The following is a 60,948-nucleotide window of genomic DNA, read 5'->3' on the forward strand; positions in this document are numbered from 1 at the left end:
TAAAATAAAAATAAAATAAAAATAAAATTTTGAGAATTTTATAAGGCAATTTGGTGTGCATTGTGGGTCATTTTGGCGAGCTTATTTTTAGAATACTTTTCGGCCCATGCACTTTATTGATTGTGCTTGTCCTATTGTTCATGTGCACTTATTGACATATTTGAATGTTGATATTATTTTTTATTCTGGGTTTAATATTTTAAATTAAATTAATTGAATCAATATGATGCTAAAGTAACCTTTGTTGTGCAGATTAGTTCATTTTGAAATATTGTGATGTTTATATGTTTGTGGTTCATGCGAATAGTGATCGGCTCAAAGAAAGATTATTATTTGGTTGATCCCAAATGTATACTTTCAGTAATAAATATGGGACAATTATTCAGTTTTCCATGTGAATAACGAGTCGGTCCAAAGAAAGGCTCATTATTTGACAGGATTGATTGTCTATGTTTTGATTATTGTATTGAGAGTACCACTTACAAGTTGACACTTTTGTCTAAAGATTATGTGTCAATGTTGTATTGGGTATCTTATAATGGGGTTCACCATTATTTAAATATATTATTTTATGTTGTTGCATGTGAATATGAATGTTGATCGTTAGTTTGTTTGTTCTTTATTTAATTAATACATCTGCTTCTATGATATCTATAAACATTAATTTCATCTCTGTTTTGAGCGGTTCCAATTTCAAGAATTGAAAAGAAAATGTTATGATTATGCTTGGTTGTATGGATCTAGATCTTGCACTACGAGAAGATCAACCACCTACTCTTACGGATAGGAGTTCTATTGAGGATAAAAAGAACTCCAAGTGGTGGGATCGATCTAATCATGTGAGTCTCATAATCATGAAACGTGCAATTCTTAAATCCTTCAGGGGCACCATATCCGAAGAGGTCAATGCCAAACGTTTCCTTGAAGAAATTGAAAAACGTTTTGCGAAGAACAAAAATGCTGAGACAAGTACTCTTCTTTTGAGTCTTGTCTCAATGAGGCATAAGGGCAAAGGAAACATTCGGGAGTACATAATGGAGATGTTTAATCTTGCTTCAAACCTTAAGGCATTAAGGTTATAGTTATTTAAGGACTTACTCGAGCACTTGGTTTTGATATTCCTTCCTACACAGTTCAGTCAGTTTAAGGTCAGTTATAACTGCCAGAAGGAAAAATGGACTCTTAATGCGCTCATTTCACACTGTGTGCAAGAAGAGTATAGGATGAAGCAAAAGAAGATTGAGAGTGCTCATTTGGCAGTAACCTCTAAGGACAAGTTTAAGAAAAAGAAAAAGACTAAGGAAGCTACAGTTGACCCTCAATCGCAAAAGAAACAAAAAAAACATCAGGACCCAAAGTCTAGTTGTTTCTTTTGCAAAGGGGAGGGTCACATGAAGAAGGACTGTACCAAGTATCGTGCCTGGCGTGAGAAGAAAGGTACATTCTTTACTTTGATTTGTTCTAAAGTTAATTTGACTTCTGTACCCGAACACACTTGGTGGATCAATTTTGGTGCTACCACTCACATAAGTGTGCCTATGCAAGGTTGCCTAAGTTGTTGGTCGTCAATTGATGCTGAAAGATTCATTTATGTGGGCGATGACAAAATATTTGAAGTTGAGGCAATAAGGACATTTAGGTTGTTATTAAAGACTGAAAATTATTTAGATTTGAAAGAAACATTTATCGTGTCGTCTTTTAGGCAAAATTTAGTTTCTATTTTTATTTTAGACAAATATGGTTATTCTTGTTTATTTAAAAATAATAAATTTAAATTATTTCTTGATTCAAATCTTATTGAGATCGGTTCTTTATCTACAATTAATAACCTTTATTTGCTTAATACTATTGTCTCATTTCATGAAACCTTGTAACTAAGTTCTCGTGGTACAAAACAAAAATTAACAAATGAGAATTCTACTTTATTATGGCATAAGCGCTTAGCTTATATTTCTAAACAAAGAATTGAAAGGCTTGTTTCAAATGAGATTCTTGATTCTCTTGATTTCACTGACTTTCATGTTTGTGTTAAGTGTATAAAAGAAAAACAAACAAATATAAAGAAATTAGGTGTCGAAAGGAGAACAGACGTCCTAGAACTAATCCATACAAATATTTGTGGACCCTTCCCTACGGCTTCTTAGAATGGTCAATAATATTTTATTACGTTCATAGACGACTATTCTCATTATATGTACCTGTATTTAATTCATGAAAAGTCTTTATCCCTGGATGTGTTCAAATCATATAAGGTCGAAGTTGAAAACTAACTTGGCAAAAGAATTAAGGTCGTCAGATCTGACCGTGGTGATGAGTACTATGGCAGATATGATTGATCAGGTGAACAATGTCCAGGACCTTTTGCTATATTCCTAGAGGAATGTGGGATCGTCCCTCAGTATATCATGTTACTGAAAGACGAAACAGAATTCTTAAGGATGTGGTAAGGAGTATGATTTCTCATTCTACCTTACCAGAGTCCCTCTCGGGAGAAGCATTAAAGACTGCAGCCTATGTTTTGAATAGGGTACCCTTTAAAGCAGTAACCAAGACCCCATATGAATTGTGGACAGGCTGAAAGCCTAGTATAAAACATTTTTATGTTTGAAGATGTCTAGATGAGGCTAAGTCCTATAGGCCATATAAAAAAAACTGGATTCCAGAATGATTAACTGCTATTTTGTTGGGTATTCTGAAAGGTCCAAGGGCTATAAATTTTATGACCTTGCGAATAAGTCATTTTTCAAAACGAAAAATACTTGTTTCTTTGAAGGTGCTGAGTTTGAGGGGAGTGATAAAGTAAAAGACATTGTTTTTTAAAAAAAGTCTCTTTCTCTTCCTACAATTGTGGATCACAATGATCAGATTTTCATTCTTGACATTGTTTCCACAAATTTGGATCAAGGTAATGTTTTAGATCTCTCTATCTAAAATAAAGTTTTTACTCCTGGAGTTCAAACTCAACAACCTCAAGAACTAGTGTCATTAAGGAAATCCACTAGAGAGAGAAGAAGGGCAATTTTAAATTATTATATTGTCTTTGTACAAGAATATGAGGGTAATACTGGCCTAATGAAAGATGATTCAATCAACCTCCATCAAGCCACACAAAGTTCTAACTCTCAAAAGTGGATTTAAGCAATGCATGAGAATATTAAATCCATGAGAGACAATGACGTGTGGGATCTTGTCCCAATACTTAAAGGTATTAAACCCATTGGTTGCAAATGAATATTTAAAACCAAAAGGGATTCAAAGGGTAATATGAAAAGATATAAGGTTCATCTTGTTGCAAAAGAGTTTACTCAAAGGAAAGGCATTGACAATACTCAGACTTCCTCTTTGGTTTTCATAAAAGACTCTTTTAGGATTATGATGGCACTTGTGGCTCATTATAACTTAGAGTTGCATCAGATGGATGTTAAAACTGCATTCCTTAATGGGGACATCGATGAGACAATATACATAGTCCAACCAGAATATTTTGTCTCAGGCGATGCCAAGAAAATAGTTTGCAAACTAAAGAAATCCATCTATGGACTTAAGCAAGCTTTTCGTCAGTGGTATCATAAATTTCATCAAGTTGTCCTCTCGTTTGGTTTTGAGATGAATATGGTTGATGAATGCATGTACCATAAGTTTAGTGAGAGTAAATTCATTTTCTTGGTTTTGTATGTGGATGACATATTGTTTGTCAGTAATGATACGGGTTGCACGAAACCAAGAGATTTTTTACAAAGAAATTTGAAATGAAAGATTTTGGGGATGCCTCTTTTGTATTAGGGATCCAGATACATCGAGACTGTTCTCGGGGTATTCTTAGATTATCACAAAAGAGCTATATCGAAGAATTCTGAAAAGGTATGACATGAAGGATTGCAAACCAGGGGATACTCCTGTTGCTAAAAGAGACAAGTTTAGTTTCACTCAGTGTACCAAACACCAGTCTGAAATTAAGGCTATAGAACAGATTCTCTATGCATCTACTGTTGAGAGTCTTATGTATGCTCAGGTATGTACACGTCCAATTTTAGTGTATATTGTTGGGATGTTGGCGGATATCTTAGTAACCCAGGTATGGATCATTGAAAAGCAGCCAAACATGTTATGCAATATTTGCAAAGAACAAAAGGTTACATGTGTATATAGAGGAAGTCAGATCAGTTGGAGATTATTGGGTATTATGATTCTGACTTTGCAGGATGCCAAGACAGTCGCATATCCATGTCAGGCTATGCTTTTCTGTTGCCTGAAAGAGCTATTTCTTAGAAGAGTGTCAAGTAGACACTCATTGCTTCTTTCACCATGGCAACAGAATTTGTGGTTTGTTATGAGGCATCCAACCATGGGATATGGTTACATAATTTTGTCACATAGCTGCAAATTTTGGATAATGTTGAAAGATCGCTAAAATTATTTTATGACAATAATTCAACAATGCTATATTCCAACAACAATAGGAGACTCTTGAAGTCAAAGCATATTAACATTAAGTTCCTTATTGTTAAAGAAAGAGTGCAGAATGGTCAGATATCGATAGAACATATTGGCACAAACTCCATGATTGCAGATCCGCTTATTAAATGTTTGACACGCAAGGTCTTTCACGAGCATACTGCTCGTATGGGTGTTTTATCATTTTATGATATGTTGGTTTAGTGAGAGTTTGTATTTAGACGTTTTATGATATAATAAAGTTATTTTTACCACTTTGATACAAAGTTAAAATTTCAGTTTTATTTTGTACTCATTATGTTGTGATCTCACTAAAGTTTTTAGTAGAACCAGTTGGAAATAGGCATATTTGATCACATTGCATGTAATTTTCATGCTTCACATCTATACGTGATCCATGTCATTTGGTTGTGTCAATATACATGATCATTGATGGGTCCAATTACGTTATTTGTAATGAAGACCGCTTTGGTTCTATGTTGACATGATCAATGGAGTAGATTGGTATAGATATCAATTGATAAGATAGTACTTTTGAGCTCATAAGGTTAAAATGTGTGATTATAAGGTTACGTATGTGGCCCAAGTGGGAGATTGTTAAAAAATTGTGTGGGCCTACATACGTTGAACCACACATTGTAAAAGTTGGCCTAGGTCTGAGCCTGGTTCATGTGATTTAATCCAGATGTGCCATGTAGTATCTCATATGATATAGTACACTATGTGGAGAGACCTGACCTGTTTACAATTTTGTAATGGGCTGAATTGAAGACAGACTTTTAAACACATTGGGTTATGATCACCAAACCTTATATAAAGACCCTCTCTTTTCAAACTCCCCATTATCAGAAAGAGAATTCAGACTCACTCTCATTAGGTCTAGAGAAAGGAAAAGGGTCAGATATATAGGTTCTAGAAGATCATACCATCAATGATCTACCAGAGTGCCAATGGAATAAGGTACGTTTTCGCATCAAGTTTGGATTCTGTTTTCATTTCAACGGTTTAACGAGAGCATAGATTCGATCCTCTTTTAGTTTTTAGTGGATTTTTAATCCAACAAAGAAAGACAAATCATTATCTTAGAGAGAAAAATTGGCTTTTCACTAAATATAAAGGTATAATAAAAGATTTTGAGCAAAAATAAAGACTGCCGCATCGGGTCAGCCCGCTAATGGACCGGGCCAACCGGGTCATTGACCAGGCCAACGGGCCGGGTTTTGGCCCGATTCTTAACACTTGGGTTTGAAGAGAAGCCCATGGCCTGTCCCATTGGCCCAACGGGCCAATGTGAAGCGGGTTGGGTCTGGCCCAGCCTGGCCCAAACCCATTTATTTTTCTTTATTTCCATGATAGGACATGAAAACCTAGTTCTTAATTAGTGCAACTAATTAGGTAAATAGTAATAATTAACAAATAGCAAGTTTTCATGCAACTAATTAGGTAAGCAATAATAGTTATCCAAGTTACTATGTAATAGTTAATTATTAAAAAATTATATCATTAAAAAAATTAATAAATAACTTAGGCCCATCGGGCCCGGCCTGACCCACATATGTAATGGCCCAGTACCTAACGGGCTTGGGCCTAAAATCATGGCCTAAACCAGGCCCATGGAAGGCTGGGTCAGCTTGGCCAATCAGGCCGCCCGGCCCGTTGCCCACCCCAAACTGCCATGCACTATTTTGGTTAACCATAAAAAATTTGAGGTATGTATCTGAATTATGAAATTTTCTTGGCATGAATCTGAAGTGAAAAAAAGGTTTTAATTTGTTTCTTATCCTACAAAAAGAAAATTTGAGTCTCATAATAGCCAAGTCTGAAAGCAAGTGTTCCAATTGAATTTTATTGTCGGTGAGCCGTGTCCAATACCAGAACACACACCACCCCAGTTATTCCTCCCTATTCACAAATTGGATGAAGTAGATAGTACCCACCTCATAAAATCCAAGTTATAGGTATGATCCTTCTACATGGGGCACTAAATACAGGACCATGCATTCTTTGCTCCTACCACACTTCACATTCCATCCTTAAACATTGGGTTTACTACAAACAGACAATAAAGACCTCTTCTCAAAGACCCTTTCATTAATCAGTGTCAAAAGAAAATCCCTTACCCACAAAATACAAACAATGACTGTAAGATTAAACTCACCTCCCTTACTAAATAACATTTTTACACCAGCCATTCAGATAAAACAGGAAATCTGAAATAAAAGCTACTCCTAGAACTTCTTTCCAAGAACATCATTAACACACACCAAACAAGCATTTCATATCCATCACAAGAGCAAATGGCAGCAAACAAGATTCAAGTTGCAACTTGATATCTGATTATTTCATAATTATTGAATTGTTAACTAGATATAGCCTGAACACTGGAAGCATTCTCGAAACAAATTTTTACAATGACCATAGATGCATTGCTGAACCTACATTCAGCTTCCTTACGCAGTTGAAGAGAAAAAGAAAAGCTTCAACCAATGCATAAAATGAAGGCTGATTCCTATCCAAACTCGTTCTAACCAAACATTTAAACTTTAATGAATTTAATGGCAAAAATTGTAAACAAGTATGGACATACAAGTATGAATCATCACGGACCCCGTCGTGGCCCAAAACAAAGACAACCATGTGCCTCGTCATCGGATATCATGCCTCCACCTTTGCTTGTGTCAATTGCCTCAAGCATCCTAACCACTTCATCCATATCAGGCCTTTTCTCAGCATTTGCATCCCAACATTTTCTCATTACGTTGGCCAATACGCTTGGACAGCATCGAGGTATCTCTGGTCTCAAGTTCTGCCAAGTTTAACAAAGCATTTGAGTTTGCACTGGGACTACCATGGATGCATATGCACATGAAAAATGAGTAGTCCCATAAATAATATCTCTAACAATTAAAAATCCTACACATTACAAAATATAAACACTGGAGCCATTTGACCAAGGTCTGGATCAGGCCATATCCGAAACTGGCCTGACCCGTACCCACAAAGTGCCAGTACCAGTGTCAACATGGTTTGACATGGGTACAGCATCCTTCTGGAAGTACCCATGTTATATATACTTGTAATCTCTCACATACAAAATGGAAATACCCTGGAGGAATGTTCAGCAGATTCCGCAAATTCCATAACATTTCATTAGTCTTGCAAAAAAAAAAATGGTAACAAAAAGCAAGAAAAGTAGACAACCTGTCGCACAACAGCAGAAGAGACTTCTGCAAAACTAAGGTCAGGGTAAGGCATTTCGCAACAGTAGATCTCCCATAAGCATATCCCAAAACTGTACACATCACATTTTCTGTTGTAGGGCTGGCCATTTAGGACCTGTGTAACAATAATTTGTTAAGAGTTAACATTTTAATACCAAACACAAATGCCGCCCTAATCATTTTCAACTTGACAAATTCACAAAAAACTTCCATGAATGTCAAGAGTACAATAAATTATGCAAATTAGTATCATTCCATTGACCAAGCTAAGTGACAGAAATTAAACTTGCAACAGGAAAAGTATGAAGAATGTACTGCCAAACTTTACAATGACAACACAAGACCAGTGATGAACAGAAATCATGAAACAGGAAGCAGAGAGAGAGAGAGAGAGATCTCCTTGTACGATGAACACAAAATCTCCTTGTTCGATGGCCATTTTGTATATAACGTAGGCATTAATGTCACCAAACATAAAAGATGCGCAAGTTAAAAATCAAAATCAGCAATTTTGACTATTCGTGTATAACATACCCATGTCATATATACTTGAAAGGTTCTGTTAAATTTCACATTTAATTTCCCTTAAAAATCAAGTATGATATAGAATTTACATAGATTATTTCTTTGAAGATTAGATATACAACAAAATATTTATTTGTTGGTTGCAACTTGTAGGCAAGTAGTTTTTGAGGAATTGATCTTTATCATACTAGCAAAGAAGATTCCTGAGCAGATATTCAAAATTTTTTACTACTGTTTAACAATATAATGGCAGAGCTTCCAAATTTTGGCAACTATTTAATGTAAATAAAAGGATATGACCAAGACAACTTGCACCTAAGCAACTGATAGGGAAGAAATTTCAAAGATATCAAGGTTGAATACCTCGGGAGCCATGTAACCAAGTGTACCAGTTTCACCAGTCATATCCTTTGGGTTTTGAGCTTCAACACGAGCAACACCAAAATCAGCAATTTTAAGAGTTCTTGATGTATCAATCAACATATTTTCAGTTTTAACATCACGGTGTACAATCTTCCTAGAATGGAGATAACTAAGCCTGAAATATAAGAGCATAACAAACAATTTTCTTACAAATCAACAAAATGAGGAGGCTCCTAAAATTTTAAACATGTACTGAGAGAGTGGGAGAGTAACTAACCCTCTTGAAAGATCCAAAGAAAGCTGGATCACAGCCTTAAAAGCAAGTTTCTTGCGTCGATTTTTTATTAAAAATTGTTTCAAAGTTCCACCAGGCAGATATTCCACAATGACACAACACGCTCTTGCTGGGATTGTCTCATGAATATTATTTGAAGTACTTCTTGAAGGAATCTTAAGCTCTGAAGTGCCCATTGATGCCCCAACAAACTGCATCATGCAAGATGAAAGCAACATAATCAATAATTTGAATTACAACATTTGATTTCACTTATAGAGACTATTCTCCAAAGAATGACTTGTTGGATAAGTGTACATGTTGGTGACACATCTGACCAACAGAAAAGAAGAACGACTGGATGCATTATATAGGAAATCACAACCTTTGTCACATTTGGGTGGTCAAGCTTATGCCAAACAGCAACCTCCTGCTTAAATGACGCTCGAAGAGCAGCAGTTTCAGCCTCATTGGCAAGGCCATCTTCTCCCCAGTCCAACAGCTTCACTATAGCACAAAATAAGATTTGGAAGTGAGGAACTCTACGGTTACGTTCATGTCGTCAGGGGTGCACACGATCCTAGTTGCACTCAAGCTAAACCAAGCTGAGCTTGGCTCTGCTCGGTTTGAATTGAGCATTACTATATAAAAATATTATTTTCTTTTTCAGTTAAACAAAAATAATATTTTCTAAAAAATATTATTTTTTCTTAACTGAAAAAGAAGTGTAAATATTATCTTTTTGTTATGTTGTGTATTATAATATATACATATATTTATATATAAAACTGTGTTTTATCATACTATATATTATTAAAAAAAGTTAATCAAGCTTAAACGAGCCTTCATGAGCGCAAGCACTGTACTTGAACTTAGCTCATTTAAATAGATAAGCCTTCACAAGAAGCACAGTTCGTTGTGCAGCCCTACATGGAGTGGAGATACAGTCATTGGAAGTTCTTCACAATATTTTGCATGTTCTCAGGGAGAATGTGTCCAACTAAATCACAAAAAAAATTATTATGAACACCTCTTCATGTATTTCATATGTTATATCATTTTCCCGATTTTTAACCTTCTTTTTCATTGTTATAATTCCTGCGAGTCCAACATGAATTGAGCCCATAAAGTTATCAATTATGACTTGAGCTCTTTGTTAAAATACAGTATGCGTATGGATCTGGATCCAGATCCATACGCACGTTAAATAAAACACACACAATGTTGTTTCATTAATGGCATTTCTGTAATATCGTCTATTGTATACAACAACAACAACTACGCCTTCATCCCAAAACAATTGGGGTCGGCGATATGAACCAACAAAGAAAATCATTCTGGGTCTTCCACATGAATCCTTCTCCTCCATTCATTTCTATCCAATGTCATGTCCTCGGTGAGGTTCAAAGCATTCATATCCTTTCCTATCACCTCCATCCATGTCTTCTTAGGCCTACCCCGACCTCTTTTAACTAATATCGTCTATTGTATATTTGCTTTTATTTTATAAGGATTAGGGCTTGGTGGTCGTGTGTGCTTGAGCCGCCCCAGTCATTGTACATCTTTCTCTCTCCCTCTCTCTCTTCTTTCTGTTTTCTGTGCAGATTGGACTACGGTAGAGTCTTCTCAAGACATCTTATATGGTATCAAAGCTCAGGTTGCAGAACCCTACCAGAGAATCGTTTTAACGAGATCTTCGTTTCCTGTGGTATCCTTTAAATCTAAATCCCTGTCGGTAAAGTTTCTGGCCCTCTTTTCCTTCGATTCAAAGTATCACGCACAACCCTCGATATTCTTTTCTTAAACTTCTGCCTTAAGTTCCCTTAATTATTTTCTTTTTTGTTGTACGTCATTATCGCTCCTCTATTCTGTTTTCTTTAACTTATCGTTATTTGTCTTTTGTCCCTAAGTCAATAAGTTATATCAGATAATCAATATCGTTGCTCTATTCTGTGTTTCTTTTTCTCTTTTACTTGATGTTATTGGTATCAAGTTGTGATTTCCTTTTTAATCTACAACTTACACGAGTCTGAATTGTTTCCTTTGTATTCCAGATTTTCCTTTTATATATTGTTGAACGTCAGTCACTGTTATATTATTCCCGAACTTCTATTTCTGTGCTTTTCAATTAGCAGTAAAACCAGTTTTGTGCTTATCTGCGCAACATCTATTGGCAGCCTATAGCTGTTTAGATTCCAAAAAAAAATGTTTCTTCCTTTCCGACCTGTTTGCTTATTCGTTGTTTCTTGACATGGATTCCTTTTCGTCTTTCGGTCCCTCTACAAATTTCTTAAATCAGCTCGTTACAGAAAAACTTACTCATTCTAATTTTTTGACATGGAAGAGACAAATACTTTCGTTTATACGAAGTCAAGATCTCGATGAACATCTGGATGGTTCTGTTCCTGTACCACCATGGCTTATTTTGCAGGAAACCAATGATGAGAAGGGTGACATCATTACCAAATCTATTAAAAATCCAGAGTATATAGCTTGGAGAAAGCGGGATCAATCTTTGGTTGCTTATATTACGTCAACATTCTCTCAAGAAGTGTTGGTGACTCTTTCAAATGATTGCATTGCAGCAGAACTATGGAGTAAGCTCTCTCACTGATTTTGACATGTTTACCACAGCTTTGTCATGTCTTCCCCACTTGCCCAACTTTGACGATCTTCAGGCAAAACTTCTTCAGCATGAGACGATTATGAAACAAAGGACAGAAGGAAATGAATCAACCCGTTCTCACTCAGTTTTGGCCATGGACACTTCTGTAGGCTTTGGACGAGGATATGGCGGCAATCAAGGAGGCAGGAGCCGAGGACGTTTTGGGCAGGGAGAACGTGGTATTTTACCTACACCTAATAATCCAGGTGTTTTTAATGCAGGGAATCAAAGGAGAGCGCCCACTTGCTTCTTATGTAACAAACGAGGACATGTGAAAGCCGATTACTGGTTTAATTTGCAGAACAAAGGAAAAATAAACAAAATTGAAAATAAGTCAACTACGATTGTGGACTCGAAAGCACCATCTGCAGATGTGCAACAACTTTTACTATCTGCATTGTCACAAATGACGATCAAGCAAAATGAACAAGGAGAATGGTATGTTGATTCTGGTGCTGCCACACATGTCACGGGTAATGCGGGTAAGTTATCTCACTTATTGCCTTATCTTGAAAAGGATAGTATAGTTATGGGAGATGGAACTTATCACTCCATCAGTCATATCGGCAATGCACATATTCCTCTGTCAAAGTCCTCACTTCACTTGTCCAATGTCCTTCTTGCTCCTAATATTAAAAAGAACATTGTCTCTGTGGCTAAACTTGTTGAGGATATGAATTCTTCAGTCGAATTTACTCCCTCCTCTGTTTATGTTAAGGATCTTCAAACGAAGGAGACGTTCGCTAAGGGGGAGCGACGAGGAAACATGTATGTCTTCAAGGAGATTCCCTCAGTTCCAGTTCTCCAGTTGGAAACGTACAAGCATTCTTCAGTATCTTCATCTTCAGAGTCTTTGTTTTTCCGTCCATTAGAAATTTTTTATTCATCTCATTGTAATAAGCCAGATATCTGACACAGTCACTTGGGACATTGTAGTCGGGGTTTCATTGAAAAACTTGTATCTGATGGTCTTCTTTCAAAGTCTAGTTTATGTTCCTTTTTAGAGAATAAAAAATGTTCATCTTGTGCACTCTCCAAAAGCCATGTTCTTCCTTTTCATGTTATTAATAAAAGAGCTTCAAAGCCATTTGAAATTATTTTTTCCGATGTTTGGGGACCTACTCCTATTCCTTCTCTCTCCTGCAGTCGTTACTATATTATATTTATTGATTCTTATTCTCGCTATACTTGGATATATTTCTTGAAACATAAGCATAAAGTTTTCCGAATATTTCGAGAATTTCATTCGATGGTCAACACAAAGTTTTCTTGTAATATTGTGCATTTACAATGTGATGGTGGAGGAGAGTATTCATCGAATGAGTTTATTGCTTTTCTTTGAGATAAAGGCATAAGTCGACAAGTTTATTGCCCTCATACCCCTCAACAAAATGGGGTTGCAAAGAGGAAACACCGACATATTGTCGAAAGTGCGATAAGCATGTTACATGACAGCAATGTGCCTATTAGTCTCTAGACAAAAGTTTTTCACATATCTGTTCACATCATAAATCGTCTTCCTATAGCACTTCTGGATCAAAAATCCCCTTATTATACTTTATTTGGGCAACATCCCTCTTATGATGAGTTGCGTGTATTTTGTTGTGCATGTTATGTACATATTGATTCATCTTTGCGAAATAAGTTCCAGGACAAGGCCACTAAGTGTAGATTTGTTGGGTATGCGGATGAATACAAAGGCTATTGATGCTATGACTCAACCACAAAACATATTAGGCCCTCTCGGAATGTTGTTTTTGATGAACAAAATTTTCAGATCAATGACTCTGAATCGTTGTCATCTCGAGTAGTAGAGGTGTATGATCCATGGATGAGCGCAACCCTTTTTGCCAATACAGGATAGACATGTCAGGCACCTTGTCCTTCCTTCGACTTGAACAGGGAGTTGAATAACACATAGATCCATGTCGAGCCATCGTTCGTTGAGTCACCTCCAGTTGAACGCTTTTCTAGATAGGTCTACACTAGAAGGGACAAAAATACAGGGCCGAGAGATGTGGAAACCGTTTCTAGTCATCCGGCTCAAAGGCCGTCACGCATCAGGCACCCTATTCAACGATGGGTGAATTATGAGACCTTTTCTTTTGATTTTCAGTTGTTTATGTCTCAACTCACAAAACAGAATGAACCCACTTGTTTTAATCAAGCTCTTCAATCCCGTCATTGGATTGAGGCTATGAATGAAGAAATGGAAGCTCTTCATGAGTGCCAGACTTGGAAAATAGTACCTCGGCCAGAAGGAAAGAATGTAGTTGGCTCAAAATGGGTTTATAAGACAAAATATAAGCCTGAATGAAGTATTGACATATATAAGGCACGGCTTGTTTCTCAGGGATTCACGCAACAATATGGTGAAGATTACGATAAAACTTTTAGTCCGATTGTCAAAATGGACACAATTCGTGTCATCATATCCTTAGCAGTCGACCGAGGATGGAACCTTAGTCAGAAGAATGTTAAAAATGCATTCTTGCATGGGGCTCTAAAGGAGGAAGTATATATGGAGCAACCTCCTGGGTATGCCAAGAAGGATCCTACTGCCTGGGTGTGCAAGCTAAGGAAATCTCTATATGGGTTGAAACAGGCGTCTCGTTCTTGGTTTGAAAGTTTCTCCATGCAAATTCAAGGTAATGCTTTAGAAGATGCTCTCTAGACCACTCGCGCTTTATTTATTAGGAGACAACCATAGTTACACTTCTTCTTATATATGTTGATGATATTGTGATCACGGGGAGCTCAGATAATCATGTGCAAGAAGTGAAGCGGTTTTTGATGAAAACTTTCAAAATGAAAGATTTAGGAGAGTTGAGATACTTCCTTGGTGTAGAGGTTGACAGACAAGAAAACACATTGACACTCATGCAACAGAAGTACACTCTGGATCATTTGGAAAGAGCCGGGACGACAAATTGCAAACCTATCAACACTCCGAGTGTACTACATCAAAGGTTGAGCTCTGAAGATAGCCACCTTTGTATCAATCCTACAACGTATAGAAGTCTCGTAGGGATGCTGCAGTATTTGACTTTTACCAGACCTGATATAGTTTATGCAGTCAATCAGGTATCTTAGTTTATGCATGCTCCAACGGAAGGTCATATGGAAGCTGTGAAGCGTATTCTACGCTATTTGAAAGGAACTATAGGAGACGGACTTGTTTACCGCAAAAACGATAACCTACATACAGGACATGAACTCATCACTTATACATACGCAGATTGGGCAGGGGATCCAGATGAGAGACGATCCGTCTCTGGATACTGTGTATACATTGGACACAATTTAGTGTCTTGGAGCAGTAAAAAACAAAAGGCAGTGGCACGATCGAGTACAAAGGCAGAATACAGGTCGATGGTCGCAGGCACGGCAGAAGTTACATGGATTAGACACTTATTGAGTGATCTTGGGGAGACAATTATTCGATCATTTATCCTATGCGACAATCAAAGCGCAATCAATATTGCATGCAACCCTATTCAGCATAGTAGAACGAAGCATATTGAGATTGATCAACATTTTATACGGCAAAAAGTCGAGATGAAAGAGATAGAACTATGTCATGTTCGAACAAAAGATCAAGTGGCACACTTGTTTACCAAGGGGTTAACAGGACGTCAATTTTGGCTATTGAAAAGCAAGTTGTACATGCTCCAAAACCACGTACAACTTGAGGTAGGGTGTTAAAATACAATATGCGTATGGATCTGGATCCAGATCCATACGCACGTTAAATAAAACACGCACAATGTTGTTTCATTAATGGCATTTCTGTAATATCGTCTATTGTATATTTGCTTTTATTTTATAAGGATTAGGGCTCGGTGGTCGTGTGTGCTTGAGCCGCCCCAGCTATTGTACATCTCTCTCTCTCCCTCTCTCTCTGCTTTCTATTTTCTGTGCAGATTGGACTGCGGTAGAGTCTTCTCAAGACATCTTATACTCTTTACCTTTCAACTATGAAGACGCGACAACAATGAGGGTTCTCTTTGTGAAAAACAGACTTCAGTTTTTAAGTATAATCCTTATTTAGGCAATTAATGAAGTGGCATCAACTGAAGACCTGTACTTCTGAACCAAAGGAGATCCAGAATTCGCGCTATTTCTTAAATTTGTGGGCGATTTAAGAATATTAGAGATTCGAGGAATGCTTTTGGAAACCTTGGAACTTCATTCAAGTGGACAGAAGAACCATTACACAGGACAAAGAGCGGGTCACCCTAAAGCTCAACAGCTTTCCATTTACTGTGCTTTGCAATTATTTGATGTTTCCAACCCACAGTCAAACTTTTTAATATCAAATTACTAAATTTCATATCCTTATATTAGTATTTTTAAATTTGGCAGTATGTTATGAGCTGCCAGATTTTGTCCAACAAGCATACTAGATAATGTGCTGAACTTATTATAAAAACTTTAAAAATAAAGGAACAAAGTCCTTCATGCATGAGTGAGACAGAAGAAAATCTCAGTACCCAAACTTAAGCAGAAAGTAGAACAATTTTCAATGCCAAATGAACTTGAATATATTTAAAAAGAGGGCATACAAAAACAGATAATCTATTTTTCCAATACAACAAACAAATAGTTGTCAATAAGCTCTTCGTTACCAAACCTAAAGAAACTTCACAGCTTTCAATAATATATGGACATGACAGCACATGGATGTAAGGAATAAGGCCACATATATTGCAATAGAACATCAATGAAAATTTTGAAACACCTAATTACATGCAAGATACAAAGGATACAGCAGTTAAACAAGCATGCAAATTTCAAGATAGGATTGTACTTACAAGAAGAAGAATATATGCTTCTCAAATTTCTTTCTAATGGAAAACAGAAGCTAAAACAAGTATATCTAACAACCTACGCAGATTTTCATGTGGTTGAAAAAAATGCAAAATAGAGAACACAACACATATCTCACCTTCACCAAATGCCAAGAATCTCTACTTTTCATCACAGTTTTGTTGCTAGAAGGGAGTATACCTGCAGCTATTCAAGTTCCTATGCATCATCACAATGATATTACATGGAAGAAACAGCCTTGGAAAATTGCAACTCCTATGTAACACCAGTTTACATTATGCGAAGATGGCTGCTAACATAGTCACCTGTATCATTCAAGGTAATTTTTCGGTGATGGTTTTTCTCAGAGTTATTATCAAAAAGTGGTTTTTCTCAGAAAAATATTGGGAAATCTTGGTGGCTATGAATAATAATAGAAAAAAAAGAAATAGGTTTTATAGTATTTTTCTTGCAAAAAATATAAAGAAACAATTAGAAAAGGTTTTAAAATATAAAAGAAACAAAAAAAGATACTTAACTATATAAAAAAAAGATGTTTTTAAATTTTCAGGAATACCTAGGGAAAATATTGCGATATTTTAGGTTCTGATGATCTTTTGAAAATCTCACAAAAATACCGGCTGACCTTGAAAAACAGATAATAAAGCGATATTTTCAAAATATCGGCGATATCAGTGACTATGTTGCTAATAATCATGTCTATGAAGTGTTTTTTCATGCATTTGTTTCTAAATCTTACTTGATTGTTCACCACAAAACTATCATTTTCACGTTTATGATCCAAACCAATATGAGTCGGTAGCCAATTGGGTAACTCAGCCACTTCTGAAATTAGTTCATATTTATTGTCCTCATAATCAAATAACTATGTCGCGGTCATTTTATGAATTTGAGCAATAACATCATGTGTTCGTATATAAGAAAGTAAAACAAACACCTAGTTTAGCCCAGGGTTACCGGAAGCGCCATAGGGCATGGGGAAGAGTGTTTTGAAAGTGTGAAACGTGGCGCTTTCGAAACATGCAGGGCAGCGCCAAAAAAATTTGGGAAGCTTTTTCATTTTTTTGTGTTTGTGTTTTTATTTTTATTTTTCTCTTTTTCGCTTCCCCTTCGCTTCCTAGGTCGCTTCCGAGATGATTTTTGGTTCGCTTCTAAAAGTCATCCCGCACTTCCCGCTTCCTAAAATTTTGGAAGTGCCTCACTTCCAGAATCGCCTCCCGCTCCTGCTTCCCCGACTGGCAACTCTGGTTTAGCCTCATTCCTCTTGTACTATGTCTATAACTTCAATAGCAAGAAAGCACATCCAGTGTGTGCATGTGTGGTTTTAGATCACAAGTTACAACCTTGAGTGCCCTTTATTGTTATCAACGTAGAATAAAGACATTTTACTTATTTCACTTGTAACCTTTAGCTATTAACTTATTAATGGGAAGTGAGAAGGGAAGGTTGAAGATAACTGGTTGGGATTATAAACTGTTTCCTCCATTATCTTCTATACTTTCTCTGCTCCAAGGAAAACAGTTATTACAGTCTGTTTAGCTGAACTCTACCCCCTCTAATTCCTTGTAACAGATTATTTTTGGCATATGATTTCCTACTCTTTGCCTCTTATTTTTCTAGAGAACTATGCTACCATGTCAAACCCTGTCATTGCCAGATTCAACTAGTTCTATCCATATGATATGACAAACTATTGGTATCTAAAATCTCAAACATGGTGGGAATTGTCATCCATCTTTATAATAGACAGTGACAGGAGATCAATTCTATGAAGGGAGCATACACAATTCTAGTAACTACAAAAAGAACTCCAGATAGAGTCCATAATAATGCTTCACCATGGATGTGCATTCCCATAAAAAATGAAATAAACTATATCCGCTGCAAATTTACTTGATAACTTTATAATTTGTTACAGTAACCTAAATACATGTCCAAGTCCTTTCAGCCTGTATATAACCAGCAGAATCACAAAGTTAACTGGATATGTGAATCATAAGAAACTTGGTGCACTTCTCTTGGTTACAATGCCTCCACCCAGAAGAATATGAAGATTGTTCAACCATTTTAAGTACACTTTCTACAGACAATGTCCAAGCTATGTTATATCCATGTGAATATGAAGTAAGCATCTGAACCAGATGTGGAACACAACCATGGGAGTTTACTAGAAAAGGATAGAGACATGTATATATATTCAATTATCTCAACTATTAAATATACTATAATACTTGATATAATATATGCATGTAACCATGGAAGATACCAAATTCCTGAAGTGGAAGTATAAACAGTAAATCGAGACTCAAGATCTGAACAAATACACATCTCAAGTCAAGGACATGAGAGAGTATCCACCAAATATTTGGCCTGAGGTGATGTGTCATGTCTGATGTCAATCATGCTGCCTGTTGTGACCAAACTTGTAGGATGAAGCGAGTGTCCTTGTGATAGCATATGAGGAACCAAATACACCATATGCTCAAAAGGCAAACCAATATCAACAATAGAAAGCTATAAACAGGTTTTCCTGAAACATTTCCATTTATAGGTGGGGCTTCAGATTGCACTATAGCAGTGTTATAAGCAACTATTACAAAATGATTTAACAACCATTATTGTGTCAAACTATTTGACTATATAGAGTTATATGTTCCTGTAGACTTCCATAGTAAAAGAACAAGTTACCCTGGCCACTATGTTTAGAAAGTTATTTTTTAAGGGTTCTACAATGCAAACCACACTACTATCCTTAAATAGAATATGTGTATACCTATACAAAAGGCATTAAAAAATTTTAAACAGACATAATATTTGTATCATTATCCTACAAAACAAAAACCTCAAGATCCAATAAAATGTACCAATACGAAATTAACAAGGATATCTATCATAATCAAAATTTTGTAGAGAGTCGCCTGTAGAGCATCTCAAGAAGCAGGTTAGCTTTTGAACACTCTTACAGAAACTAATAAAAAAATGTGTGTCTACATATTCTTAAAGATTCCGTCATAATAAGCATGTAATTTGCAGATAAAAAATGCCAACTTGTGTGTCATATGATGTCCAAATAAAAGAAATTTTAATGTTCAAAACAAAGTCATCATGTCAAATGTCTCGAAGTCATTGAAAAGATACGCAAAAAAAACAAAAAACAAAAATCATAAAGGAGATTAGCTTAGATTTTGGAGCTATTGATCCAAGTGTAAAAGTTTCTTGGAGATTTTCCTAGAAATTTTAACTACAGAAACTTATATCCGAGTAAAAATATTGAAAGGGAGGTTGAAGAACAACCACTTTCTTAAGCTTCTACCATATGAGCAACCAAAGCCCATCAGTAAAGATCATAACCTCCATTAGCACATGAAATCAAAAACCTAACTTGAAAAGTTATTTGGTTGAATCAAAACAGGCCTGAACCTGAGTTGCATTGCTTTACCATATTGTCTGAGGTGACCTTTACCTCTTAACTCAACCACCTCAAAGATGACTCATCAAATTGCTAACAACTGCAATCCAAGTCATATGAACCCTGCAGTAGTCCAATCCAACTCCTATTTCAACTATTAGCAGTAACTCCAATCATTTTTTCAAGAAAATTAGGGGTATATATCAGGTTGTGCAAGATCTGTACCACAATAAGTAAATCCCTGCAACTCTTAATTATTAATCATTTGCACAAAATTAACAGCAACAAGATGACATTCACAAGCATATGAAATTCAACAAACATATAAGCAAAAAGATTGCCAAAGAATCATGAAATTAGACCAATTCACATGATCACAAAACCTATAAAATCTGACAAAACCATCTAAAAGATACTAGCAAAACCAGGTGAAACCACAATGAGCAGAACAATCAAACAAGTGATTGGATCACCTGCAACGTCTTGCCCGTCGTAAACACCCCGATAAACAGTCCCGTACGTGCCGTGTGCAATTACGTTCTTCACATCCAATTTTGACAAATTAATCTCCCACTCGGCCTTGGGCCCCTGCGATTCCTTATCCCTTGTCCAAACCCTGCTCAGATGCTTCTCCAATTGATAATCCAAGCTCTTCAGATCAATCTGATCAGCCCTAAAAAACGTCTCCTTACTTCCCCAACTCCTCGAGCCCACGTCTTTCGCTGCAAAACTTGTCCCTTCACCAACAACCGTCCCGTCCTTCTCACCATTCTCAGCTTCGCTCTTCTTCCCAACCTTAGAATCAGCATCCATATTGGCAAACCCTCAATTCAGAGAAATAATCAAAACTCACCTCCCAAAACCCCACAAAAATCCAAACAAAGCAAAAGAAAATAAAAAAATAAAATGACCAAATTGGTTAAAATCGCTCAAACAAGACCAAACCCACCAAAAACCAAAAAAAACCAACCAAATCCACCACACACCCACAAAAAACAACCACCTAAATGACCCCAATTCTCCAGCGAAACCTCCGGGAACCGCACCCTTCCATCACACCCTCGACCACCAACAATCAAAGCAGCAAAGATACGCCTAAAACCCCTCACCCCAAGAATCACAACAACCAATGGAGAAGAGAAAACTGAACCCCAAGAGAGAGTATTTTGAGAAACCAAACACTACTCACAGACCAAAACGACGCCCCGAGCGCAGAGAAACAATCAATAACCCCAAGAATTCTCGTCCAAGGCAGCAAAATGGGTGAGGGAGGACTCCCCTTTTGTCAAACCCCAGTCACAAGCGTGCAGAGAGAGAGAGAGAGAGAGAGGACGTCACCAAGAAGTCGATGACGAGAGAAAAACAAAAAGAAAGAAACAAGAATGGGAAATTTTTGGAGAGGATGGGAAATCAAAAGGCGTTTCAGAGGAGAAAAGGGAGGCCACCGACCATCTTGATTGAAGGACGGTAGAGAGAGAAAGATCCTTTCCCTCCGCTTGACGTCCAAATCATTGACCCGCCGACATTTGTGGATTTTGACCGTTCGCCTTTCCTCGCCACGTGCCCCTCGATAATTACGACGATGCACTGATTACTTAGATGTTAATCTTGGTTTAATTATAAAGATGATTCATTTGTTCTTGGCGTTTTTATTTAAGGCTGTCACAATGACTCGGAGATTCTACGATGGGGGATTCGCATTCGACTCGAAAGTTGGAATTTTTTTTAAAAAATGGGACACAAGCACACGTAATTTTTTTAATTTTTAATCAATAAAAATTTATTTTTTGAATATTTTAACATTGAAATATGGATTTTTAAAAATAAAATTATAATATAATAAAATATTATTTAAAATATTATCATAAGTGTCGGCGCGTCAACTGGTGTCTCAAGGGATACGAAGCCAAAATGGCTTGTCCCTGTGACATAGATTAAAGGTTAATATTTGCTACAATCGATTGCATTTAACAAAGCCTTTTTGTTTTTTGTTATATCTAATACTATTAACATGTGATCTACCTGTTTTCTTAGTAGAAATAGGATTTTGGATCACTAGAATCCAAACTTCATATAGATTTTTCCAACAACATAAAAATCAACATCTACGAATGCACTGATTTTTTTCACTAAAAACATGTTTTTACATCGAATAAACATAAATCAACAGTTGATTCCTTCTAAATCAATCATGCTAAATATCATCGACACTCGACAGATTAGATTGAGTTAAAACAGCGTACAACATAAGATTCCAGCTAAGTTAGTAGGTAAAATCGGACTATAGCAAATATATGGAGTTGTCAATGGATCGGGTTTGTATCGGGTACCCGACCTAACGTGAACCTGAATTTTGGGAATATCTAACCGAACCTTAGTGTTTTATACCTACTTTTAGGCCTCGTTTGTTTAACGCAACTTATATGAGAAAGTGCCGAGCTAGCAACCTTGATGCAATTGGTTTTTACTATAAATGAAACAAACATCAAATCACTATGGTGGCACAATTGAGCCTCAGTTTTTTTCTATCAGCTACCACCTTTTATATTTGAGGTGACGGTACATTTTAGAAATGAGTGTTCATTCCTAAGTAAAGCCTTTCCTTTGAGAATGAACCAAAGGAGACCTTAGTAAAAAGTAAACTTCTTAAATTATATGGACCCTAGTTTGAGATTTTATATGTTTATGACCCAACAAAATCTAAACTTGACAATTTGTTATTTGGGTGGGTTCGGGTACAAGAGTTGACAACTCTCTCTCTCTCTCTCTCTCTCTCTCTCTCTCTCTCTCTCTCTCTCTCTCTCTCTCTCTCTCTCTCTCTATATATATATATATATATATATATATATATATATATATATATATATATATATATATATATATTAGTGTAATTTTTAAGAGCCACAGACTTGTTATCTTAATCAATATGTACCCGCCCACACATTTTAAGGTGAGAAATGACAGGGATAATGTGAATGAAAAAAAAAAGAAAAAACTACACTTTTTCAATTGTTCCATACATGAGAATTTTTCACATGAAATTTGCCATCAATAAGATGGATTGGCACTTGGATGAAAGCAGCAAATTTGTCTTAATTGTAGGCATAATAAATGTGCAATGTGATGTGACTACTATGTCTGCCCTAATTTGGGTGCTATGAATTTTGACCCCTTGCAATGTTCCTTCTTCACTAAGAGGGAGCTAAAGTTTCCTAAACTACTATTAGATGGTTATTGATGATAAGGACAAAAGGTTTTTTAGTACGAAACCAAATTAAATGATACTTGCACGAGAGTCATGTCCCTTTCTTCTTTTACTTTCTTTAGAAAGTGATAATGTCATTCTATCTTAAGTTCTCCTCCAATGCAGTTTCGTGTCGTGTCTTCTCATGAACTATTCTTAATAAAAAATCCCACAAAATGGTGCGGCTCTTGTCCTTTTTACCGTGTCCTTGTGACATAGATTCACCTCAGGTCCTCAATTATCTGTCTTCTATAGGGAAGAATCCTTTAATTAGTGCAAATCTATTATCTATATAATCCACATAAATATTAAGGATTCAGTACCAAATCAAAAAGATTTCATTTACCTAACAGATTATTACAGATCTTATAATGTATAAGATAAGCCATATTGGGGATCCTAACCAAATCAAGACGGAAATTTCATTGATAACTTTAACAAGTCTATCCGTATCATAATCACTATTTGGCATTTATCCTTCTTATAATTGGTGCAAAACTAGGAAAACCCTAAAATCTGGCGATTCACACGTTTCTTAACTGAATATACCAAAATACTTGGCCTTTATGGTTCATGATTATGCTAATGGATCTTTAATTACTAGAATCTATTCTATTGTTATTAAAGTTGATGATGGGTATGGTATTTTAAATTTAATTTGCTTTGCAAACAAAATTTAAAATGACAACTTTTTGTGTTCAAAGCAGCTATTTTGTTTCAAATATAAGAGATATTTGGAGATTTTAAGGAATGTAAGCAAATGAGAGAGCTAGAGAGAGATATCACATTCACTGTCATCCCAATGTGCAGAAAAAAAGTTGGATTTTTATTAGTTGATCAATGTTTATAAGAAAATTAAAAAATAACTTTAATTTAACTAAATATATCACAAGCTATCGTAAATGTGTTGATCCCTTCACTTCATTTTTGACTCCTACTGGGTGTGCAGGTGACTTTCTTTGTTGGGTTCGATAAGGATTTGGGTGTCGGTGACCCCAGCTGAGTATTAGGCTTGTTGGGGAACTTTGTCATTATTTAAAAAAATAAATAAATTAGTCTTCTAGATTTTGAAAAGCACATCACCTTCGCTCTTTAAATTGGATCTTCCTTACTTGAATGACTGATTGCCTACTATTATTTGCATGTTAGTACATTGTCTGACATGATCTTTGGATATTCTAGCTTTATGTTAGTGTATCTTCAAGATAAGGTCCTGGATTTTGTGGGGAAGGAAAAGAAAGAAGGAAAGAAAACTACTCACCAATAGGCATGCTTTACCATTCTTAATGCATCAAGGGTGCCAAAGATAGAACTAAGAAATCAAGGCCTGAATATAATTTAGCTTAGTTTTTTTTTTGGATTTATAACCCTAAGAAACCATACCTAGCCCGATGACCTGGCCTACGGTCATTGTGCTGGCAGCGTAAAATTCTGAAGCTAGGACCCCTGCACCCAGGGTCCTATGCTACGCGTTGGCTTGCGCAGAAGGGTAACACCCATGAGAATCGAACCTTAACTGCCCATCTAACAGTTAAGGACACCCCACTATGCCAACCCCCTTGGGTCTTAGCTTCACATTTTGACAACTGAGAAATCCACAAGATGATTTTGGAAAGCTGTTCTGAGACGTTTACAAAATGGTAGCATTCTATTACAGAGATTTTTAAACATAACATGGCCATTTGACATTTCTAGTAGCACAGTGAACCATCTAAGGGCTGTCCAACAAGTTACACAAAGATCAAAGTCCAAGTGGGTCTCTCTACCTATTGGGATACCCCTATCGGGTTTCGAATTGTAGTCATGGAATATCAAGTGACAAACCACAGTTGCCCTTGGCGAGGAAGACGGAGCCCTTGTGAGCCGTCTCCCTGTCCCTAGAGAGCCTGCTGCATTGGCTTATGCATAAGAGACACCCTTTTGTAGATTTTGAAGAAAAAAAAACCCTGTGATTTTAGTTGGGCAAAGTTCAAGTGCACACTTGCCTAACATCCTTTTTCTTGCACTCAACATAAAAGTTCGTTGAATTGCATAACCTGACAAACGCCTTTGTCGCTACATATTTTGTCAAGAATTTTGTTGTGGGCATATACATCCTCAACCAAGTTGGCATGGCCATTACAATTGCAATCACCCATGCAATTCAAGTAATGGGGCCCACCAATCATCTGCAATTCATTGCATGAAAGGGTTGAATATAGCTGGGGGGGCCTTGGTGTGTCCCTGGTCTTTGTCCAGTATGGAGTAGGCTTTAAGGCAACCTTAATGGCCATGCTGCTGTAATAAGATTGGTTTCACATGTAGATAAGACACAAGAACCACACATCATGACTGGAGTTCTGGACCTTTTGTTGGAAATTAATTATGTCAATTTGGATCCAGCATTAATTGAACCCAGGATGATACATGATGAAAATGGATATGGTTGATGAGCTCAAGCACAACTAGGGGTGGACATCAGATCGAGTACCTGACCAGATATAGGCTAGGTTTCCGCTGCCCTATATAGATGAAGCCCAATAGATCTCGAACCTAAACCAGCCTGGTTAGTAAATAGGCTGGGTTCTAGGTGGGGATGAAACATTTTTTCAATAGAGCCAGATCAAGCCCGGCCAGTTTATTAATGGGACTTAAAGGGTTTCATCAGGCCCAGCCTATTAAGTCCTGGCAGCCCGAATCCGACAAGGGCCAGGAGAGGCTTTCATCTGGTCTTTGTCTTGGTTGGGACCTAACTCAACCTAAGTCAGTCAGCTCGGCCCCTGTCCACCACCAGTCACAACTCATAAGATTGATCTTGGGCACTTATCGTGCGAAGTTGGCTTTTTACTGCCACCACGGAAATGACTCTAGACCCTTACATGATGTCAAGCTTGCAAAATTTACTATTATGAAGCCGAACATAGACTAGTCTGGCTGAAGACCATGACAACATCAAACGGCCATTACTATCATCACCCTAAGGGTGCATTTGAATCCCTCGGATCCAAGATAATAGACTAGAGGCCTGATGCAGGTGCAGCCCAGAAGACCCTGATCCAGGTACCCTTGATGCAATTTTGATGGAGGATGGCAGGCCCAATCACTACAAGAAAAATGTTAATTAGCGACAAAAATTTATGACAGAAATAATCCATCACAAATTTACGATGAATTAGTTAGAGAAAACTAGTTGTCTCTAAAATTGAAATTAGTTGTGGAATTAGTGACGGAAAATTTTTGTCTCAAAATCCATCGCTAATTAGCGACGAAAACTTTCCGTCTCAAACTCTGCCGCAACTTTGCGATGGATGAGCGACAAAAAATTTTTTGTAGCTACTTTGTAGCTAATTTGCGATGGTGTTTGAGACGGAATGTGTTTGTCGCTAATTCATCGTTACTTTTAATTACAACCAACTAGGGTGTGAGCCCCTTTCTTTTCTTTTTTGTTTCATCCCTTGCACGTAGCTGCCGCCCGCCGCCCGAGTTCTCTCATTCACCTCCTCTTTCTTCCCCCACTCCATCTCTCTCATCGTCGTGTGCTACCGCCGAGAGCCCTGTCTACGATGCCACCTCCGCCCTCTTCTCTTTTGCCTTTCCCCGTCTGTGACCTCGTCAAAGCAGCATCGTTGCTGACACCCCCAACCGACCCCTCTTCTCACCTCCTTTTGCCTCCGTTCCTTCTCCATTCGAGAGCTGACCTGAGGGCACCTCAATTGCGAGTCGTGTCGTTGCCAAAACCTGCGACATCGCCTCACCATTTCGGTGATTCCCTCTCTTTTGAAACCCTCCACTGCTGACGTCAGAAGTCGGGTGAGCCACCACCGTGAAGTGTCAGATTAGGCGCCTATCGGAGACCGACGCGGTTGTCACCACCGTGACCTCCTCCTCCTTCCTTTCCCGTTTGCCGATCGGTCGGAGTCGCGACGCTGTCGTGACCACCACTGTCTCCTCCTTTGTTTCTATTTCCCCTTTTCTTCTTCTCCCATTTTCTTTCCTATGTCGTTCTGGTGTCTCCCTTTCGTTCGAGCACAGAGTGGAGGCTGCCAACATCCTGACCCACTGTGATGCCTTCTCCCCTTTCCCGTCCACAACCGGATGCCATCACCATCAACCATCGCTGGAGCCGCATCGTCGCTGACACCCCTGTTTGCTGAAGGGCACCACCATTGCAGGTCGTCACTGACCTTCCCTTCCTTTCTCCTTCCCTCTTCCCTCATTTCTCTCTACGCCGCCACCGTAACCACCACTGCCTTCCTTGCTTTTGGTGTGTGGCGACTGTTCTATGTCGTCGCTGACCACCCTCGTCATCTGTTCCTCTACTTGCCGGACATCAATGCCACACCATCGGGAGGCCCAGCTTGCCGGACATCATTGCTTATATAAATTTGCATTGCAGGTGCGTAGCAGAGCAAAATGTGCGATGTTTAATGCTAAGCATCACATACGGCTTAAAATGTCATACGAAAAGAAACAAGAAAAATGCAAATACAAAAGCATGCAAATAGGGTAAATAACCGTGGTGAGTAAGTGATGCAAGCGCATCACATGTTATTTACTTTCTTGGATGCAACATCCTTCTGCTCACACACTCATTTAGTTGTGGATATCTAGGACTGTTTTGCCGGAATTTGAAGATCATGTTGAACATGATTTGAATGTATGAAAATAAAGGTGCGCTTATTTTTGCAGTTCGGATTTCATGCTAGTCATGGTTGTAGTTAGCAAGATATTAGAGTTGTTTGTTGCAAGTACATGTTTGACATTGTTGTGATATGAGTGATTGAATGTATTACAATATTTGATATGACTATTCATGCTTGCATGAAGTTTTTTATTTGATTATACATTCTATGTGAAATTGTATCATGAAAACATGCTTCAAATGAATGTATTGTGTTTGTGAATGTGATTTCATCTTTTTAAATATCCTTATGATGTGTGTAAATATGTTGTGATGGTGTTACACACGAAAATATTAAATTATCAATGCATGCATAATAGTTCATAGAATTACATTTTATATTAAGCATGTTTGTGGTAAAGAGGGAAAGAAAATTTATGCATTAACTGAAACAAAAAAATTGCTGACCAACAATCATCAAACAAGAATTTCTAACAGATTTGTAAACCATAACAAAGTGTTAACCAACTCAATACAAGCAACAAGCAAAATAAAGACTTTATGACCTACAATATGCAAATTATGGCAAACCAACAAGGAAAAATCAATCATTTTATTCTCATTAACTTGAAAAAATGGAACCTACTTTGTAATTTCATTTGAATATGTGGAAAACTACTTTTGCTTCAGAGTAGTTTTCTTGGAGGTGAATGACATTATATATATATATATATATATATATATATATATATATATATATATATATATATATATATATATATCAAATCATTACATCCACCATCAATGCATGATAAATTAGATATTTTCTTCATCATTACATCCACCATCAATAGGTAGATGTTAAATTAAATATGCTAAATGGGTTTTTCTGCTCTTTTGGGTTTTTTTTGCAGTTCTAACCCTATAAATGTGTTGGGCATGGTCGATTTACGAGGAATCCACACCTGGATCATGTGTTTTCGATGAAAAAAATGATATTTGGAACCTCAAAAATTTACAAAGATTTTGGACCATTGATTTCTTGAACCTCATAAAAACCCACCCATGTGTCAGAATCGAATACTTAAATAGTTGATCCCTATAAAATCAAGTACATAGATTACATCTGTATGGTCAGAATTTAAAAATAAAATAAAATAGACCTGAAAAACTCATTTAAAATTATTCATTTAGCATATTTCATTTAGCACATACCCATTACGCTCTCTCTCTCTCTCTCTCTCTCTCTCTCTCTCTCTCTCTATATATATATATATATATGTGTGTGTGTGTGTGTGTGTGTGTGTGTGTGATCACTTTCGAACATTACCAGAATGAAATCACGCCGAGCGTCAGTGCAAGTTTGCGTCAAATAACACCTTTAGCGGCGATAAAAAGTTGCTGCTAAAGATTTTGTCACTGCTAAAAGTGTTTATGTTCTTTTTGGTCATGTTTGAAAGTGATCATGTGCCGATATATATATATATAAGCTCTCCCGAGCCAAACACAATGTGTTCAGGCTCAACTTGATTGTGGCTCAGCTTGCGAGATGAATGAGTTCATGATGAGGCGAACCAAGCCGAGTCACGAGAAGCTCAGTTTCTTTACCAGCCCCAGGTCGGATCAAGGTGTAGACCTCATGCAAATTGGTTGGGTCCAGAACAACTAAATACATGGAGATTTGAATCTGGATCGGATCCAGAACAGCTAAAAATTGCAAAATCACCATCCTGGATCCAACCCCTTTGCATCCCTACCCATCAGTAGGATCATCTTCGTTGGCATATTTCTGCTCATGTCAACATCAACAACGCTACTATATGCATGACTATGGCCACATGCTTCACCATTTTGCTCCACAATTATCAACACTACCATCACCATTCACATCAACATTGTCATAACGCGTGAATTAATCTTGATGACGCTGCAACATCCATAAGAAAAAGCATTTATATACACTAATTGTGAAAAGGGTACACTCAATTCATTAGGCACAGGCGAGCCACTTGCAAATTATTGAGGCCACATGAATCATCAGTCCATAATAATTCTTGATAAACTATTTGATCATTTTTTTTTTTTACTAATCATGCTTTCTGACACTGATAATATTAAGTAACTAACAAGTCGTCTGTACTTCAAAGATAAAAAAGCAAGATTGGCCCGTCATTAACTTCACTAAACACGTATTGCCAAGAGATTAACTCATTCCATATGTGTCAAACTATCATGGGGCCAACCTGTCCCACGATGACCAATTTCCAGAGGAAGGTATTATTAGTCTTTAACGTTGCTTGCTGTTATGTTCAACTAAACCAGATCAATGGCCTCCGTTGATTATTCATTGTGAAAGGCTAGTAGGTGCATTGGCAACAACTGCACACTTGCCCACAACCAACGACAGAAGCAAGCATGCATGATTCTGTCATCAATACGTAATCCTCTCAATATTTAAATTTCAATAGCTGCACACCTTATGTGACCAACACTAAGTAGATGTAGATGGGACAATACTTGATGATTATGATGAGACTGAGATAGAGAGGTGTTACGGGTGCATTGAAGTCTGGACCCGCTTCACTTCATGACTCGTTTAGATATACAAGAAAAAATGGAGGTTTGTGGTGGGAACAGAGGCATCGGGCATGAACCATTCTAATTTTTATCAATTAAGAGGCATTAGTGTCCTTGTGCAATTGGGAAATGGTTTCTTTCTTGGAGAGGGTTACGAGAGTTTTGGGTGTATTGGATTTTTTCAGGGTTTCAAAAATAGAGAGCTGTGTGACCCCTTGAGCATAGTGAATCTTCCCTCTCTTTTTTTAGATAAGCAAGCTGGGGTTAGGCAGAACCCTACCAGTTATACAATCATACCATAGGGATTTGAACCTGCAACGTCCCAAACACAAGGTGGCGTGCACTCACTGTTTCTACCAAACAAGCGGAACCCCTATTGGTAAATCTTTCCTCCTTTGCCCATGGATATAGGTCATACACCGAGCCTGCTTCTACCAAACAAGCGGATCCACCGTTGGTAAATCTTCCCTCCTTGGTCCGTGGATATAGGTCATATACCCAGCCACATATATTTTGTGTTCTTCATTTTGCTATCCTCTTTATTGTTGTGTATTTTTTTGGGGGGTTTTGCTTGTATTTTATTAAGGCTCTGTTTGGGAACCCGTGGGACTTGCAAGGAGTCGGGGCAGTATTTATCATTAAACACCTACACTCTACTCTACATATAGAGTATATGTATATAATATGTATGCATATATTACATATACTTATATATATTATCTATGCATATTAAATGTATACATGTATATTATGTGTATATAACATAAAAATATAAGATTTATTAAGGTAAAATTGTATTGTTTACCAATCAAAAATGGGTAAATATAGGATTTACTGAGGTAAACAGGGTAAAAATTTTGAACTATCGGGAATTTAGGAACACACCAGAATCCTCGTGATTCAAGGAGTTGCAAATACCTCATCTTTTTAAAAGGAGTTCAAATGGGTATTTTGAGAAGTTGGAGTCGGCTGATTCCCAGCCTAAAATCTCGACTCCCTTCAACTTCTTCTGCCAAACGGCAGCCAAATCTGTGAGATGAGTGTCACATCAGATAACCGTCTCTAATTACACTACAAATACTCTGATAAGGTGCTCCCAAACAGAGCCCAACAGAAGGGAATCTCAAATGGGCAAGACTCACCTCGCATAATGGTTTAAGTATTATTAGGCCAACTCTAACAGGAATGTGCAAAATGATGAAACCTATGTCACTGACACACCATTGGGTGAAGTCAGACACGCTATGCATGCTTACAGGACCCTGACACCTATGTCACAATAACACACCATTGGGCAAGACTCACCTCGCATAATTTTTTGATATAATGCTTTTTATCTATTAAAATAAAAAATATATAATTACTGATTAAAAAATAAAAAAATCATGTCCACGTATCATATTTTTTCAAAAATACTACAAATTCACGTGTCAAACTCTAGTCCTACTTGTCAACAAGGTATCCCTAAAAACATCATATAGTAGGCTGAAGGCAGGAAATAGGTCAACAAGGCTCAATAGTGAATGAGTGTATACAATCTGGTTATCCATCAAGGACATATAGGCCAATCTATATCTGCATCAATATCCAAACCACTTATATATTATATACATGTGTAATATAGTAGTTAAAAATAGCTGTATTTTGACTCTGTTTGGAAACTGAGTCGGAGGGAGTTTATGCATTTGAAAAAGTGACAGCTGCCAAGTCTTTGAGTTGGCAGCTACCACCTCTAGAAAGTGGTACTTACCAAATCCGCGATTTGATGCAAATATAAAGGAGAGACCGTCTCACTTCCTTTCCCAACTGCAGAAGTTATCAATCCAGCTGCCAGTTTCCAAACTGCCACCACCAAGGTAGCTTGACTAGGTTTTTAACAAATGCATATACTCCCATTCCAACTATCAGTTCTCAAACAAAGCTTAAATTAAGTTTGGATTTTTATTATGTACTCAAGAACCATATCTATATCCATACAAATTAAGTCTACATTCATATCCTACCCTAAGGATTCACATCCTTAAACAGAGAGATGATTTAGACGTGTAATTAACCCATATCCTGCCCTTTTCAGCCATAAGCCCCAGGCTTGCCCCAGTTTGACCTATATCTGAGGTTTGAAGCCTGACCAAATGCTGCAGACTAGAAGGCCTATTTGTAACCCTCTATAAAGAACCAGCTATACGTAGGTGTAGGTCAAGTGTATATATGTATGTTTTCAAAATATATGCAGAACACAAAGCAAAGAATGACTAACATGGGCAGTAACTGATGACGAATCCTTTGAATATTTTTATTAAAGACTGAATTTTCTGTTATAATACAATTATTACGAATTCACCTGAGATGACATGCAATGGTTTTGATTGGTATGAGCAGCAGACGAGGACTCACCTAGGACTTTCTGATCTGTGGATGCACAATAATGCTATTCATCCTGCAAAAGAAAAGTAATATGCCAAGCGTGATTTTAGTTTCTGAAGAAAATAACATGTGATTACAAGGCACACTAGTCCCTGGTAGGGCTGGTAAACGAACCAAGCAGCTCGTGTCTCGGCTCACCACAAACTCGTTCGTATAGCTGAGGAGCTGAGCCACGAGCAGCTCATTTAGCTTAAACGAGTAATAAAACGTATTTTGGATATTTTAATATATAAAATAAAATTTACCAGTATATTGTTAAAACTATTACAAATATTTAAAAAAATAAACTAATGACCGTGCATGTCCATCATCTCAGTGTCTGGTCGTGTCACCAGGGACTAGGGCTGGTAAATGAGCCAAACGAACCAGTGGATTGAGCTCGTGGCTCAGCTCATGTTCGTTTTTAACCGAGCCGAGCTTGAGCTCGGCTTGTTTTAGAATGAGACAAGCCGAACACAAGATGGCTCGTGTAAAAAACATGTTATTTATACATGGAATATATATTTTATATATTACGATTAATAGTTTATATTTTATGTATATATTTTCATTAATTAAAAAGCGCCACCCACATGTCTTGTTTTTCAAAGGCAGGAAAATTTTCAAAAAAATACTTATATTTTGAGCAATAATAAGAAACACACCTAAGTTTTCAATATTATTAAAAACACACCTAAACTTTTGCCATGATTAATAAAAAAGCCTCAGGGTTTACTTCCCTAAAGTTGTCGTTAAATGTAGGACCTAATTACCAAAAGTTAGGCGTGTTTTTCATTATTGACAAAACTTTTTGAATGTTTTTTTTATTATTATTTTGAGGGTAAAACAGTAACTTTATTCTATTAACTCAACTTGGGTTAATGATAACCCAACTTAAATTGATGGAAGTGTTTTTCATTAACAGAGCAAAAATTTAGGTGTGTTTTTAACAATATCAAAAACTTAGTTGTGTTTTTTATTATCGCCAAAACTGTAGGTGCATTTTTTTAAAAATTTCTCAAAAAATTATGAACTCATCATGAGTTGGGTCATACATACCCATGTCTTTGCGCGCAAGAGAGAGAGAGAGAGAGATAACACATATTTCTCCATGTATGAGTCCACCCTCGTTGAGAGCTTCAATAGAATTTGTCTGTGGTGTATCAGGTGCAAACTAAACAGAATGTGACCCCCAGCCTAACTGCATCAGAAAGATACACGTTGATAGGTCCACAGAACAATGACAAGAACCAGTTGAAATTGGTAGTGTCCATGGACTGTATTGGACGCATATTTCACGGTCAGGCTGGGCAGCACATTTTTTGTGCAATCAGATTGCACCTGATCTATTCTTGAATTTGTGCCTCAAGGAACTTTATGATCACCTGTCCTTAATTGGATCTAGTGTTCATGCACCAAACCCAGCCACACACTCAAGACCATCAGATCCAACTCAAACCCATGTTTTTACATCCTCCAGAGAGAGAGAGAGAGAGAGAGATCTACCTTAATTGTGAAAAGAACACTGCTATCAAATATTTGCTGTCCAGTAGTTACTTGAAGCCCACGAACATATCCAGCACGAGGCGCTTTGACAACATGCTGGAACAGAGATACCACACATCAGGAACTGATGATATCCATGAATCAATAGTAACCAAGAATAAAATGCGATCATTGAAATCTACCTCCATCTTCATGGCTTCTAAGACTACTATGGGTTGCCCTTCTTCCACCCTCATTCCTTCCTCCACCAAAATCTTTACAACTAAACCAGCCATGGGTGCCACAACAGTCCCCCGAGGATGGCTTGCAGCTTCAAAACTAGGCTTATGTTCTGAATCTTCATGGCTTGATTGCTCAAAGGACATCTTTTGCGTGAAATGGTGATGATGTTGCCCGTGCCAGACATGAATGTGCTTAACAAGGTCCTGATAGCATTCACAAAATGTCTCAAATGTGTGCTCTTACACACAAAAAGTACATAAGAACCAGCGATTCAGCATTAAGGGGTCTTGTTCATTGTATATAAGTTTTCATTTTGTCTTGTTAAAGGTCTTCTTTAATGTTTGGTCAGAAATGAAAATGGTACTCTAGTAGCTTGAGAATTAAATGTGTATGTACATGCACACCAAGCTTGCAGACTCTAATTTTTTCTCATCATTCATAGTCAAGAGTAACTGCAATATAACTGTAATGAAATATGCGGAAAAGTAAATAGTGCCCTAAGCACTTACAACATCCACTAATGAACAAACAACAAGGGCTAATACCCAAACCCAAAGGAGACAACACAACATAAAAATATAAATGCCTCTTATTGAAAGAGAGAGAACTCTCAAGAGTGAAAAATACAAGAGGGGTTCACCCCTATTTATACACAAAAGGAGGAGGGGAGGAGTGGCCATATGGCCTTAAAAGAAGAGCCACCTAGGGTCTCCCATGGAGTCGTTGGGAGCCCCCAACGGTCACAAATGTGACCGTTGGGGGGCCCATCGACTCCATGGTGGGGCCCCTATTAGGCGGACAAAAAACCAAAAAAATAAAAGATAAAAAAATAAAAAAGAAATATACAAAAAGAAAGAAAAGAAACAAGTACCCCTATCGGGTACTTGTGAAATGACCAAAATACCCCTATCGGGTATACAAATATATATGTATATAAATATATACATATATATGAATTACATATATTTTAACACCCTCCCTCAAGCTTTACGGGGATATAACCGAAAGCTTGTTAAGGAGAAACAAAAACCGAGGAGCTGCAAGAGCCTTAGTGAAGAAGTCCGCCAACTGGTACTCTGATGTGACGTAAGGTAGTGCTATGGTTCCTCTTAGGTATTCATCACGAACGTAATGGCAGTCCATCTCAATATGCTTAGTACGCTCATGGAAGGTGTGATTGCTTGCAATATAGATTGTGTTTTTGTTGTCGCAACACAGCTTCGAAGGAGTAGAGATGACAATGCCCATATCACTGAGGAGGCTTCTTAGCCACACAAGTTCCATGGTTGTAGTGGCCATAGAACGATATTATGCTTCCGTCGAGGACAAGGATACTTTGTGTTGCTTCTTGCATCTCCAAGAAATTATAGAATCACCTAAGAAAACACAAAATCCGGTAGTTGAGACTCGGTCATTGGGATTTCCTCCCCAATCTGCATCAGTATAAGCAATTAAATCAAGGGACGAGGCAGAGGAAAGAAAAACTCCCTTAGTTATGGTATTTTTGATATATCTGACGATCTTTAAGACTGCACTCATGTGCACAGTTGTAGGTGCATGTTGAAATTGACTGGCAGAGTGAACGGCATGAGCAATGTCTGGCTGTGTGATGGATAAGTAGGTTAGAGACCCAACAAGTTGCCGGTAGGGAGTAGGATCCTCGAGAGGTATTCCATCTTCCAACCTTAATTTTGCATTGATGACTTTTGGGGTTTCTGTCTTCTTATCGTCGGAAATACCAGATTTGGAACAGATGTCAGCAGCAAGTTTCATCTGAGAGAGAATGTACCCTCGAGGAGAGTACGCCACTTCAATTCCTAAAAAATATCTTAAGAATCCAAGGTCAGACATATCAAAATTTTCTTTTAAAACCTTTTTAATATCATTAATGTCTTTCTCATCACTTCCTGTGATGATCATATCATCAACATAAAGTAGTAAAATAACTACTGAAGACCCTGCACTTTTCACAAACAAAGCAGTGTCAGTATAACATGAACGAAAATTCAAACTTGTCATTACATTACTAAATCTATCATGCCAAGCCTTTGGTGCTTGTTTTAAACCATATAATGCCTTTTTAAGTTTAAGAATTTTATTTTTACCAATACATACTCCTGGTGGGGGATCCATGTAAACTTCTTCATTCAATTCGCCATTTAGAAATGCATTCTTAACATCGAGTTGATAGATAGGCCATTTTTTCACTGACGCAATAGCAATAAGAGTCCTAACACTAGTCATTCTAGCAACAGGTTCGAAGGTTTCTTCATAATCTATACCATATTCCTGAGCATATCCTTTAGCTACTAACCGTGCCTTATAACGTTCTAATGAACCATCACTCTTGGTTTTAATTTTGAAGACCCATCTACATCCTATTGATTTCTTTCCAGTGGGTAACGAAGTTATTTCCCAAGTTTTTGCTTTTTCAAGGGCACTAAGCTCTAGGTTCATGGCTTCAACCCATTGGGGAATATTTTTGGCCTCATTATAGTGTGAAGGTTCATGAAATGAATGCAACGCAATCAGACATGCTCTATATCTAGGAGTTAGGGACTCATAGGAAACAAACCTATTAGGAGGGTTGGAGATCCGACTGGATCTCCTTAAAGATGTTTCTTCAATGTTGGATCCTTGAGAGTATTTTTCTAAGGCACTTATTTGAGTTTGTTGACCACGCCTAACATATGTTTGGATTGGTCTATTATTCTCATCTATAGTATTATCAAGAGGAATTTCCTCTAGGTCATTCAAAGACTCATTAGAGATTTCCTCTTCTTGAGGAGTCTCATCTTCTTGAGATAGAAGATCAAATAAAAAAGTATATTCACTTTCGTCAATATCTTTAGTTTTCACAAAACCATTTTCATTTTCCAAAAATGTTACATCTTTGGATACATAACGTTTGTTATTTTTCAAGTCAAAACATCTAAAACCCTTTTGATTTTCTCCATAACCCAAGAAAACGCATTCAATAGCTTTAGGAGATAATTTGTCCCGTTTATGAGTAAGGACAAAACATTTGCATCCAAAAACTCTTAATCTATTGAAGTCTGGTGTTCTTTCAAATAGTTTTTCGTATGGAGATGTATTCTGTAAGGATGAAGATATCATTCTATTTATTAAGTAAGTTGAGGTTAAGGCCGCTTCGGCCAAAAAATTCTTTGGAATTTCTTTGGAAATAAGGAGTGTCCTAGTGGTTTCCATGATATGTCTATGCTTTCTTTCGGCCAAGCCGTTTTGTTGGGGAGTCCTAGGACACGATCTTTGATGACAAATTTCATTTACTTCTAAATAGTTTTGAAATTCATTTGATAAATATTCTCCACCCGAATCGGATCTAAGAGTAGAGATATTACTTGAAAATTGATTTTTAACTATCATATTAAATTTTTTGAAAAACTCAAAGACTTCGGATTTTAAATTGAGAAAGTAGATCCATACATACCTAGTGTAGTCATCGATGAAAGTGACATAATAGGAGTATCCTCCTTTAGACATGACGGGGGAAGGACCCCAAACATCCGAATAGACTAACTCAAAAGGTCTTTTGGACACAAAAGTTCGGTTTGGAAAAGGAGTAGATTTCATTTTGCCAAAAATACAATTCTTGCAAACAAAATGTTTCTCATTACAAAATTTCTTTCCAAATGGAAAGGAGTACATTTTTGAGAAACTTGGATGTCCAAGTCTTTGATGCAAAATATCAATATTTTTATCTTGGACATGGTTACAAAAAGAGTTAATGGGGAGTTTCAAGTTGCTCATGTAATAGAGATCTCCCCTTCTATGGCCTTGCCCAATCAGCTTCCCGGACCGGAGATCCTGTATAGAGCAATCCTTAGTTGAGAAGGAGATTTTACATCCATGATCGCATATTTGAGCAACAGAGAGGAGATTTAAATTAAGTTGAGGTACAACTCTCACGTTTGGCACAAAGAAGTCTTTTGAAAAGTTTAAGGTTCCAAAACTTTTTACTTGTAAAGATGTACCATCGGCAGTTGAAACATAGGAGTTTTTATAATTATTACATAAATCGGAAAGCTCATTTTCAAGGGGGGTCATATGAAAGGAAGCTCCAGAGTTAAGGATCCAAGACGACATACCTGGAGGAGAGGAGGAAGCTATGGCGGCACCCGAAGTTGATGGAATCTTGAGTAGAGTTTGTAGTGCCTCCGATAGTTGAGCAAGAGAAAAAGAGTCTGTTCCTTTGATTGCTTCCTCTTTCTTTTGAGAAGCTTCTTCAACGGAAGCAACTTTATTTTTTGGTGCTTCATTCAACTTAGGGCAATTAGGTCTTATATGACCCGGTTCTTGACAATGATGGCAAATGGCTTTTCTATAGTTGCCATTATAGTTATTTTGCCTTCCAAAATGTGGAGGTTTGTAGGTTTTCATATGGTTGCCGGGTTTAGATACGACCAAGACATCATTTCCTCCTTTAATCATGCCAAGACGGGTTTCTTCTTGGCATATTTCGGCAATGGCATCTTCTAAAGGAAGAGGCTTTGATCTATGTAGGAGGGAGGATCTAACTTGTTCATACTCGGGCCTAAGCCCATGTAAAAATTGAAAAAAGTGTTCTTTTTCCATTTGTTCTCTCCTTAATTCCACATCTATACTAGAGACCCATTTTGGTTCTAGCAAGGATAACTCATCCCATAGAGGGCCAAGAGTGCTAAAGTAGTCCCTAACACTCATTTCTCCTTGTTTGATAGTCCGGATTTTTTCTTGAAGAAAGAATTGACGAGCAAGGTCTTTTTGGGTAAACATACCTTTCATGAAGAACCATGCTTCATTTGCCATCCAAAATTTGGCAATGTTGGCGCAAATCTTAAGCTCCACATTGTTCATGAACCAAGCAAGAATCTTGGCATGCTTACTTTCCCAATCTTCTATTTTAGATTGGTGATCTTCAATGGCCTTCATGCGGGCATCTCCTTCAAGAGCTTTTTCTTGATCGCCTTCCATCTTAGTTAGTTGGAGTTGTGGTTCCGGAATGGTGCCCATAACGTATCCCCAAAGCTTTTTCCCTTTGAGGTTGTTTTTCATGGCGGCGGCCCACATCATGTAGTTGGATCCATTGAGCTTGAAGGAGAGATCAATCTTTTGTTCTCCTTCCATAATAATCACACTTAAAAGGATAAAAGAAGAGAGAAACAACAAGAAACAAATATAGCTACACAACTAGCTATATTAAGAAGAAGAGCATACACAAGGCTCTGATACCATGTAATGAAATATGCGGAAAAGTAAATAGTGCCCTAAGCACTTACAACATCCACTAATGAACAAACAACAAGGGCTAATACCCAAACCCAAAGGAGACAACACAACATAAAAATATAAATGCCTCTTATTGAAAGAGAGAGAACTCTCAAGAGTGAAAATACAAGAGGGGTTCACCCCTATTTATACACAAAAGGAGGAAGGGAGGAGTGGCCATATGGCCTTAAAAGAAGAGCCACCTAGGGGCTCCCATGGAGTCGTTGGGGGCCCCATCGACTCCATGGTGGGGCCCCTATTAGGTGGACAAAAAACCAAAAAAGATAAAAAAATAAAAAAGAAATATACAAAAAGAAAGAAAAGAAACAAGTACCACTATCGGGTACTTGTGAAATGACTAAAATACCCCTATCGGGTACACAAATATATATGTATATAAATATATACATATATGAATTACATAGATTTTAACAATAACACCGTACCAGCAACCAACAGAGAAACAATGCCAAAACGATACAGTTCAAGTTGTCACTTGTCAGTCCAATACACAGAGAAAGGTGCTAGTGTAAATGGAACCAAAGGGTGCATTAGCAGGAGAGAATATTGCAATATAGATGACGCATCCCCCAAGGGTCAGGCAACACCTAATTCCCAATTAGTGATCTTTCACGAGGCATTCACAATGGATGCCACAAAGATCAGGGTCCAAATATGTAATCGTTTCAACATTCAGCACAAGGAAGCCTTGAAAATTTGGTATGTGCCTTCCACCAAAGCAGCTAGATATCATATTTGTGGCCATACTTCCAGAATGCAAGGAATCTAACATTTGTATTCCAAACTCACTAAAAATACCCTGGTGATGACAACAAACTATTTATTGGGGCAAAAACAGACAGTAAACATGTCAATGTCTGCTAAAACCTATCAGCATTGACTCCCTCTCTCTCTCTCTCTCTCTCTCTCTCTCTCACACACACATAGATATAAATCAAGAAATATGTAGCATAAAAATAATAACAGAAATTGTATACATATAGTTTGGTGGAGGAACTCACCTTAGAATAAATTGCCAGGCTAACATCTGTCCTCCATCCGTCCACATCAACCATGAAAGCAAGGTCTCTTAAATGCACAATGCTAATGGTAACTCCAGGTGAATCGTCGTCTCCAGTCTGATGTGATTAAACAAAATAGTGTTGTAGAAATTACACCACAATTCTGAGAAGGGGCTCAAAGACTCGTCACATAAGCTACAAATGATAAAAGATACTAACAAATGTACAAGCAGAGGTATCATAAGAAAACAGGTGACATAATTACACTAAAGGACTTGTGTCAAAACCTTATTATCCTAAGGTAAATAAATAATAAGTTAATAACCACCCTGAACCTAGGATGAAGAAAAGACGAAATACAGAGTACCAACTACCAAGGAACAGAAACCCAAGAACATAGTGCTTTACTTGAAAAACAAAGCTATGACTTACATGACCCTTTATCATAACAACCATTCCTTGAGAAAATTTGAAAAATTGCAAATAAAAAACATATGCAGATTTTTGCAGGAAGGAAAGTATAAAGTCATATGTCATTAACAACAAGAGGACACTGGAAATGAAGACTATTTGTGGACCTAAAAAGTTTTGATAACATTCCAATGACATTGATGACTCAATCAGGCTCTTTAAGCTTCGTGAAAAACTTATAAGGTAGACAAGCAGAAACAATGATTTTCATTACTGGCAGACTAAACTGATACACCACATGATAACAATAATTTGAAAAACAAAGTGAAAAAGAGAATATACTAAAAAATGCAAGACCTAAACTAAAAGATTCAATTTCTCTAAACAAACAAAAAGGGTTTGCATCTTAAAAACATGCAAATCTAGGTGGTATTTGTAACCAGAGAAAAACCATAAAATGTAGACAATAAAAATATTGATACCAGTCTAAACTAAGCATGCAATGTGAAGAGAATAGATGTCATAGAAGTAAAGAAGAAAAGGAGCACTACAAGATGGTGCTGCTCTCCCTAAGGAGAGAAATAGAAGACTGAGAGGCATAAGCCCCTATAACAAGTACAAACCAAAGCAAAAGGATGTTAAATACCAATTTGACTTTATGGTATTATATCATATTAACAGAGTTCATTAAAAACACAAAAGAAATATGCTTGTCATTCTAAAACTCCTTCATGAACCAGTTTACTTTGAGACCTTCTATGCTCTATTGCTTAACAACCCAAATAAGCCCTCCACAAATTAAAGTGAAAGGGCTATTACAATACCAGTTTGACATTATGGGATTAAATTATATTAGAAGAGTTTATTCAAAACCCAAAAAGTACAAATTATGTGTCATTCTAATACTTCCCTCTTGAATCAGTTTATTTGAGACCTTCGATACATACTTAAGAACCCAACCGAAAAAATGAAATAAGTTTAATTAATATGAAAATATCATGCTAATATTGCACATATTGCATTAATATAGATAGCTGATGCAGGGAATGTGGCAGGTTTCTAGAATTGGTCTTCTGTCAAATTTGTCTTGATTGATAGCAACAGGGACTGTTTTCAGTTATTTATATTACAGCTATCTGCTGAGCTTCCCCACTGTCAGTGAGAGAAAAGATTCAGTTGTTATACCTTGATGAAGTATCTTCCATCTGACTGACAAGTTATAACAAGCTTCATTGGCACCGAGCCAGTATCAGCAATTTCCCTTTGCCATTCAAGTTCAATTTCACGTTTTGCGAGGTGATGGATGCGGAAAGGTGGATGGGAATACCATAGTGACATCAAGTTTCCCTTGTCTATAAAGCAACATAAACAGACTGTTTAGGAGCATTACAGGGATCACTTAAATGTGGTTGTTTGTGTAGAAGAGATGAAACATATGACCTGCAGTGCTGGCCATTGATTCATTATGTTCACATTTGCAAACGCAGGCAGCAAGCAAGGTTGCACTCATTTTAGCGGCAGTACATGCAACTTTTTCTGTTGCATCATTTGAGTCAGGGAATAAATCGCTTCTGAAGTGATCAATAAAATGTGTTTCTACCAGGCCACTTTCAAATGCCCAATGATTAGCAAGCTGATGAAGGAAACTAATATTGGTTGGTAGGCCTGCAACCTGTCAAAAAAAATGATGCCCACCTTTTAGTTTGACAAAACCAAGACATAGTACATAAAAAATGAAGTGAATAAATAACATTAGCACAGATGTTAGCAGCCAAAAGCTAGTTAGCACTTGTAGTTCATACAGTGTAACATCCACCTGAAATTTTGAAAGACAATGCTTCAATTTAACCAATGCTGCAGAACGATTTGCTCCCCATACCACAAGCTTGGCTATCATAGGATCGTAGTGCATGCTAACAGTATCTCCTTCTCCCACTCCAGTCTCAACCCGAACTGCAAAAATATTACATACATAGGCATGTAGCAGCATATGTACATATAAATATATACACATGCATCTACATTTATGTATATATACAAAATTTAGTCATAGGCTCAGCATCACCTGTTGGTGAAACAGAGACAGGATGGTAATGATGCAGGGTCCCAGCAGCAGGAAGAAATCCTTTAGGAACATTTTCAGCATATATTCGTGCTTCAAAGGCATGCCCTGTCACACCAAATTAGAAAACAATTTTAGGATTTTCATGAAGGTTTGGTGCATATCAATGTCGACAAGTCATTAAAATACTTAAGTATCTAAATACCAAATTGTTTATGAAAATCAGGGCCACTATGAAGCCACTAGACAGGCTTGGAGAGAGCATGAAACAGTCCCTCAAGAACTTTTATACCATTTGCATATTTAAATCAATCAGATTAGACATTTGTAATGCAAATTTTGGGCATTACAAGAAAAATGACCATCAAAATCTACTGTGTGCAATATGCATGCATCTAACAGGGAAAGGACAATATAAGCATATGAAACAACAAAATAAGAAGACTACATTGTTGGCATGCTTTTGATCTGGCACTCAAATCTTAGGAGATAAAAACAAACCCAAGAAAGGATTGATCTAAAAATTCATCTTTTGTGCACGCTTTCCACATGAATCATGTAGAATGAAAATACCTGATACATACCCCACAAGCTGGTAGAAAATCATGAAGTACTAATGTTTCTCCTCTATGTAACATGAACACTTCTAAAAGGGAAAGGCACCCGTCGGTGTGGGTGCCGCACTTGGACACTATGTCATATGGATACGACTGCAGATATGGGGATACGACTGTTTTTATGAAGTTTCCAATATGACTTGTATATAAAGGGATACGGAACGGCATTCAAAATGGAGTATCCGTGTCACATAGATTGGACATGGCTTCTGCAGTGTCAGGTGTGGTTAACCACACCAGGATCCATTTCTATCAAAAATCGGACTCAGTTAATAATTTAATATATATACACACACGTATGTATGTATGTAAATATCTGCACCCATGCACCCAAGTTTTTTTTAAATTGACATGTCATAACCTTTGCACTCGCACTCACACCTGCATCAGCGTCCAAACTGCACCTATGTGACGTATTTTCTCCTCTGCTATACCTCTAATTTAATAGGAGATTAAAATACTTCACATGCAAAGCCTCATTTCTATCCATTACTAGAACGGCATATGAGCATACCCCTCTCCCTTTCTCTCAAAACAAAGAAACAAAGGTGAGACAGTTAGAATTCAACTACAATTGAACCTCAATCCTGCAGTCAAATCTCACTTCAACTAATTGAACTTGTCATCCATGTACCAGAGAATGCCACAAACCATTATAAACATAGACGATCACGGTCCAATATTCAAAATTTTGGATAGGAACACAGGTATATATATATGGTTTGAGTTCATGTCAGTCCTACGTCCTTAATGGGCTTCTCATAGCATGGGCCAAAGTCTTAGACTCTTCTTGGTTTAGACTAGTTCAGTAGCCAACACGTGGATTAACCTTGACACCAATCAAATAGGATAAATAAATAAAACTAACACAGTTTGGGTTGAACCAGGTCAGTCTGAAATCCAATCCCAAATGATGTCACCTGATCACAATCCAATATATCAGACAATCCTACTCAAGTACTAGCATGTCTGGCTTTCACTGAAGGTTCTAGATCTTCCTGCTCAAATTGAGTGAATGATGGTTCACATTAAAAATCATCTATCCCCACAAGTGCTTTTTCGCCATAAATGTAGCATTATAATTTAATTCAGTTTTTTTAATGCAAAATATGCACATACTTTTACAATGCATGGATGTGTAGCATGCAATCAAATATATAATTAATAGGCTGTTAAATGAATAGAGAATGTGAGGAAAGTTATTGACCATAAAGAGATTAGTACATCAAATGCCTAATGCACACATTGTTGTGTTTTCCAATAAGGTATGTCGGGGAAATGAATTGAAGTATCATATATTTCTCCTAGGAATAGTTACCAGTTAAAGGCAGCTGAGACTGAGTCAATGGAAGATTTTCTCCATTTGCAACACGAATCTGCCATTCCACAAGATCTTGCCCAACGATCATCTCAGTCACTGGATGCTCAACCTAAAGAAGATTGCAAGCATTATTAATAGACGGGAATATTTTTTGCTGAGAAACCTAAAACCTTTGGTAGAATGAATCTTGCCTTGATATGGGAAACAAACTGAAGCTTAAGAATAAAAATAATGAACCAAGAGAAAGCTTCCAAATCCACAAGTATCTAGTTGCTATTTAGAGATAGTCATCAAACACACCAAGAACAATAATGTGAAGGAAAAAAGCAAAGAAAAATACCTGTAGACGAGTATTCATCTCCATAAAATAAAATTGGTCTGATGAAGTATCCACTATAAACTCCACAGTGCCCGCATTGTGGTAAGCTACTGCCTTTTCAGATAGTCAAGTCCAGGAGAAGATACATATTCAGTTAAGTCCCAATGAAAATTAAAATTTAAAAAAAATGGAATTCAACATGAAAATAGAGCTTCCAAAACAAAGAAACAATACTAATGCTGTGAAATCTTAACACGGAAAACAGAAATATAACAATAGGACTTGGAGAAAAGATAATCTGGCATAAAAAATAACCTCACCAGCAAATTTTGTAGTGCTTGTTTTCTAAGCAATTTACAAATTGCAGGGAGCAGAGTCAAGTAACATGAAATGCATGTCTGGCTTATATATAACAAAACACAGTGCAGTTATTGAAATTACGATGGTGCAGGTTTAGAAGTGTATTAAGAATTACGAATCCTTAACTCTGGAAGTGTACACCCATGTTAAAAAATAATGACTCGCTATTCTTCAAAGTGTTTTACCATGACATGTGAAGCAAGCTTCAGAAGCACTCGACTTCCAGCTTTTGAACCAACTTTGAGAAGTGAGCTTTTGAAAGCATTAACCAGCTACCAATGACACTGGTTCAAACAAGGAGCCCGTACCGTAACACAGGTACATTATCAAAAGCTTTTTAAGCAATGCATGGGTTCCACTAATAGAAAAACTAGAGTCTCTTCTTCACAAATCAACACTGCTTGTAAACTTTGTCCATAGTGCATTCCTATTTTTATCTACAGTCAACTTAATATGACAGAGTTCATCAACTTCATCTCCACAAACAACTAAATGACAATCTGGTAAATTAGCCTTTCATTTTTTCTAATGTTTCTTTTGAACTTCATGCCTCAACCATAGTTGGCAAACCCGGTGAGTTGACTCGAGAATCGCCCGAGTCGACCCAGATCGGACCGCAACTGGGTCACCGATCCAGAACCACTGATGTGCATGTCACTTATGTGTCTTTTGTCATGAATTTCATGGTGTTAATGCATAATGCTTCTAAAAGATAATTTTTATAAAAAATCATATATTTTTAAATCATAAATATCAACAATTATGTATAGTTGAATACTTATTTATATAGCTTAGTCATTAATATCATGTGCTAAATTTAGTGATTATACAGTTTGAATTTTAAAATTTTCCATGTCTTAACACTAAAAAATTCATGTTCAACTCGTCTAAGTAACTTATCACAAAATAGCACAGAACCCAAGACATTCCAAATCGTAGACCAAATGCCAATTGAAATGTATTTGAATACTAACAATATGCAAAACTTGATACAAGTTGTATGAATAAATGATTTCATTCATAATGAACAAAACTATATAAAAGAAATAAATACATAAGGGCCTCTACAATACACTCAAAAACACACAAAAGAACCTAAAACTACCCATCACCCTCTCACCCACAATAGGCACACACCCCATATATATAGAGAGAGAAAAGAGGAAGAGATAGAGTAAAGAAAAGAGAAAGTCCTCTCTAGTCATTAGAATATAAATTTAGTTGTTGGGCTTCGCTCCCAACACAAATCTAGCTGTTGGGCAGAGTTCCCAACAACTAGTGTAAAGTCTTACAATGAATATATATGTATATAAATATATATATATATACACACACATATACGTATATATATAATATATTATATACATAAAAAAAGGATAAAAGAATCTTAACACCCCTCCCCTCAAATTTACGGTGACTCACCGTGAGTTTGCAATTACAAAGAAAGAACCCATTACATAAAATGTCTTCATTGACTTGATCAAGCTTTCCATTTGTTGCTTCCTTAAAGGATGCTCTTGATCTTTAATCATATGCTCTATTATACGAAAGGTCTTTAAGATCTTCAATATCATCAATATTTGAGAACCTGAATATTAAGCTAACAAAACATCCCAACTATACACATATATATCATAAAACATAAAAGATTTCAAAAATAAACTATATCAGTTATATATTATGAAGAGAGGATAGCCAAACACACCAAAAATACATTATATAGAAAATATTTAATAAGACAATTTAACATTTTTCAAAATCATTACTTTTTCAAACACTAGTCATTGAGAGATTCACTTCAATAGATAATTTTAATAAATCATAGTTCTTAATTCATAAGAGAACATAATTGCATATTATCAAATAGAGAAATGCATGTTAAATGTAAACATATGTATATATATATACATGCATATCCTAGGGGCATTTTAGTCTTTTCACATGTACAAAATCTATATGTATTTTTTCCTTTTTCTGTTGTTATTTTTTATTGTTATAATTATTCTCAGCCTCAAGGGCTTATTGGGAATCCCCTAAAGGAATCGTTGGACTCTGCCCAACGGCTACATTTCTAGTCATTGGGTAGGTCCCAACAGCTCCTATGAGCCTCTTCTTTGTGTATAAATATGGGGTTAGCCTCCATCCATTGTATTACTTCTCCAAGGGATTATTCTCCAATAATATCGATTATTTTTATGTGTGTTATCTGCCTTTAATGGATTATTCTTGAGTTTTCATGTGTTGACCCATAAGATGTCATATTCTCTAAGTATTCTCTTGCCCATAAATGGCACACCAAAGCATATACTTCAGTTCGTGACATATTATCAGAGCTTAATCATCTCCTTGGTGATATTCAACTTTTTCTCAAGCATATTTTAAGTTGTGGGAAGATTGGGCATTGCCTCGAGAAGCGTGCCTACCAACTTTTTTGAAGATTTGTCATCTCGTGAATGCATAGGGACATAGGTACTTCAAAGAGAGTTGAAAGTTGGCTCAAGTATTTATTGTTTTTCTTTTTTTCTTCTCTCTTACTTTATATTCTTTGGTTTCATGGCCTATAAAGAAGTAGTGACGATAGTTTCAATCAAATTTGATGAAAAGAATTACAATTTATGGGCTACTGCCATCAAAAGAATTCTTATTGGTAAAGCATTGTGGGAGTATGTTGATGGTTCTGCAATTGAACTACAACTCACTCTCACAAAATCCATTAAAGAAAATGATGAAACCATTAAGGAGGAAGTCCTCAAAGGAGAAGAAAAGGAAAAGGCTCTTATAGGTTTAAAAGAGGTTGCAATGCCTCCATGAGTTGAGGAAAAGACAAGTTTGAGATTAACTTGCTTGAAGAGTCATGATCAACTCGTGAAGTACTAACCGAAGCAACCTTTCTTTTATCTTTGTTTTTGAATTCTGGACAAAATGATTTAATATGACCCGATTCTCCACAAATATGACAAAAAATAGCTCATCTTCTCCTTCCATCTCCTTTACCCTCATAAACACTATTCTTCCCATAGTTATTGTTCTTGTAAAAGTGTGAGGATTTATATGTATGAGTGTTGGCTCCAAGTTTTGAAACGGCCAACACATTGGCCTTAACTTCTCTTGTTTTATTTTGAGACATTAACCTAATCTCTTTCATGCAAACTTGAGCTAAAACCTCTTAAATAAGATGAAACTCATCTTGTCTACTATGAATGATATTACTTTTCATTTGTTCAAACTCAGGTTTTAATTCTCTCATAAATTGAAAAGATTGTTCGTTGTTTATTTGTTTCTTTCTAAGTTGAGCATCATTGGGAGTTTCCCAAACGGACTCCAACTTAGCCATTTGATCTCATAACTTTTTTAAAGAGCCAAAGTACTCTCTAACACTCTTGTCACCTTGTTTACAATTGTTTATCTTGTCTTAAAGCTCCCATCTAAATGCAATATCGTCTTGAGTATATGTTTGTTTAATAAAGAGTCATGTTTCATTGGCTCTCTCCACTGCTTCTCCTCCATGCATGACTTCTTGGCTTTTAGACTCGGGTGCATCATTTCATATGACATATGATAAATCTATACTTTTCAATTATAGTAATTCTACTAGTAAAAGAAATGTTTTCACTGTCTATGGAACCTCTCTTGGTATTATTGGATTTGAAAATTTTGAAAAATGTCCTAACTTTAGTATTCCTCAAATAAGATTTGTCCCAAAACTAAATTTAAATTTACTTTCTGTTTCTCAAATCACCGATCATGCATATGGAGTCTCCTTCACGTCTAACCAATGCTTAATACAAGATCTCCAGTCCGGGAGGCAGATTGGGGAAGGACATAGAGAAGGAGACTTATATTATAAGGATCAACTGAAAATCCTTGTCAAGACTTTTTGCCTTCATGTTCAAAAATTGGATAAAGTTTTGTGGCATCAAAGACTAGTGCATCCTAATATATATAAATTATCCAATATTCCTAATCTGAGGATCTTTTATAATGAACAAATCTCATGTACCAATTATATTCTTGAAAAAATAAAATCAATTCCATATCAAGAGAGATCTTTCTCTACTTCTAAACCTCTTGAGTTAGTTCACTCTAATGTTTGGGGTCCTGCCCGTGTTGCCTCCTAAGGAGGATATACTTATTATGTTATTTTTTTAGATGATTACTCCCGCTATACTTTGATATATTTTCTCAAACATAAATATGAAGTATTTGAGAATTTTAAAAATTTTCATTAGTAACAAACCTTTTTAGAACCAATATATCTATTTTTTTCTGATTCAGGGGGTGAATACATGTCAAATGACTTTCAATAATATTTAAGAGAAAATGGGATACTTCATCAAAGGACATGTGTTAATACACCACCTTAGTTATCATGGGCACTAGGCAGAGCCTAGATAGTGAGCCCCTAAAAAGGCCTAGGCGGTACCCCAAATAAAAAAAATAAAAAAAATATATAATAAGAAACATGTATACAACATAAAATCAATCAACAATAAGCAATAGACAAATAATATGTTGTTGAACACTGTAAAGTAATTATATTACATAACTTTAACTTGCTCAAACAAATTAGAATAAATTAACAATTGAATAAACAAACAATACAACTAACAACGTGAAGAACAATACACAAAAAATAAAATCATGTATACAAAAAAAATTAACAACAACAATAGACATAATATAAGCAATAGACAAATAATGCCTACTTCTTCTCAGCAATAGACAAATAATGTCTTTTTTTTTTCTTCTTCTCCTCGAAGAAGAAAACAAATGATATATCTTCAAAAAAAAAAATTAAAAAGCCTAGGCTCTAAAACTTGATCGCCCAAGCGGTAGCGGTTGTGCCTAGGTCGCCTAGGCAATAATAAAGGGTCCCACCTCCCAAACTTGGTCGCCCAAGCGGTAGGCAGTGCCTTTGACAACTAAGTACACCACAACAAAATGGTTTGGCCGAAAGAAAGCATCGGCACATAATAGAAACTACTAGAACTCTTCTCATATTTAAGAATGTTCCCAAATATTTTTGGGCTGAAGCAGCTCTTACTGCAGTATACCTTATAAATAGGTTACCTTCTTCAAAAATTTAAAATCTTTCACCATATGAAAAAATTTATAATGTCTCTCCTAATTATCCTAGACTAAGGGTTTTGGGGTGTAGATGTTTTGTACTCACCCACATGAATGATAAATTATCACCTAAAGTGATCTTATATATATTCTTAGGATACAGAGAAAGACAAAAAGGGTTTAGTTGTTATGATACTAAAAATAATAAGCTTAGAAATATTTCTTGAAAACAATGTTCACCAAAATGAAGACATTAATGAGATAAATAGCAACGAATCTCAATCTAATGAATCAAGATCATCCAAATGTCCTTCAATATCAACGAAGAAAAGATAATGAACAACTAAGTGCTTTGAAAAAAACATTCAAATATAGAAGAACAAGAAAACACAAGAATTAGGCACTCAGAACGACCACGTAGAGTCCCAGATAGATTTGTGTCATATGAATCTTTTGAACATCATTATAGAGACTATTTAGCAAAAAAATACTCATACTTTAAACCTTCCATATATAATCAAGCAAAAAGGACTATCCCAAATGGAAAAATGCTATGAATGAAGAAATTAGAGCCTTAGAGAAATCCCAAACTTGAAAATTATCTGATATACCAACCAACAAGAAATCAATAGAATGTAGGTGAGTATTTAAAGTCAAAACGAAAAGTAATAGATCTCTAGAGAGACATAAAGCTAGGTTAGTCGCCAAAAGATATGCTCAATAATATGGTATTGACTATGATGAAACATTTGCTTCAGTAGCACGAATGACTATTGTTAGAATTCTCATAGTCATAGCTTCTGGTAAGAAGTGGCCAATTTATCAAATGCATGCTAAAAATGCATTTTTAAATGGTGATTTAAAAGAATAAGTATACATGGATTCACCCCTGGATATAATGCTCCTAAAGAAAAAGTGTTATGCCTTAGAAAAGCTTTGTATGGTCTTAAGCAAGACCCAAGAGCTTCCTATAATCGTTTTAGTTTTGTTATGCTTAAACTTGGATATACTTCCTCTTATACTGACATTGCTTTATTTGTTAAGAATTCCGCTGCAAGTATTGTTATTTTGTTACTTTATGTTGATGATATGATCATTACTAGATCAGATAAACAGGGAGTATGTCAAGTTAAATTTATTTTTAAACAAAGTTTTGAAATGACTTACCTTGGTTTTCTCAAATTTTTCTTAGGGATTGAGACTGCATATTCTCTCAGAGGGTATTTGTTGTCTCAATCCAAATTCGCAACAGAAATTATTAACAAGTCTGGCATTACTGACTACAAAAGAGTGGATACTCCTAAAGTGATAAATGCAAAGATGAAAGTTGATGATAGAGAACCTCTAGATGATCATACTCCATATCGACAGATAATTGGGGCATTAACATACTTGACTATTATCAAACTAGATATAGCGCATGCAGTTCATACGGCCAATCAATTTTAGCATTCTCCTACGACTGTGCACATGAGTGTTGTGATGCGTATTATTAGATTTTTGAAAAATTCTACCTCTAAAGGATTATTTTTATCTTCGTCTTCTCCTCTTAATCTAACTGCTTATTCTGACTCTAATTGGAGGGAGACCCTAATGACAGACACTCAACTACTGGTTTCTGTGTTTTTGTAGGAGATTTCCTCGTATCATGAAAATGTAAAAAACAATAGAAAGTATCTCTATTCTCCACAGAAGCAAAATATCAAGTTATGACAACAACTTCGACTGAAATTCTTTGGTTGAAGCACCTTCTCAAGGATATGGGAGTAATCGTGACAGAGTTATCAAGACTATATTGTGATAACAAGAGTGTATCTATATTGCTGAAAACCATATTTTTCATGAGCGCACTAATCATATTGAGATGGACTGTCATTATATTCGTGAATAATTTTTTAAGAAGGTCATTTCACTGTCATATATGACTTAAGAATATCAGCTTGCAGACTTCTTCACAAAAGCCCTTCCTTCCCCTAAGGTTTTATTTTTTGTTGAGCAAACTTTTGGTGGTGCCACCGTAAGTTTGAAGAGGAGTGTTAAATGTAAACATATATGCATATGTTATATATATATATATATATATATATATGTGTGTGTGTGTGTGTGTGTGTTTACATACGTATTTCTGTACATATGTATCCTAGGGGCATTTTAGTCTTTTTGCATTACAAAATCTATATGTATTTTTTTCTTTTCCTGTTTTTATTTTTTTATTGTTGTAATTATTCCTAGCCTCAAGGCTTATTGGGAATCCCCCAAAGGAGTCGTTGGACTCTACCCAACAACTACATTTCAAGTTGTTGGGTAGGTCCCAACGGCTCCTTTGAGCCTCTTCTTTGTGTATAAATATGGGGTTAGTCCCTATCTATTACATTACATGTTCAAGGGATTATTTCCCAATAATATCCATTATTTTTATGTATGTTGTCAACCCTTAGTGGCTTATTCTTGTGTTTTCATGTGTTGACCCATAAGAGGTCATATTCTCTAAGTGTTCTCTTGCCCATAAGTGGCACACCAAAGCATATACTTCAGCTTGTGACAATGCATGCATGAAATATCTCAAAGATAAGCTTATAAATCATTAATTAATTTAAAAATTCATGAACACATGCATTATTCAAAGTCAATACTCAGATATATCGATCACGAAAAATACATTAATGCATAAAAGGCATGGATTTTCAACAAACATGAATACCATGAAAAAATAACTTACGAAAGAGTTAAATCCCAAAATCCCACAAAGAAGAGTAAATTACTCATAGTTAGATTTTCTTTCAAGAACAAATCATTTTACACTGCGAAAGATATAAGAAATGATTCAAGTCACTCAATAAGGATTTAAGAAGATACAAATAATCATAGATCAATTAACTATTACATTTTAGAAGCAATATTAACCACACAACTAATGCATATATGAATGAATCATGCAATAGTTTAAAATCAATGAAAAAGTCACTTATAGACCAATTTTAGGAGATAACAATGAAAAACTTTCAAGAGACCACCTTACAGGAAATATGAAGAGATTTAAAATCCCATAAATATCAAGAAATGATAGTTTGTGAATATCAATATATATGCAAAACATGCAAGGCAGTCAATCATGAAACAAATTTAAAGTATCCTTAATCATGCAATTAAAGCATATTTAATGAAAAATGCATGAAAATATTTCAATAATCATTTCTCATACAAGGACAAATGAGTAGTAAAAATTTTAAAATTTTATGGAGAGATTTTAAAATCCTACATAACAAAATGAATGATTTTTGCAAATCTCAACAATAGTTCAACCACCACAAGCAATCACATTGTTAAAAAGTGTATATGCACATAAATGTAATATATTTTAATATATAATAATTTATATATTATTTATATTTGCCTTTTTTCTTTTTCTTCTCTTTATTTATTTTTTAGGATTGTCTAGTTCATATTGAACTAGACTCAAAACTAGTCAAAGACTTGACTAGTTTTGAATAGCCGTTGGAGCTAGTCCAATGGCTCTATTTGGAGCTAGTTCAACCGCTACAAATAGAGCCATTGGACTAACTCTAACGACTCTCTTGGAGCCCTCTAAAGGCTCTCTCTCTCTCTCTCTCTCTCTCTCTCTCTCTCTCTCTCTCTCTCTCTCTCTCTCTCTCTCAATGTATATAAATAGGGGTAAATCCCCTCTCATTGTATCAATCCTTCTTAAACATTTTTTTGTGAATGAAATAAAGTTTATTATTTTATCTTTTGTCTTCTCATTTATGCCCTTTTGTGGGTTATGATTAAAGTGTCTTTAATAAACACTTATTACAAGCATTTGTGCTTTCGTGGAAGATCCTCATTTCCTTACATGGTATCAATGCTTTAAAGCTTCTAGATCTTGGAAAAGATTTCACCTCGTTTTTTGTGTCATTCTAGCAAAAAATTGATTTGTCTCATTGTTCGTGATTCAAGTGCCTTTGTGCCATCATAATTGAAGAAAGAAATGGTTTGAAGGATCATTGACTACTCAAAGATCATGATTGTGCTCTTGCTCCTTCTTTCTCTCATACTTTTTTTTCTTTTTCTTCTCATCTACTCGGTTTTTTCTCCACCCTTGTAAGAATGGATGACAATAATAAAGTCACCATCATGCCCGTAAAACTAAATGATACCAATTATGTGATGTGGGCTTCAATTATGAAGAAAAATTATCACATGCATAACATGCACATGATTTTCCAGGTAGTGACAAACCCGACACAGAGTGAAAAAATTCAACAAATAATTTGAACTAAAAAGAGAACAAATTTTCAAGAGAGCATCTGACAAAATGCTATCTTAAAGAATACCAAATATTTAAGCAAAACCAAACCCAACATGTATATCACCTTTGCAGCAGAGACAGCAGCTTCACCCAAGTGGGAGCGAAATTCATGCAATACATTTGGCTGCATGGATGGAGATGTCACAATCATTGTACTGAATTGGGGAAAACAAAAAGTAGCAAAAAAAAAGAGATTTACTGCAGGTGCTTCTTCAATTATCTTCTGGTGCCTCCTCTGCACACTACAGTCCCTTTCATATAAATGTATAACATTGCCTTGCTTGTCCCCAAATATCTAGAATATTTTGAAAAAATCAGATTCTAATACACAATAAAAAAAAAGGAATTTGGAATGGTTAAAGAGTCACCAATGACAATATAAACCATAAACTAACCAGGATCAAAGTATCCAAAAATCAAAATAATTTACAAGGGAAGAAATTGAGAATACATATAGGATAGTGGCGATAGCCATCATGTAACATTTTTATTGGATTGAGAATGCATCTGTGATAGCCATTATGTAACATTTTTATTGGAACATGACTATTGGCATACACTTTTTCCTCTCTCTCTCTTCTCCATTCATTAAGTTGGCTGAACTTATCATAGGATCCCCTCAGATAAGATTTGGCAAAAACTATTTCAACTAACCAGCCGTTGCCAAATGCCATCTTCCCTCATCCTTTATCCAGGAGTGGGGAAAACATTAGTAAATACTCCACCCAAATGGTGAAGTTATTTTTGTTCCTATGGAGGAGAATTACATTACCATAGTTAATTGCAGAGAATGATGTCAATTCTGGACATTCATAAGCACAGCTTTGGAAAACTTCTTGGTGCTTCAAACTGTAGCATCCTCAACATCCTCTCCTTGTTTTTTCTTACATCCTACTGAGACCACGTACTTACATTGAGTTCATGATTTGTTTATTCACTTAAAGCATGATTTGTCACAGTGACAAACAGAATAGACAAACATACATGGCCAAATGCCCATGCAAGGGAGTATGACATATATTTCAAGAGCAATTCTTAAGAAGCTATTTTCAAAATTTACCAAGAAGAATTTGCTTGCTGCTAGAATAAGATAGCTAAAGGCAAGGTTTCACCTGAACTTCTATATGCCTTGGCTTTGTAATATATTTCTCCAATAGTATAGTGTTTACACCAAAAGAAGCAGCAGCTTCACGTTGAGCTCCCAAGACGGATTCAACAAACTCATCAGGCCCTTGAACAATCCTCATGCCCTAACAGTTATAAATGAAGCACAATGAATGTACAAAGCACACCCATTAAACATGATTAATCCTGGCAACAAAAAATAAAAACCAAGTAAAACAAAAAGGGAGAACCCCATTGTACCTTTCCTCCACCACCATGGGTTGGTTTTATCAAGACAGGATATCCTATCTTGTCTGCTTCTGCTTTTAGAAATTCAATGTCCTGTTCCTCACCATGATATCCAGGCACCAGTGGTACCCCTGCTGCACCCATTATCCGCTTTGATGCACTAGCAGGCATACAACAAAACATAAATATGACTGAGAAACATGCAATTATCACTGTATTGTGTGTGTGGACCCAACTTTGAAATCATGCCTTGCATGTAGAACAGTAAAAGGCGGACAAAGATAGAAGAGAATTGTAATTTAATTATAATTTAAAAATAATCAATAAGAATTTCTACCTCTTATCACCCATATCTCTGATTGCAGATGCAGGTGGCCCAATGAATGTTAGTCCTTTGTCCTCACATAACTGAGCAAATTCAGCACTTTCTGACAGAAATCCATATCCCGGGTGGATAGCCTGCATCCCATCAAAAGGAACACAGTTTCGATTCAAATGCCACTTTAAGATCATGGTCACATCAATATTCTCACTATAATTTTGAATGATTTTCTGTTCCAAAATTCAGTTTGGTGATTTGGTGGGCTCTTGTTTCATTTATTTTGCTGTCAGTGAATCAGTGCAAACCAGATGAGGCATGAGAAAATTTAATGCCAATCAAAATTTTCTTTTCCGTATATTTTAGTCAAGATGCAGGAAAGCACCAGGAAAGATCTAAGCAATGCCTCTTCATCAAGGATAATGCAAGTATTTTACCAACACCGTATCATTTTTAAGCCAATCTAGTCAAGTGTCATCCAATAGGGTCAGCCAATCGTCCTTGAAAGAAACCATGAATTGGGCATTTCAAAAGTATTTGGAAACAATTGATATAACCAATCCATGTCCAATATCCACAACTATTATTACCAGCTTATTATCCAAAAAAGAAAATATTATTCATCAGCTCTGCTAGAAATTTCAGATGATATGCCAATTTATTGTAATGGTAGCCTCATTCTTTGTTTTGAACTAACAAATGCATCGAACCATCAGTTAACGCTCTTCTATTCTGAAACAACAGCATGTGATTTTACAGCACTCCACCTGGTTTATCGATTTTGAAAAGATATTATTCAAGATACAAGTTCACAATCATGCACGACCATCCCTTTAGACAATCAAATCAAATCAATATATCCAGTACAATCAACAATCCCTTCAAAAACGTTATTTTGGTCGCTTGGCCCAGTTCATCAATTCCTAAAAGCACTAATTCAACACGATGTCCCAAAAATGTGAAAAATTTCACTAACAATTTCGGATGAAGAGGAGAATGCGCCAATAATGCCTCCAAGAACATAACTAACAACATCAAACCCTAATAATTACTTGTACATATGATCCAACGTCATAGAATTTACTAAAAAACATTCAAAATATATACCTTCGTTTATTCCAATAAACGATATAATAGAATGAAGCACTAAATTCACAAACTCTAGCTGGGCATTGTAAATGCAATACACCAGAAGATCGAAACCCTAGAATCAAAGAAAGGGACACAATTATGGAAGATGAGATTTGTAGGGTTTGCATTGAAACCTGAGCACCGGTGCGAAGAGCGGCCTGGACGATCGCAGAAGCGTTGAGGTAACTCAATCGGGCGGGAGGGGGGCCGATGCGCACGGCCTCGTCGGCAGACTTTACGTGAAGGGCACTCTCATCGGCGTCGCTGAAGACGGCGACGGTGCGGATGCCGAGCCTCCCCGCTGTCCGCATGATCCTGCAAGCGATCTCGCCGCGGTTCGCGACGAGGATCTTCTCGATGCTCGGAGAAGCCTTCGCCTCCTTCGATCCTGAGGCAGACCTCCGGTGGAGGAGGAGGTGACTCACAGGCGGAGATCGGCCGTAAATTCTTCGCCGGAAAATCGACGCCATGGACGGCACTCCTCCGAAATCAGTGGAGAGGAAGGGTGAGAATTCACCTCTTATTTATAGTGCTGAGTTGTTGATGTTATCCTGTCGCGGCAATTTTTTGAATTTACTAAACCACCCTTGTTTCTTTCAAAATAACGAAATGGCCATTCGCGGTATAACTTTTATTAAAAACAGCACGATATTTTGAAGGATGTATGAAGTTCTTAAATTACTTTCGAATTTAGCAATTTTCGTTGAACAATTTTTCAAGTATGTACAAAGCGTTTGTTTGGACCATTTTTCTTTGCTCCAAAGGTTTGGACTAGGCAGGCGGCATAGGTTCAAATCCTACGGGCGTCACTCCTTGTGCAAGCCAAAGCATGATGACTCTTTGGGTGCAAGGGGCAAACTCATTGAGTTTTATATATATGGTACAGAGCCAGTCCGGTTAGGTTTTTCATCCTAGGGGTGGTTCTTTCATGTAAATATCAAAAAAATATTAGGGCGCCCTGTCAATTATCGAAATTAGTTGATTTGCTTGAATATTTTATTATCAAGAGCTAGCTTGATGCCCATAATTGATTTTTAACCTCTAAAATACATATATAAGCTTGAAAATTATTTAACCTAAAACATGTTTCTTTTTTTTTAAAGGCAAGTTAGGGTTAAGCAGATCCCCACCAGTTACTATTTAACATATCACTAAGGTTTGAACCTGAAACGTCCCATCACAAGGAGATGTGCACTGACAGCTCCTACCAACCACGCCGAGCCCCCGTTAGTTAAATGTTTCTTACTGAGTGAACTATGATGAACATGTTTATTAGTTCGAAAAAAGCAAAAAATACATGTGACTGATTTTTGCATAGTCTACAAGAGATATCTAATAGTGTTTACATTATATGCAGCGGCGTTGTATCATGCATGCTGCATAAAAAATGCCCTCTATCTAACAAAAGGGATTCCTTTATGAATACCATTTGCTTAGATACGATTCAGGGCCTGTATAGGCGGATACACATCATGTCGGCAGAATTTAGATACGATTCAGGGTCGATTCAGCTCATTTTTAATAAATATAAAAAAATTTATTTTTAATACTATTTTAATAGTTTTAACATGTGTCACAGGTAATAGTTTATTATTATTTTTGAACTGATACGGAACGATTCAGCTGAGTATCGGTATCGGGGCGATGTAGCTAAATCGGCAGCCCAACAATTCAGGGCCTATACCGATACTGACAACATTGCACAAGACCAAAGCAGCTGGCTTCTTGGTGGGTGAGTGGGACGGCTTTAGAGTTTTCAGGTGTGGTGACCATAGTTCGAAGGTCTCTCAACTCAGTGTTGTTTGTTTTTTAAAGGCAAAGCAGGGGTTAGACAGACCCTTACCAAATTATAAACAATATCATTGGGTTTGGAACCTACACCGTCTCAACACAAGGTGATGTTCACTAGCTGCTCCTGCCAGACAAGCAGGGCCCTAGTTGTTAAACTTAGTGTTGGTTTTCCTATGTAATACATTGAAAAAAAAAACACCCAAGTGGTATCCCATGTGGTAAGCAGGGTCCTGTGTCAAGATGAAGGCTCAGGATTGAATCCCTCTGCCACATGGGGTGGCCGTTGTTCTGCAGGGGTCCGCCTAATCCCAGCTTGCCTTTCAGAAAAAAAGATACATTTGAAGAAAAAAAACAAGAGAAAGAAAAGTACAGGTCTGAATATAATACATATAGTATGCAACAAATCAAACCCATATACAAACCCGAACAGCTCTGTTATGGTAAGGGTTAGGGATGGCAGTGGACTTGGGAAAAACGGAGCCCCGCCTCACCTTGCCCTATTTGGACCAGTGATGGAGGACATGAAACGGGGATGGTGGCGGGGATGAAGGTTAAAATCAAAACCCATGCGAGAATGGAGGCTGTGATGGACTTACGCTTTTCACTGCCCCACCCCATCCTCGTCTCCAATCCCCACCTCGCCCTGGCCCCGATCTTTCTTTAGGGATGCAGTGGACCGAGGGAAAACGGGGCCCTGCCCTGCCTCACCCTGTTTGGACCGGAGATGGAGGCAGGGATGGAGTTTAAAATCAAAAGCTGTGTGGTGATGGAGGTTAAGATTTTGACACAGGGCGTGGTTAAAATTTGATTTGAAGATCCAACCTAATTGGATACAGTTTCACCTTTAATTGGGTCATGATGAAGCCATTTGCAAGTCAGTATTAGTGGCTGGTTTTGAATACAGTGTTGATTACTATGTGTGAACTAGTAAGACTGTTGATCTTGTGAAATCAACCACAGTATACTACGATGAATGCAAGATCTTCCCATTCATCAATCATGTAATGCCAACAGAACTTCATGTTAAATTATGCCAACAGAACACTCATGCAAGTCACTGAACTCTAACGGTCAACCTCTGGTCACATAAGTGTTATAATCCTTTTGGTTCAAGGGATTAACTTTGAAGACTTTAATCACCTGAGAATTTTAGTGTATTATTTTGGGTACTTTAACATTTGGTATCTCACAATCACCTGTGAGGCATCACGAAGGAGTGTACACATTGACATACATGCATAACATATAGCATAATAGATACAGATAAAAAGGGATAAGGCCACATACATGTCCCTGCCATTGTGTTG

General features: G+C 36.7%; 2 protein-coding genes across 2 annotated transcripts; both read right to left on the minus strand.

Moving 5' to 3' along the window:
* Positions 1-6,753: 6,753 nt before the first annotated feature.
* Positions 6,754-21,212, minus strand: LOC149827697 (serine/threonine-protein kinase 52-like). The gene is made up of 6 exons (XM_090018216.1): positions 20,216-21,212; positions 9,224-9,345; positions 8,842-9,050; positions 8,565-8,739; positions 7,657-7,791; positions 6,754-7,261 (listed from the first exon to the last, which is right to left on the minus strand). Exons 1-6 carry the CDS (start codon positions 20,553-20,555, stop codon positions 7,055-7,057), a joined length of 1,188 nt encoding a protein of 395 aa, XP_089874342.1. The 5' UTR covers positions 20,556-21,212; the 3' UTR covers positions 6,754-7,054.
* An 11,220-nt stretch (positions 21,213-32,432) lies between these two features.
* MCCA (methylcrotonyl-CoA carboxylase alpha chain) lies at positions 32,433-58,340 on the minus strand. Its single transcript, XM_090019561.1, has 16 exons — positions 57,985-58,340; positions 56,738-56,859; positions 56,413-56,560; positions 56,160-56,297; positions 55,247-55,342; positions 55,112-55,171; positions 45,336-45,428; positions 44,993-45,104; positions 43,061-43,165; positions 42,812-42,948; positions 42,436-42,667; positions 42,181-42,347; positions 40,585-40,701; positions 34,255-34,497; positions 34,073-34,168; positions 32,433-32,600 (listed from the first exon to the last, which is right to left on the minus strand). Exons 1-16 carry the CDS (start codon positions 58,318-58,320, stop codon positions 32,592-32,594), a joined length of 2,211 nt encoding a protein of 736 aa, XP_089875687.1. The 5' UTR covers positions 58,321-58,340; the 3' UTR covers positions 32,433-32,591.
* Positions 58,341-60,948: the final 2,608 nt, after the last annotated feature.

Source organism: Nuphar pumila, chromosome 10 (genome assembly GCF_984573655.1).
Source record: "Nuphar pumila chromosome 10, dmNupPumi1.hap1.1, whole genome shotgun sequence".
In the NCBI taxonomy this organism is placed as follows: Eukaryota; Viridiplantae; Streptophyta; class Magnoliopsida; order Nymphaeales; family Nymphaeaceae; genus Nuphar; species Nuphar pumila.

What these genes read in the sequence shown, in the direction of transcription:
- LOC149827697 (XM_090018216.1), bottom strand. Translation starts at nt 20,555, where the DNA reads ATGGATGCTGATTCTAAGGTTGGGAAGAAGAGCGAAGCTGAGAATGGT. An exon ending in TTGGTTACATGGCTCCCGAG is followed by an intron (nt 7,792 to 8,564) that starts GTATTCAACCTT and finishes ATTGTTACACAG; the next exon opens with GTCCTAAATGGCCAGCCCTA. An exon ending in CTTCTGCTGTTGTGCGACAG is followed by an intron (nt 7,262 to 7,656) that starts GTTGTCTACTTT and finishes TAAACTTGGCAG; the next exon opens with AACTTGAGACCAGAGATACC.
- MCCA (XM_090019561.1), bottom strand. Translation starts at nt 58,320, where the DNA reads ATGGCGTCGATTTTCCGGCGAAGAATTTACGGCCGATCTCCGCCTGTG. An exon ending in CTCTTCGCACCGGTGCTCAG is followed by an intron (nt 56,860 to 57,984) that starts GTTTCAATGCAA and finishes GATGGGATGCAG; the next exon opens with GCTATCCACCCGGGATATGG. An exon ending in TGTCTCTGTTTCACCAACAG is followed by an intron (nt 42,949 to 43,060) that starts GTGATGCTGAGC and finishes ATATTTTTGCAG; the next exon opens with TTCGGGTTGAGACTGGAGTG.